Source organism: Orbicella franksi, chromosome 8 (genome assembly GCF_964199315.1).
Source record: "Orbicella franksi chromosome 8, jaOrbFran1.1, whole genome shotgun sequence".
NCBI lineage: Eukaryota > Metazoa > Cnidaria > Anthozoa > Scleractinia > Merulinidae > Orbicella > Orbicella franksi.
The window spans coordinates 9,793,906-9,865,994 of NC_138152.1; the positions used below are offsets into that span (position 1 = coordinate 9,793,906).

At 37.9% G+C, this 72,089-nt stretch overlaps 1 protein-coding gene and 2 pseudogenes across 2 annotated transcripts in view; all 3 read left to right on the forward strand.

The window, feature by feature from the left end:
- The first annotated feature begins 25,246 nt into the window (after positions 1-25,246).
- LOC145495647 (uncharacterized) lies at positions 25,247-26,986 on the forward strand. The gene is made up of 3 exons (XM_081475270.1): positions 25,247-25,982; positions 26,191-26,340; positions 26,841-26,986. Exons 1-3 carry the CDS (start codon positions 25,655-25,657, stop codon positions 26,984-26,986), a joined length of 624 nt encoding a protein of 207 aa, XP_081331396.1. The 5' UTR covers positions 25,247-25,654.
- An 11,615-nt stretch (positions 26,987-38,601) lies between these two features.
- Positions 38,602-49,028, forward strand: LOC145495910 (microfibril-associated glycoprotein 4-like; annotated as a pseudogene).
- A 15,220-nt stretch (positions 49,029-64,248) lies between these two features.
- The window catches only part of LOC145495881 (uncharacterized), a 21,594-nt pseudogene continuing 13,753 nt past the window's right edge, over positions 64,249-72,089 (forward strand). Inside the window, exons 1-2 of the transcript XR_014050484.1 lie at positions 64,249-64,525; positions 66,178-66,274. The product of XR_014050484.1 is annotated as an uncharacterized LOC145495881 (transcript). The remainder of the gene's footprint in view (positions 64,526-66,177; positions 66,275-72,089) is intronic.

A 72,089-nucleotide genomic window follows, 5' to 3' on the forward strand; every position in this document is an offset into this window, starting at 1 on the left:
CTTTAGAGCTAAAAGCTTGAAATTTTCTGTTGTTTTAAACCTCCAGTGAACGTCCACTTGACAAATGATAGGGCAAAAATTGGATAATAAAACACATCGTAAGATGTTGTAGCATCATCGCATTCCTAGGTAGTACAAGAGATGGAAATTTTCTCAACGGAAAGTATCGGTTTTTTTTTCTCGAAATTGACTTTTCACATGAATACGACATTTAAAACGCGGGTAATTCTCTCTGCAGTTACCATATGCTAATGACGCAAAATTTTGACCGACAAAATGGTCTGAGCTCTCGTAAGCGACCACCTCCCGTAAGTGCTTACGGGATGTTTGACTGTAGTATTTTTATTTTTACGAAAAAAACTTGTGTTTTTTTGCTCGAAAAACAAAGTGAAACGCCTTCGAAAAAATAAAGTTTGTCATATTTACATTGCAAGCGTAACTTGACGCCTGATAATATTTTTTCACGACTATGGCAAAATTAGAAACGGACAATATGTTTGTCAAAGAGAAAAGAATAAATTTAAATCCAGTCGTTCGAATGGCGTTTAATTAATTAATTAAGTAAATTTTAACGTATAAGAATCGCACGCACGTAGGCCTGTAAAATATGATGTTCAACATCCTACCTTTTGTCAAAACGTTACCAAAACCGAGGAATATATTGAGCTAACAGTCGAAGTCGCTATGACGTCCTGATATAGATATGTATTCAACATTCAGGCCAAGTTTATCACGAACCAACTTCAAAAAAAAAAACAAAAACAAAAACAAAAAAAAACTCATTAAGAGGAAAACAACGAAATCAATGTTTAGTTCGCAATAAAGTACCAAAACAAAGATAGAGATAACGGAAAATGCCCTCAAATGTCCAGGATTTTAACAGAACGATTGTTAAAACATGAGTTTCGAACGTTCCTTTCGTTAGAATATAACTTTAACTCAGGCATGCAAGAAGAAATTTGTTCCTGTAAGGGTAGTTGACAAACCAGATAGAAATATTTTATTCACATAACAAGTGCGTAATAATTTAAACAGGAAGTCTTTATGGTAGGAGCAGGAGGAGTCAAACTGCTACGAGCAGAAATAGCTCTGAATGACAGAGACAAAACAAGCCATCTCTTATTACACAGTGTTGGCTTGTAATGGGCTGCTATTTGGACTTCACAGCTCCAGCTGGTGTTAAGCGGCCTTCACACGGCAAATTAAAGGTGGCAAACTCAAGTTGGTGTGTGTGAACGGCCCAAATACAGTACGCAAACACGTTGGCAAACTGTTGGCGACAAATAGAACTTGCCTCTACTCTCGTCAACTTTTTCACCAACTTTTTCGTGTTGGTAAACTCGTTTCTGACGTGTGAACGACTGGCAAACAAGTGTTGTTAACTGTCAACCAATCAAAACACGCGCTCTGTTCACTTGATTTATTTGCGTAACACTTCACAAAGTGGCGGACGCAATTCAAGATGAACATGAGGCCACTTTTAAATTTATCGAAGAGGTTCACAATTGTCTGGCTGTGTGAAACGATTCATCTGTAGTCTACAAAGATACTAAAAACACACAAAAGAAAATGGAGGAGCCAGCGGACAAACTGGGTTTCGTCCAAACCTTTCTGTCTCTTCTCTTCTCTTCTCCTGTTTCACTGTTCGACGTGAGTGCCACTGCACTAAGTCGGCCATGTTGCAAATTACCGCGTGTTGTGATTTGACGCGAGTTCGACGTGTGAAGGTACGAGTTTGCCAACTTAAGTTTGCCGTGTGAAGGCCGCTTTAGCTCAATATACTATCTTACCATTTCCCACGAGACATAAAATGTAAAAATACTGATGAAGCATGATGTAAATTCAATTTCGTGAATGGCATTTAACTAACTTGTAGCCATCTTATGTGCATGGAGGGCTGCAGAATATAATGTTCAACATTCTTCCTGTTTATTAAAAAGTCATATTATTATTACTACTTTTTAAATTGAATTAATTATAAGCTTAGCTCGAAGTTGCAATAACGTCCTAACATAGATGATTTATTCAATATTCAGTTTAATTAATCACGAGCCACCTTGAACTAGAAAACAATATATTAGCGGAAAAACAGCGAGATTAATGTTTAAATTTTCAATAAAGTACAAAAATAAAGGTAGGGAACGAGGTGAGTGCCAAGGAAATTCATTGTTAAAAACATGAGTTTGGAACGTATATTTCATTGGAATAAAACATTCACTCATAAACAAGCCGAAGAAAAATAAATTATTAAAATAAAGGAGCCCAAGAAGGAATTTCTTCCTGTAAGCTAGTTGAAAAACCGGCAGATAGAAATATTTTGTTCACATAATAACTGGGTAATTTAAACGGGAACTCTTAGTAAAAGTAGGAGGAGTCAAACTGACATGAGCAGAAATAGCTCTGAATGACAGCGATAAAACACGCCATCTCTTATTTCAGTGTTGACTTGTAATGAACTGTTATTTCGACTTCACAACGCCAGACTTTCCATAAGACTTGAGAACTGAAGACGTTCGTTGCGGTTTAAAAATGAATGTTTCTGCCCTCCTCGTTTTTGTGTCATCGATTTCAATAATGCTTCGTCCAACGCAAGCGGAGGGTGAGTTCCAAAATGTCTTACATTTTCATTGATAGCCTTTAAATCGCGTCTTATACTCTCCTACTTAGTGTATCCTAACATCAGCTTGTCTGGGCTGGCATCCCAAACTCTGCTTCATGAGCGGGTTGAGTTTATTGTTGGTTCTTCTCTTCAACCTATTCTTCTCGCTCATGTTTTCTTCCGGGTACTCCTATTTTGCTATCTTTATGAAGACCGACATTTTAAAATTCCAATTCGACCAAGAATTTGAGTTTGTCCGGATTTGTTTGAACACCGTCAATATTTTCAGTTAGAATTCGCAAAGATCACGCAAAATTGTCATGATAAAATTTTCTCAGGTAAAACTGACACGATATTTCATTAATCACTCACAAAAACGGAGAAAAATATGTTTTTTTGGTAACATTTTTATCTCCTGTCTGTCTCTTTGCGAAAGCAATTTCGAATTCGGTCCTTAATTGACGATACGCGAAAAGTTTAAAAGATAAGACTCATGCAAAAATATAAATGTACTTATTTAGTTCAATAGTTTTCTCGATAAAGATGGTAACGATGGTGATAATTAAGAGACTATGATCTAGATCACAGCCTTTTGTGATAAATTGGGAAACTAAACTTCTAAAAGTTGCAGCTCAGTCATTTTTGTCTTCTTTGTCTTTCGTGGAAGCTTTGTTTATTTAGCACTCTTTGGTATTTTAAAGCCGATAGTTGTAATGTCAAAATACTGTAAGATAAAGAAAACCATTTTCATGTAGATTTCAAGTTCTTGAAGCATCATCGCTAAGTTTTCCAGAAATGACGTTTGAATAAATCTAGCGGAATTTATTTGTAATTTGTCTCACAATTTTGTTGCGCATCTACGACGCAATTTGCAAATTGCAAATTGAACGAGGCGTTGTCTAGTGCAACACTCCCTGAATTGGACATGTCTCGCACGTTTTCGTTACAGCAATGCGAGGCATGTTTATAACCCAGTGTAACAGCGCCTTTAACACGATTGCCGACGCATAATTCTTTACAACAGTTTGTACGAGAAATTGCTACTCGCTTTTATCTTATAGCATCAAACACGGTTCTTAAAAATAATTCTCTGTCAGCACATAAATAAAGACGAAGAGGAAGCTAGAATATCAACACCAGCTATTTTCTCACTAGATGGGAAAAGGGATCTGTGAAATGCGTGTCTAGTTTGTATTCTATCGCCAAAAAAAAAAAAAAAAAGGATGATGCTGCATTTTTTGTTAATAAAATCGGCAAGGTAATTAATCTGACACCCATTGCTTCGCATTTTGTGTAATCTTTGAGGACAGATCTTTCAAAAACCTTTGAAAGGCACGGAAATTTGGAGTTTAAACGGCAAATAATCGAAATGCGGGCTTTCTTGTTATAGTCATAACAAACATATCCTACTATACGTAATGCTGTTGTTAAGAAGTATATTATCTGAATTTAATCATAAACAAAAATAGGAACTTATGCCCATGAGTTGTGTCACAGTTTTGTCGGTCAGTCTTTTGTTATAAAGGTAATTATCGTTTGATTTTTGTAGTCACAAAATAAAAACGACTTCTTACGTGCTCGAAAGCACTCGACAATTAAAAAAGGAAGTTATTACCAGTAACAGGTGGATTTGAAATACACACTTTCTTCACCGTGTAAAATTACCGTATGTCATCATTAAAACCCCTCAATTAAGTTAAATTATGCGGAAATCATCTTTGTTATTTACGTATCTTGCGGTCTATAGGCGAGTATATGGTTTTCTCTTGAGCGAGCGAACTCAAGCGTTTCATTTGTTTTCTTTCGTTTTGTGTATTTGTTGAGCTTTTTTGTCTTCTTTTTGTCTAAGTGAGCGATATCTTGGATTCAGTGAGTTGAAGAAAGCAAACAAAAAGTTAAGGGGATGCGTAAATAAATTTAACCAGCTCTTTTCCAGCAAAAACATCAGCGTTACAGGTTATTAATACAACAGAGCATACCTAAAAACATAGTAAATGTTTTCCTTGCACGCTACGCTGGAAAAATTTGGAAAACGCAGCCGGTCATTTTGGATGGATTAAACCTTAGAAAGATAGCCGTGTTTTGAAATTCCTCCTGTTTGAAGAACGTTTCATGATGGGGTGGAGGAGGCGGTAGTCTTAACCATAGAAAGATAGCCGTGTTTTCAAATTTCTCCATTGTAGTGTGCACGCAGCCTGAGTTTTTCATCTCTTTTTCTCACAACATGAAGTAAATTTCAATGATTCCCCCACTAACCGCTCCCTAGATAGAGAGCGTTAGTGAGAGTAGGGAATATAAGAAAATCACGACGGCAACGACATTTGGAACGTCACTGAACAAAAGGTATAATGAGCAAAACAATAGCTGTGCGAGTGCGTTACAATTCTTGGTACATTTCCTTGCCGTCCTCTACAAAACAACGACGTGAAATGACCAATTTTTGCGTTGTCTGGAGAACATGAACCACAATGACTAATTTTTTTGAAAAGAAATGCACCGTTGATAGGGCTGGAATACAAAAAGGACAAAGGAGGCCTAGAGGGCATCAGATTTCAGATACGCGCTGTGGGTTTACATATATATTCACCCCTGTTGCTTTCTGCTAAACTATATAGACTATAATATGGGCGCTTGCCACAAAACCAAAAGTTCCGAAATTTTCGAAACAGACGCGAATGGAACGGAAATTTCCTTGGAAAGGTTTCACAAAGTCAGGACATTTTTGGCCGGAAATTTTTTGGTCGAATGGAGAGTGCCCATATCTATACCTCGTTAGCCGGGAAATAGTTAGCAGAAAAATCGGCCACTCAGAAGAGCTAAAATTTCCTTTGTTTTACCTTGAGAATTCGCAATTATTGACATAGCAAACTTCTACATCCATAATTAGGCGGTATAAAATAGTTAAGCATTATGTACTGTAACCTTATTTTGCGCATTTCAGAGGCAAAAATAAGAGTCAATGTGTGGCTGTCCACAGGGACAAAAAATGTGTCTGTTGTAGACTAGGAGTCCGCTGTGGAGACGTGGCTGTTAGTGGAGGTTTGACTGTGTAGTCTATATAGTTTTCAAAAAGTAAGTAGTAGGAGTGAATATGTACGTAAATTATCAACACGTATCCATTAAAGACTAGTGTCTCGTAGGCCTTCTTTTTCCATCCCAGCCATTTCCCCGGTGCGTTTCTATGCCAAAAGCACGAACAATATCCCTGTTTTTTAAAGTTGAATAGGAAGGATGTCGCGTTTTATTAACAGTAATACAGTCGAACCTTTCTAAACGGCCGTTATGGAGAGGTATCAGTAGGGGTGAAATATGACATACATATTTTCTTGGTATTCAACCTTTTTATCTTAAAAAAAAAAAAAAGATCAGTGTGACATGTAAATACGTAACAAAATCAAAATATATCAATAAGACAGAGACCAAACAGATATAGAGACCAACGACGCGCAGTTTAAGAGGAATAAAAATAAGAATTATTACCTGCTTTCACAGGAAGCGGTACTTTCTTGATAATTGTCTCGGTCTCTCGGACGAGGATAACTCTGTCTCTCGGACCGATAACTTCGTGAATGTTTTCAAAAGTGTCACATCTCCTCGTGTATTCTCTCACCGTTGCGTTTTGCACTATAATTTCGTAACAATGCCAGTGAGCTTTAACTTAACCTTAAGTTAACCTACGGATTAAACCTCAAGTCAGTGGCATCAATATTGTCACCGGTTACAGACGATCCATTTTCCAAGTTGAGAGGCTTTGATTGAAGTAGAGTGTACCTGTCTACGTGAAACGGTTGTGCTGCCTACGCCAAACATGATGGATGCAACTGTAATCGATTGTTTACTCAAGCTCCACGTTTAAAAATGTCTTTTTTTTTCTCTTGAAGTCAGGTTCGGCTGTGGGTCTTGCACAAAAATTAAAAAAGCCGATATTGAACGAATAATGTGTGCTACAGTTCTCACCTTCAAAAAAAAAAAAAAAAAAAACATAGGCGGAAGTCACATAGGTTTCTGGCGATATGCGCGTGTCGGTGATCGAAATAATGTTGCATAACATTACAATGCACCAAAAGCAAGATCTACTTTCATTTAACTGCAATCTGGCTTAATTGTTTAGACAAGTGTGATGATGACGTCAGATGTCAAAGCTTTAACTACGTCATCAGCCAAGGCATATGTGAGTTGAACAACCGCACCAAAGAAGCCAGACCTGCAGATTTTGTTCCGGACAGCGATCACTTCTATATTAAACGATTCAGGAAAAGAGGTATTGTTCATCTTTTAACAGTTCATTTCTATCTTTTTTTAAGGATAGTAATTGTGTCGTATATAGGCGTGCCCAGAATCTCATTGCATCCCGAGGACTACGAACAAAGCCCGCAGTTTTTCGTCAAGAGAGCTTAACAATAGTGGTGTTTAGTAATGACAGAAAAGCGCCAAGAAAAAAACAATCTTTTTGACTTCAATTTTTAGTTCCTCTTGGATCCGTTGCCGAGTTGCCAGCTGAGTCGTGCGCCGAGATCAGGGCGAGTGAAGAAGAAGATGCAGTTAGCGGTAATTACTGGTTCGATTCAATTAAACCTGGCGAGGTAGTCCTGGCTCGTTGTGACATGTCTAAACTAGGTAACTAGACGTTCGGGGTTTTACCTCGATTTATTATTTTCAAACCCCTTGTAAAAAATGCCTCAACTTCAAGGCTGTTTCTATGATTAGAGCCTCTGTATTCTACAAAATAAGGCATATTTGCGATGCGTACAACCTTGACGCTAAATCAATTTTTTACGAACTTTTACATTGAAGTTATTTTACCTTTCTATTAATGTAATCTAACCAGCACTGTCAGTTTTAATCAACCCTTCCGGCAATAAACGTCCCCATAGTGAAAATAACGTTCAAGGCATGCATGGACTGTTTAATCTATGAGATGCTCTTCATAAAGAAGAAGCCTAGCTTTAAAACCCAATCAGGCTCCCTCCGCGAAAAACTATTTATTTAGAGTTAAAACAGCAATAGCATTTATGAAGGTCATGAAGCCGAGAGCTACAAAGATGGGTTTCAGGTCTGCTATCTTCTCTCGACTAATAATTAACAGTCAAACAGGCTCTATCTTCCCCGTGCAACTGACAGCGGATGGTCAGAACCAGAAGATTCCCACCCAGCGAGAAGTTGTGTGTGGAACAGATATATTTCAAGGAGCAGATCCGTTGCTATTCCCTGACTGGATTATGATAATGATGAACATTTGATAAAGATGTTTTGTTTTTCTTTATAACAAGCAAAAAACTCTCTGAAAGTTAGTTAGTTACTGATCTCTTTTGCCTATTTGCTCCGGGCCGGGCTCCGTCAAATATATCAACAGAAGCTATTGCAGTTAAATCCTTTCAATCTTTTCTTCTCAAACAGATATCGATGACTGTGCAAGTCATCCCTGTAAGAACAACGGACCTGTACAGACCGAGTAAACGGATTCAACTGCAGCTGTGCACCAGGATTTAATGGCACACAATGTGAAACAGGTAACTATAGCCAAAACTAGTTAATTTTCTTTCAAATTCTACGGGTTTTAATCTCTTTCTAAGTTGTTTGCAGTGTTGTATCTTTGAACTTCAAGCATAGTTTTGTTATCGAGTTTTGTTGTTGGTTGTTGCAAGTTCTATCGAATGTGACCGTTATTAACTTTCTGCCTTATCACCTTGAAACAGATATCGATGATTGCGCAAGTCATCCCTGTAAGAACAACGGGACCTGTACAGACCGAGTGAACGGATTCAACTGCAGCTGTGCACCAGGATTTAATGGCACACAATGTGAAACAGGTAACTATAACCAAAATTAGTTAATTTTCATTCAAATTCTACGGGTTTTAATCTCTCTCTAAGTTATTTGCGCGCAGTGTTGTATCGTTTAACTTCAAGCATAGTTTTGTTATTGAGTTTTGTTGTTAGTTGTTGCAGGTTCTATCGAATGTGACCGTTACTAACTTTCTGCCTTATCACCTTGAAACAGATATCGATGATTGTGCAAGTCATCCCTGTATGAACAACGGGACCTGTACAGACCGAGTGAACGGATTCAACTGCAGCTGCGCACCAGGATTTAATGGAACGCAATGTGAAACAGGTAATCGAAACAGACAACCTTACCAACCTTATCGTTCCTGTAAATAATAAAACAGAAAAGGTAACAAAGATTGGGAGCCAATCAAAAGGTGTATTTCCTAGAAATTGACAGCCACTGGAAAAGGGAAAAACAAAAAGAAAGTCGTCTTTGACTATTATTGCCACGAGAAAACCAAAAGATAAACCTTTTTTACCAGTTGCTGTGAAACTTTCATCTTATTTACTCTTCCAGCAGAAATGTTTTAATTCCTTCTTTGCAGCATATTTCCTTGTAAACGTTTACCTATTAGCGGACACACGACCCAAAGTTACACATGCTAAACACACTAGGGCGTGTAGTTCCATGGTCATAACCGCCAATCTGGTGAAGGGGGACAGATGAGGAATTGACCGCATGGGTATGGCTTCGATTCAGGACCGATTTTACACCTTTAGTGGGCAGGTGGAGGCGAAATGATGCGAAGAGTTAGTTACTTAGATGACTGAACGAATTCAAGTGCAGCTGCGCACTAGACTTTACTGGAACACTGTGATTGAGATAATCGCTGTAGATAACAGCAGGTAATACCACATGCAAGTAGCAGGGATGAAACGCCTACAATCGATGGGCAGATGGCAGTACTGTGTGGTTGATATCATTGAAAGTTTCCCGTTAGCCAGCCACACGATTACTCTAATAAAATGTATCTGCTATAGGTGTTTCTATATGCCGTGTAATCACTTTAGAAATGTAAAAACTTTGGAGTGGATTTAAGGCGCCAATTCTACTTACTTTCCTTCGTAACAACGTTCTCATGAGATTTTTCTGATACTTTTTTTCGCCCTTTTAATGTGTAAAGTAGTTTATTTCCACCAGAATTCCCTTTTATGCTCGTAATGGGACACTTAACCATCCATTGTGACATTGGAATAGTAACACTTAGATCCCTTTGTTTTTAGACATCGACGAGTGCGCAGCACAGGTCGACCTGTGTGTTGCTGTTGCCAACGCTGAGTGCAAAAATACGGATGGATCGTACAACTGCCGGTGCAAAGATGGATTTGTAAAGAACGGTGCTATTTGTGAAGGTGCAACACAGTTTTATCATTAGTAGGGATATCTTCTATTCTGTTTTAATTAACTACAGTTATAAACTTTATTTGTCGTTATGTAAGGACGGTTTGCCACATTTAAGAATCTTATTTAACAAGTAGGCATGTATCAGGAAAAAATAATAAATAACCCATATGAAGTTAGAATCCACTACATAGTTGGTTAAAGTATCCCACATGGTATTCCTCCAGCGGTTTATCCAATGCCAGAGAGTAAACATACCTTAGTGGAGAAACACTGGCGCTGATTGCGATGTTCTCGCACTTAGAGCCGATATATATCATCGCATGAAGGACAAATTTATTCACCTATGGCTTACATACAGGTTACCCAACAGCATTTGAACTGGAAATTTCAAATGTAAATATGAAGATTTTCTCGTATAAACAGACAAAAAGGTGGTAATTAATACCTATTGTAGAAGCTATATTTCGGTGGCGAGATCTTTTAACAACCTTGTTCCCAGGAAAAATGGAAACGAAGACAAATCATATAGAAATGTTTGTGCATGACCGGATGTAATAAAGTGATGTAAAATTGAACAAAATATATGAAGTGACTGTATTCAAACTACAATTAACACCCAACGACACAGCACGACAGAGGTATCTACGGATCAGGGGAGAGTTATTTACGTATTACTTTGTTTGTTTTTTTTAGTTGACATATGTAAGAACTACCAAAATCTGACAGACGTGGAAAGAAGATATGACTACGCAACACAAGACTACATATGTCAAATGTCTTCTGTGTTTATCACATATTTATTTAGACATTTGTGTATTTCCTTTAGTTGATGTATGTCACTGGCAAAATTACCAAAATCTGACCGATGCAAAAAGACGATATGACTACGAAACACAAGGTGACGGCAAGTGTGACAACACCCTCAATGGCTGGTATCGCTTCCAAGGAGCTGCAGGCACAAAAATGGTGACCACATGTCCACCGATGTTGCGTTGTGATGCCTCCTTACCTGTCTGGTTGAGTAGTGGTCATCCTACAGTGGCCGAGGGTAAAGTCACAAGAAACGTCTGCATTAATAAGTTTGCCTGTTGCGGCATATCATTCCCCATTCAATTAAAGAATTGCGGCTCCTATTATATCTACAAGTTATCACACCTGGGGGATTGTTCGATATTGTAGTACTGACTAATCCGGTCATAGCATATGTATGTTTCAGTTAGCTTCAGTTGAATAGTAGTGGCAAGAGACTTAGATCATTGTCTCTTTTAGTGCCAAGCGGGATATTACTTCCCGACATGATTACCTACAGCAAAACTTAACCATGGCCTGGTTGTTCAAAGCATGACCAAGCTAGGCCAAAATTGGTGTTACCCATTTATAAACTTTAGCCATTTTTTTCTCTCAACTTTTGACGACGGCTTACGAGCTCTAAGACCTCTAAAAATAAGCAAAGAAAATACTTTACCCACGAAAGAAAACTTCAAGCCACCATCAACTCTTAAACCTGGATTACTAAGAACCTGACCACTATAACCAAAAAAACAAAATGCACATCGAGTTTCAGGCGTTTCTCGGGAGAAGACTCGACGGCGTGACATAAGACGGCTGTTTTTTTTTTGTTTTTTTTTGCAAGACACTGTAATGCTGTACAGTGAGCTAGTAGATGAATAGCAATAATATCAATGCGAATAGCATTAGCAAAGTAACTCGCATTCTCTTAACAAAAGTAAAGGCTTTAAAGAAATTAGTTGCTCAAGTTGATTTGTTATAACTTTGTACAGTTTGTCTTCTAGGAGAGCTTCTGAGAACTTTGTTTGGCCCTGCAGTAAAAATATTGAGTCAAAGCAGGTTTATTCTTTTCGGTGATTTGAGCAATCCATTTGCTCTCGTTTATAGAGAAGGAAATAGAGTGTGATTACAAAAGCTTAAAATCTGATTATTTTTTAATATTAGTCGTGTATATAATTTGTGAAAAGTGAGGGTTATTTAAAACTTTCATAACTTCTATTCCTCAAGACAAGAGACTTTAAAAAGAAATTTGATATGAAAGCCAGCTTAACAATTTTTCTTGATTGCGCGGAACAACCATTACTTTGTCTTATCTTAAAAACTGCTCTTCCTATCGGTGTAGCTTAATTTGTTTAAAAGTTATTGAACACTTTTTAACCAGTTTTGATTGAAATTATAAGCAGTATACAATATACAATATACACGTTTTTAGCTCGTGTAGGTTAACTTTTGTGTTTTATGTTTGTTTATCTGTGTTTTTGTTCGATTTGGTTTCTCAAAAAAATGTATCTAGTGTAATCGCCTGTAGGGAATGCCAAAAGTTCTTTAGTAAACATGTTTGGCTATTGCCCAGACAACAGTCAAACTGAAAAATTTGCTGACATCCCAGACATTATACAAGCAATTTGCAATTGTATAAAATAGTAACTTCTCGTAAATTTAACTTAGTAGCACAGCCTAGTTTCTCTAGTATAAGCAGACCGAGAAGTTTTACAATTTTTTTTTTAAATTACAACTTTTTGTTTCTTTTTAAATTTGGTTTACATTTTTTCAAATTAAAATTAAACACTAGACTAGTAGTAGATTTCTTCAGGTAGTTTCACAAAGATACACTAAACGCCTGCATTTAAGCCACACTAGCGGCCATTTCAAAGACACAAATCACTAAGGTTTTGTCGGATTTATGAAAGGAAGCAGGTGGCGTTGTGAAATATTTACACAAGGCGTGACAAAGGTTTTGGCTCACGGTTTTAGCCGCCGTAGTACCAATGAATGCGATAGCGTCCCGTGCTTGCACGTACAAGACGGATAGAGAGGAGAGAATTACGAATTCCTTGCATGGCTGAAAATGCCGGCTGATATGGAATGACGGTGGTAGAACTCTCTAGGTACAATATGGCGGATTTTACAAAAGAAATTATCTCATCTCTGAAAGTTCCAAGGCTGCTGATTTCTGTTGCAGCAGTTTGAGCTGGTAAATTGTTCGTACATAATGTAGATATTAAGAGGCCAACAAAAGAAATCTCTTCCAGAAATTTTGCCTGTTTCCTCAATCTATCAAAAAAACTCTTCCTTCGGTAATCTAACCAAGAAACAATTCAGTTTGTAAGTCTCCTCTTTCTTTTAGCCCAACATCTGTCTCAAAATTCTTTTTGGTGTTTCAACTTTTCTGATCAGATTGATATGAAAATTTCAGTTTTTATCTCATCGATTTACATTAAACTTTGTTTAATTCTTCAAGGATTTTGCTTTACGTCATTAGGACATTATTTCGCAATCTTAGTCTTCACGTTCCTTAGTAAACTCCACTGTGATAGACTCCAGGCAACGAAGTTATTTCCACAGACAGGCATTTTTCAGGGAATGATCAAATTCCTTACTTTAATTTTGTAAATATATTTAAGCTGTAGTGCTAACATCGTGTAAAGTATTTAAACAGACAATTATCACTTATAGATATACGTCCAGTACCTTTGTTATTTGATTCTGCATATGTTAGTAATGAATATCAATACTCCTTTCTAACTTTTCTCATTTGCCTTACAGTTTAAATACATGTATAGTGGATACGAGGCAATTTCTGGCAGAAACTACAAAATGCCCAAAATTGTCTTGCTTAGAAGTTGGATTATAGTTAAAAATTGTTATTATTGGGACAGTTTTTAACTCTATAAGTACCTTGTAAGTTTTAACATCTATTTAAAACTATGAATAAGGACTCTTTATTATTATAACAGTAATTATTATTTACCTTGTTACTCAAAATAATGTAATGTTTAATGGGTCTAGTACAACTAAGTTATACATACACATGTATGTTTAGTTATATTTACCGCAGCGCTAAAGTTATTCAAAGGGCTTTTGTCAAGTTTTCCGTGCGACAAAAGGTACCAGGAGTCAAAAGAAAAGCGTTGGAATTATTGTTGATTAATTTGTTCATGATGCAAAAGTAGATTTCAAATAGCAACAAATTAACTTAAATGAAAATTCAAGTTGAGGATGAAACTAACTCTTATCCCACCAAATTTCTTTCCTGGTTAAATTTGCATCCCACGAAGTTAATAGTTCTCTTACACATTCCAGCAGAAACCAATTAATTTTCAATCTAAATACAATTTTCAAACTGTACAAATGACTTGCGCGCTATGACGCTACACTGGGGCCCAATGCCATCTTAGTGCAGTACTAATTAAATTACATTAGGTACAATACAACGTTTAGTAATGACTTATCCAACATATTTTAATATTCAACCCATAGAGAGGTTTTTAACTGACTGTGGTAAAACGACAACCAAGGTAATCACTTCGACCAATCAAAAAGGACACAGATATTCGACTGAAGCAATATTGAGCTCGAATACGAACTCGGGAAAAGATGTGCGAGCGAGGCTTGGTTAGGATTGCTTGAGAATATGACGCTAGGCTTTTAAACCAATCACTAAGCGTAGCGAGGCAAAGTCAAAGCAAATTAAGGAGAATTACCTTGGGAATTTAGGGTACAAACCTCTGTGTTAGTAAATTAAAGTATTATTTCTGAATGCATGATATAGTTATAACCTGTCGGTGTAAATATTGTTTTATTGTTTAAATGTGCAAGATGTCTGGATGGAACGTAATCATCTTATCTCGAAAGGTGTTTCTGTTGGGAAATCAAAACATACCACTTAACCATGGTTCGTTTTAAACATTAACTTGCCGTCAGTGTTAAACGTATAAGAAATACGGCGAGGAATAACTTCTCTTTATATAAATTTTTTCAGTCTGTTAATAACGACTGAAGAGCCTACTTGTAGAGATTTAGATGGAAATGAGGGTGGATAAACACAGAATTGAATTGATTAAATTAGAAGTACAATCTCTAAACTCGATAGTTTAGACATTTGTTCCATCCAGACATGAATGAAATAAATCTGTAAATATATGTTTGTTTTAGAAAAACTCATGTACACGTTTCAGAATGTCAAACTAAATAAAATTCCTTTAAATGTCATGGTTGTTAATCTTTTCGAATAGCTTTTATACCGTGAAAAGATGAAAGTAAACGGCCGACCTCAATCTTTTGGTACTGCCCGGTTTTCTCTGACAATGACACTTAATTTCTTTCATTGAATTCTTTATTATCCTCCACCACTTCTTTTCTTTCTTTGCAATCACCTTTTTCACTTTTCACTTCTTCTTCACCATGTCCTTCCTCTTCATGGCAGTATGCCTCTAACTCTTAATCAATGAGCTTTACAAGTACACATATCCTTGCTTCTGGATGCCAATTTCCCTTGTTAATGAGGCTTGCTAATCAAGCTTTGTGCCAGTCTGCTCTCAATTTTTCTAGTTCATTTAACTGAAGCATTTGTTTTGTAATACACTTGTAAGTTTCGTCGGAATCACGTTTGATGATTTTACACCTTGTTTCTTCTTGGATTTTGTTTAGGCGCTCTATCTTTCTCTTTTCAGCTTTTCTTTTAGTTTCTTTTTGTCTTCCGTTCTTCATCCTGTCTTATTTGGTAAACCTTTGGAGGCTCGGTCAAGACGTTGCTTTATGCTCAACAACATCTCTAATTTGTCACTGATATCTCCTTTTTTTTGAGCAAGTTCCTCTTGCACTGCTTTAGTATACTGATATTGCTCACTGGGCCATGGCTTAAGTTTATTTCTGTTAAAAGGTGTCCTCAAATTAGATGGGATGTTATTTTCTTCTTTTTCCATTTGGGACATAATTTCTTCGAATTTTTTTTAACTCTTTTGGACACAATGCCTATATGATTAGGCCTTAGTTGTCTCGTGGACATTCTCATAAATTTAAAACAGGAGGCTTCAATTGTTTCAGAAAAAAGTACGCTCATGTCATGCCTGACCTTTTCAAGATATTTTTTGGTTTGAAATCTTCTTTTCCTTTTCTTGTGAAGTTACTTTGGAAAGTTATCCAGCAAATAGGGTTGTTCATGTTTGTACATGTCTGGGAGTATTTTGGTGAAATACTTGGCCCTTTCGTGCTTTAGGTCCTTATACGAGTACTTAAAATAGCCTTCGCTGTTACTCTCTGTTCCAGTTGACAATTTTGGTAATGAATTCTAAGGTAGTGCTTGGAAGAAATAAAATATAAAGAAATATAAATATAGATAATGAAAGAAATATATAATGAGAACAGGCCTTACATTTTCATTCAATTTTTGCCATGCAAATTATTCAGTCCAAAACCACTTTATCAATGAAATTGCAAGGAATTGTTTTTTTTAAAGGCATTTCTACAGAAAATAATGCTAAAAAACCTGCAAGACAGGATGCAAACTGAAAAAAAATACATGACGGGTGAAATGCAAGCAGAGACAACAGGAAACGCAAGCAGAAACAACAGAAATGCTTCGAGGACTATGATTGGAACACTCTTTGTCGCACTGGTAAAGTTGAGCAATTAAGCAGTCAGGAGCTTGACAAGTATCCGTCAGTCATTTCAACCTTCAATTAAAGGGCAAGAAAAATGATAAGGTACGACGGGTCACTGAACATGACTTGATTAGAATAGGTTAGGTACTTGATACCCGTGTCTCTCTTCAGCGGCACGAGCGCAGCGGCAGCGACAAGATGATACAAATGACAATGATATGGACAGCAGTTCTGATGCGGAAAGTGACAGCAAAGATGATATCGTTATTTCGTATCTTTGCAGCTCTGATTCATCGGAAAGCGAGAGTGATTCAAAAGGAAACCAACAGTGGCAGAGTATCTGTTGTAACACAGGTCTCTGGCCAAGCCCGATCTGAGCGCAATATTGTGAGGTCGTTATCTCACTGTCGTGACTTTTTTTGTATTAGTTGACCCATGTAAGTGGACTGTTTGGAAGTGTTCACCGGTATGCTCCATATGGCGAAAAGAAATACATAGCCCCCCCCCCCTCCCCACACCTATGATGCCTATTTATTTTAGTGACCCCCTCTTCATTTCTTAATTTTTTGATGATCCCCCTCTTTTGTGCCATCTCCTTCCCCCAGGCATAAATATTGAATGGTCCCTTATTGTTCAGTATACAGACGAGCCTTCTCGAGGAGACAGACCTTTAGCAAGGACGACCGTGACAGATTGCAACGGCTACCGGAAACAAATGACTTCCGTCAATGTTCTGCGCATGTCGGAGTAGGAAGTAGCAAGGAATGACAGGCCTGCACGACTTCTAACAATGGAAACTTTTGAACCATGTGCGCAATCTTTGACCCCTTTATAATTTCGCTCTTACGAGTATGTCTTTAAGGGATTTCCCTCTTTTAAAAGATATGAGTGGTGGCTCTATGAAAATTTGCCGTAGAGAAGGCTGGTTTTGTATCAAGTGCCATTTTTGCATTAAAACATGTTTGAGATTAGGCACTGACGGTTGATATTGTGTTACAAAAGGCAAGATATCTTTTCGGCTTTCGTATTTTTGTTGTAGCGCTGATACCCTTTCTGTGAATTTGATATCTGATAGGAGTGTCTCAATCAGATTTTTTGGATAACCTCTAGCAAGGAGACGTGATTTGAATTTAATAATGTTCTCTTCAAATATTGTTCTTGAAGAGTTAGTGCGTAAAAGTCTAAGAACTTCTCCCAAGCCAAGGGGTCAAAGATTACGCACATGGTTCAAAAGTTTCCATTGTTAGAAGTCGTGCAGGCCCGTCATTCCTTGCTACTTCTAACCGTCGTCCACTCCGCACCGACCAGAAATGAAATTACCATTCAGTGCGTGATTACCAAGGGTTAACTTTTTAACTCGCAAATTTTACGTGTGGTCGTCTGTTGTTGGTTTGCCTGTAGACCAAGAGTGACATAATAACATGTAGTGTACAGTCGAACCTCCGATTGCGACAACCTCTCATAAGCGACCGTCTCTCCTCAGCGACCAGTTTTCCAGAATACCAAAAGTCAGATCACTATATTTTGAACCTCTTGTAATCGACCACCTCTCGTAAACGACCGCGACCACTTTAGAGCTAAAAGCTTGAAATTTTCTGTTGTTTTAAACCTCCAGTGAACGTCCACTGGACAAATGATAGGGCAAAAATTGGACAATAAAACATATCGTAAGATGTTGTAACATCATCGCATTCCTAGGTAGTACAAGAGATGGAAATTTTCTCAACGGAAAGTATCGGTTTTTTTTCTCGAAATTGACTTTTCCCATGAATACGACATTTAAAACGCGGGTAATTCTCTGCAGTTACCATATGCTAATGACGCAAAATTTTGACCGACAAAATGGTCTGAGCTCTCGTAAGCGACCACCTCCCGTATGTGCTTACCGGTTTGACTGTAGTATTTTTATTTTTACGAAAAAAAACTTGTGTTTTTTTTGCTCGAAAAACAAAGTGAAACGCCTTCGAAAAAATAAAGTTTGTCATATTTACATTGCAAGCGTAACTTGACGCCTGATAATATTTTTTCACGAGTATGGCAAAATTAGAAACGGACAATATGTTTGTCAAAGGGAAAAGAATAAATTTAAATCCAGTCGTTCGAATGGCGTTTAATTAATTAATTAAGTAAATTTTAACGTATAAGAATCGCACGCACGTAGGCCTGTAAAATATGATGTTCAACATCCTACCTTTTGTCAAAACGTTACCAAAACCGAGGAATATATTGAGCTAACAGTCGAAGTCGCAATGGCGTCCTGATATAGATATGTATTCAACATTCAGGCCAAGTTTATCACGAACCAACTTAAAAAAAAAAAAAAAAAAAAAAAAAATCATTAACAGGAAAACAACGAAATCGATGTTTAGTTCGCAATAAAGTACCAAAACAAAGATAGAGAACAGGGAAAATGCCCTCAAATTTCCAGGATTTTAACAGAACGATTGTTAAAACATGAGTTTCGAACGTTCCTTTCATTAGAATATAACTTTAACTCAGGCATGCAGGAAGAAACTTGTTCCTGTAAGGGTAGTTGACAAACCAGATAGAAATATTTTATTCACATAACAAGTGCGTAATAATTTAAACAGGAAGTCTTTATGGTAGGAGCAGGAGGAGTCAAACTGCTACGAGCAGAAATAGCTCTGAATGACAGAGACAAAACAAGCCATCTCTTATTACACAGTGTTGGCTTGTAATGGGCTGCTATTTGGACTTCACAGCTCCAGCTGGTGTTAAGCGGCCTTCACACGGCAAATTAAAGGTGGCAAACTCAAGTTGGTGTGTGTGAACGGCCCAAATACAGTACGCAAACACGTTGGCAAACTGTTGGCGACAAATAGAACTTGCCTCTACTCTCGTCAACTTTTTCACCAACTTTTTCGTGTTGGTAAACTCGTTTCTGACGTGTGAACGACTGGCAAACAAGTGTTGTTAACTGTCAACCAATCAAAACACGCGCTCTGTTCACTTGATTTATTTGCGTAACACTTCACAAAGTGGCGGACGCAATTCAAGATGAACATGAGGCCACTTTTAAATTTATCGAAGAGGTTCACAATTGTCTGGCTGTGTGAAACGATTCATCTGTAGTCTACAAAGATACTAAAAACACACAAAAGAAAATGGAGGAGCCAGCGGACAAACTGGGTTTCGTCCAAACCTTTCTGTCTCTTCTCTTCTCTTCTCCTGTTTCACTGTTCGACGTGAGTGCCACTGCACTAAGTCGGCCATGTTGCAAATTACCGCGTGTTGTGATTTGACGCGAGTTCGACGTGTGAAGGTACGAGTTTGCCAACTTAAGTTTGCCGTGTGAAGGCCGCTTTAGCTCAATATACTATCTTACCATTTCCCACGAGACATAAAATGTAAAAATACTGATGAAGCATGATGTAAATTCAATTTCGTGAATGGCATTTAACTAACTTGTAGCCATCTTATGTGCATGGAGGCCTGCAGAATATAATGTTCAACATTCTTCCTATTTATTAAAAAGTCATATTATCATTACTACTTTTTAAATTGAATTAATTATAAGCTTAGCTCGAAGTTGCAATAACGTCCTAACATAGATGATTTATTCAATATTCAGTTTGATTAATCACGAGCCACCTTGAACTAGAAAACAATATATTAGCGGAAAAACAGCGAGATTAATGTTTAAATTTTCAATAAAGTACAAAAATAAAGGTAGGGAACGAGGTGAGTGCCAAGGAAATTCATTGTTAAAAACATGAGTTTGGAACGTATATTTCTTTGGAATAAAACATTCACTCATAAACAAGCCGAAGAAAAATAAATTATTAAAATAAAGGAGCCCAAGAAGGAATTTCTTCCTGTAAGCTTAGTTGAAAAACCGGCAGATAGAAATATTTTGTTCACATAATAAGTGGGTAATTTAAACGGGAACTCTTAGTAAAAGTAGGAGGAGTCAAACTGACATGAGCAGAAATAGCTCTGAATGACAGAGATAAAACACGCCATCTCTTATTTCAGTGTTGACTTGTAATGAGCTGTTATTTCGACTTCACAACGCCAGACTTTCCATAAGACTTGAGAACTGAAGACGTTCGTTGCGGTTTTAAAATGAATGTTTCTGCCCTCCTCGTTTTTGTGTCATCGATTTCAATAATGCTTCGTCCAACGCAAGCGGAGGGTGAGTTCCAAAATGTCTTACATTTTCATTGATAGCCTTTAAATTGCGTTTTATACTCTCCTACTTAGTGTATCCTAACATCAGCTTGTCTGGGCTGGCATCCCAAACTCTGCCTCATAAGCGGGTTGAGTTTATTGTTGGTTCTTCTCTTCAACCTCTTCTTCTCGGTCATGTTTTCTTCCGGGTACTCCTATTTTGCTATCTTTATGAAGACCGACATTTTAAAATTCCAATTCGACCAAGAATTTGAGTTTGTCTGGATTTGTCTGAACACCGTCAATATTTTCAGTTAGAATTCGCAAAGATCACGCAAAATTGTCATGATAAAATTTTCTCAGGTAAAACTGACACGATATTTCATTAATCACTCGCAAAAACGGAGAAAAATATGTTTTTTTGGTAACATTTTTATCTCCTGTCTGTCTCTTTGCGAAAGCAATTTCGAATTCGGTCCTTAATTGACGATACGCGAAAAGTTTAAAAGATAAGACTCATGAAAAATATAAATGTAATTATTTAGTTCAATAGTTTTCTCGATAAAGATGGTAACGATGGTGATAATTAAGAGACTATGATCTAGATCACAGCCTTTTGTGATAAATTGGGAAACTAAACTTCTAAAAGTTGCAGCTCAGTCATTTTTGTCTTCTTTGTCTTTCGTGGAAGCTTTGTTTATTTAGCACTCTTTGGTATTTTAAAGCCGATAGTTGTAATGTCAAAATACTGTAAGATAAAGAAAACCATTTTCATGTAGATTTCAAGTTCTTGAAGCATCATCGCTAAGTTTTCCAGAAATAACGTTTGAATAAATCTAGCGGAATTTATTTGTAATTTATCTCACAATTTTGTTGCGCATCTACGACGCAATTTGCAAATTGCAAATTGAACGAGCAACACTCCCTGAATTGGACATGTCTCGCACGTTTTCGTTACAGCAATGCGAGGCATGTTTATAACCCAGTGTAACAGCGCCTTTTAACACGATTGCCGACGCATAACTCTTTACAACAGTTCGTACGAGAAATTGCTACTCGCTTTTATCTTATAGCATCAAACACGGTTCTTAAAAATAATTCTCTGTCAGCACATAAATAAAGACGAAGAGGAAGCTAGAATATCAACACCAGCTATTTTCTCACTAGATGGGAAAAGGGATCTGTGAAATGCGTGTCTAGTTTGTACTCTATCGCCAAAAAAAAAAAAAAAAAAGGATGATGCTGCATTTTTTGTTAATAAAATCGGCAAGGTAATTAATCTGACACCCATTGCTTCGCATTTTGTGTAATCTTTGAGGACAGATCTTTCAAAAACCTTTGAAAGGCACGGAAATTTGGAGTTTAAACGGCAAATAATCGAAATGCGGGCTTTCTTGTTATAGTCATAACAAACATATCCTACTATACGTAATGCTGTTGTTAAGAAGTATATTATCTGAATTTAATCATAAACAAAAATAGGAACTTATGCCCATGAGTTGTGTCACAGTTTTGTCGGTCAGTCTTTTGTTATAAAGGTAATTATCGTTTGATTTCTGTAGTCACAAAATAAAAACGACTTCTTTCGTGCTCGAAAGCACTCGACAATTAAAAAAGGAAGTTATTACCAGTAACAGGTGGATTTGAAATACCCACTTTCTTCACCGTGTAAAATTACCGTATGTCATCATTAAAACCCCTCAATTAAGTTAAATTATGCGGAAATCATCTTTGTTGTTTACGTATCTTGCGGTCTATAGGCGAGTATATGGTTTTCTCTTGAGCGAGCGAACTCAAGCGTTTCATTTGTTTTCTTTCGTTTTGTGTATTTGTTGAGCTTTTTTGTCTTCTTTTTGTCTAAGTGAGCGATATCTTGGATTCAGTGAGTTGAAGAAAGCAAACAAAAAGTTAAGGGGATGCGTAAATAAATTTAACCAGCTCTTTTCCAGCAAAAACATCAGCGTTACAGGTTATTAATACAACAGAGCATACCTAAAAACATAGTAAATGTTTTCCTTACACGCTACGCTGGAAAAATTTGGAAAACGCAGCCGGTCATTTTGGATGGATTAAACCTTAGAAAGATAGCCGTGTTTTGAAATTCCTCCTGTTTGAAGAACGTTTCATGATGGGTTGGAGGAGGCGGTAGTCTTAACCATAGAAAGATAGCCGTGTTTTCAAATTTCTCCATTGTAGTGTGCACGCAGCCTGAGTTTTTCATCTCTTTTTCTCACAACATGAAGTAAATTTCAATGATTCCCCCACTAACCGCTCCCTAGATAGAGAGCGTTAGTGAGAGTAGGGAATACAAGAAAATCACGACGGCAACGACATTTGGAACGTCACTGAGCAAAAGGTTTAATGAGCAAAACAATAGCTGTGCGAGTGCGTTACAATTCTTGGTATATTTCCTTGCCGTCCTCTACAAAACAACGACGTGAAATGACCAATTTTTGCGTTGTCTGGAGAACATGAACCACAATGACTAATTTTTTTGAAAAGAAATGCACCGTTGATAGGGCTGGAATACAAAAAGGACAAAGGAAGCCTAGAGGGCATCAGATTTCAGATACGCGCTGTGGGTTTACATACATATTCACCCCTGTTGCTTTCTGCTAAACTATATAGACTATAATATGTGCGCTTGCCACAAAACCAAAAGTTCCGAAATTTTCGAAACAGACGCGAATGGAACGGAAATTTCCTTGGAAAGGTTTCACAAAGTCAGGACATTTTTGGCCGGAAATTTTTTGGTCGAATGGAGAGTGCCCATATCTATACCTCGTTAGCCGGGAAATAGTTAGCAGAAAAATCGGCCACTCAGAAGAGCTAAAATTTCCTTTGTTTTACCTTGAGAATTCGCAATTATTGACATAGCAAACTTCTACATCCATAATTAGGCGGTATAAAATAGTTAAGCATTATGTACTGTAACCTTATTTTGCGCATTTCAGAGGCAAAAATAAGAGTCAATGTGTGGCTGTCCACCGGGACAAAAAATGTGTCTGTTGTAGACTAGGAGTCCGCTGTGGAGACGTGGCTGTTAGTGGAGGTTTGACTGTGTAGTCTATATAGTTTTCAAAAAGTAAGTAGTAGGAGTGAATATGTACGTAAATTATCAACACGTATCCATTAAAGACTAGTGTCTCGTAGGCCTTCTTTTTCCATCCCAGCCATTTCCCCGGTGCGTTTCTATGCCAAAAGCACGAACAATATCCGTGTTTTTTAAAGTTGAATAGGAAGGATGTCGCGTTTTATTAACGGTAATACAGTCGAACCTTTCTAGACGGCCGTTCTGGAGAGGTATCAGTAGGGGTGAAATATGACTTCCATATTTTCTTGGTATTCAATCCTTTTATCTTTAAAAAAAAAAATGATCAAACAAAATCAAAATATATCAATAAGACAGAGACCAAACAGATATAGAGACCAACGACGCGCAGTTTAAGAGGAATAAAAATAAGAATTATTACCTGCTTTCACAGGAAGCGGTACTTTCTTGATAATTGTCTCGGTCTCTCGGACGAGGATAACTCTGTCTCTCGGACCGATAACTTCGTGAATGTTTTCAAAAGTGTTACATCTCCTCGTGTATTCTCTCACCGTTACGTTTTGCACTATAATTTCGTAACAATGTCAGTGAGCTTTAACTTAACCTTAAGTTAACCTACGGCTTCAACCTCAAGTCAGTGGCATCAATATTGTCACCGTTTACAGACGATCCATTTTCCAAGTTGAGAGGCTTTGATTGAAGTAGAGTGTACCTGTCTACGTGAAACGGTTGTGCTGCCTACGCCAAACGTGATGGATGCAACTGTAATCGATTGTTTACTCAAGCTCCACGTTTAAAAATGTCTTTTTTTTTCTCTTGAAGTCAGGTTCGGCTGTGGGTCTTCCACAAAAATTAAAACAGCCGATATTGAACGAATAATGTGTGCTACAGTTGTCACCTTCAAAAACAAAAAAAAACATAGGCGGAAGTCACATAGGTTTCGGACGATATGCGCGTGTCGGTGATCGAAATAATGTTGCATAACATTGCAATGCACCAAAAGTAAGATCTACTTTCATTTAACTGCAAATGTTTGAAAAGCTAATCATGTGGTCAATCTAAAAGGAAAAAAAATTACAAGCATCCGTATGCGTTATTGACGAAAAAAGGTTTCCAAATTCGCTTAGTTTTGCTCTTGATGAAAGTAGCTGGCCAAGTTCCATGTTGATTTCACGAATGACGAATTTACCAAAATGTACCACACGTTTATGTCTCTTGAGGGGTACTTTTTCAGTTTCGACTTCAAATTCTGTACACCAGTGGGCTTTTGATGGTATTGAAATTAGCTAAAATTAGCCGTTTCGCTCACGAGCTTCGCTGAAAGTAATTGTATCGGCCTAAAATATTATAACATTTGGAGCTTTTGCTAATCAAATGAATGCTTTAGAAACAGCAAAATATGCATTCTGAGCTAGCCAAAATATATTGATAGACATGTTCGCGCTGATCTGTACGAGCAAAAACAAAATGCACAATTTTCGGCCATTTTCGGCGGCGGCTGGCAGATATAATGGCGATTTTTGAACTTTCCTGGATTTCGGAAAAAACTAAAGCGCTTCAGGGCCTTTGAAGGGTATTTTCGAAAACAATTCATTATAGAGGTGATTTGGGCAAAATATGAAGAAATCCGAAATTTCGCGACTGGAAACAACGCTGGAAATACTTTGGAAAAGCAACAATTACCGGTCATTTTGGATTTGTGTTTGAGGAAAACTCTGACAGGGAAATCGCTTGATTATCGTGATGTCTGTTTGAAGAGCATTTCCGAAAAGGATTAGAGTAGACGGTAAGACTAACCGTAGAAACATAGTCCGTGTTTTCAAATTTCTCAATTTTATTGTGGACGCAACGTTATTTTGTCACTTTTTTCTCACAAATTGAAGTTAAATTCAATGATTCCGTCACAAGCCGCTACTTAGATAAAGAGCGACACTGAGATTGTGTAACGGATCGAGGCAGCACCTCTGTTTGAGATATTCTTGTCTCCTTTTGTGTTTCTGTTTCATTTTCTCGTTGTCTGTATAGGGCTAGAATTCGACGAATACGTTTCAAGTAAAGACTATTACCTGCTTCAAGATGATTATTTTATAGTCTTTTTTACATTTATTTCAAGATTACTTACAGGATTGCTTACAACCAACGCCGTATAATAAGAGATGGCGTGTTGTGTCGCTGCCATTCAGAGCTATTTCTGCTCATTGATACTCAGCTATAATAGACCGAGATGCTCGCTTGCATCTAACAGTTAATTTTTTTATATAAAGTACAAGAAACATATTATGCAAGACTCGATATTTTTCTTTCCATATGACAGTTTCAGAAGCTGGCATAAGTGTGACCATCACGGTGCTTCTGATGTCTCAGCTGTTTTATAAACCGGACGCTCAGCAGTGTATAATTCGAGGCGAATATTCCATCCGCGGCATGATGTTAAAAGAACATACCTTTATCGAGGAGAAGACCGGAATCTGGCTTAATTGTTTAGACAAGTGTGATGATGACGTCAGATGTCAAAGCTTTAACTACGTCATCAGCCAAGGCATATGTGAGTTGAACAACCGCACCAAAGAAGCCAGACCTGAAGAGTTTGTTCCGGACAGCGATCGCTTTTATATTAAACGATTCAGGAAAAGAGGTATTGTTCTTCTTTGAACAGTTCATCTCTATCTTTTTTTGAGGATAGTAATTGTGTCGTATACAGGCGTGCCCAGAATCTCATTACATCCCGACGACTACGAACAAAGCCCGCAGCTTTTCGTCGAGAGAGCTTAACAATAGTGGTGTTTAGTAATGACAGAAAAGCGCCGAGAAAAAAACAATGTTTTTGACTGTTCTATTTTTAGTTCCCCTTGGATCCGTTGCCGAGTTGCCAGCTGAGTCGTGCGCCGAGATCAGGGCGAGTGAAGGAGAAGATGCAGTCAGCGGTAATTACTGGTTCGATTCAATTAAACCTGGCGAGGTAGTCCTGGCTCGTTGTGACATGTCTAAACTAGGTAACTAGACGTTCGGGGTTTTACCTCGATTTATTATTTTCAAACCTCTTGTAATAAGCCTCATCTACGTGCTATAAAATGCCTCAACTTCCAGGCTGTTTCTATGATTAGAGACTCTGTATTCTGCAAAATAAGGCATATTTGCGATGCGTACAACCTTGGCGGTAAATCCATTTTGTTACGAACTTTTAAATTTAAGTTATTTCACCTTTCTATTAATGTAATCTAACCAGCACTGTCAGTTTTAATAAACCCTTCCCGCAATAAACGTCCCCATAGCGAAAATAACGTTCAAGATATGGACGTAGACTGTTTAATCTATGAGATGCTCTTCATAAAGAAGAAGCTTAGCTTTAAAACCCAATCAGGCTCCATCCGCGCAAAACTATTTGTTTAGAGTTAAAACAGCAATAGCATTTATGAAGGTCATGAAGCCGAGGGCTACAAGATAGGTTTCAGGTCTGCTATCTTCTCTTGACTAATAATTAACAGTCAAACAGGCTCTATCTTCCCCGTGCAACTGACAGCGGGTGTTCAGAACCAGAAGATTCCCACCCAGCAAGAAGTTGTCTGTGGAACAGATATATTTCAAGGAGCAGATCCGTTGCCATTCCCAGACTGGATTATGATAATGATGGATATCTGATAAAGATGTTTTGTTTTTCTTTATAAAAAGTAAAAATTTTAAAAGTTACTTAGTTAGTGATCTCTTTTGCCTATTTGCTCCTGACCGGGCTCCGTCAAATATATCAACAGAAGCTATCGCAGTTTAATCCTTTCAATCTTTTCTTCTAAAACAGATATCGATGATTGCGCAAGTCATCCCTGTAAGAACAACGGGACCTGCTCAGACGGAATGAACGGATTCAACTGCAGCTGTGCACCAGGATTTAATGGTGCACAATGTGAAACAGGTAACTGTAGCCAAAATTTATTTTCCTTCAGATGTTAGGAGTTTTTAATCTCTTTCTATGTCGCTTGCAGTGCTCTTATTGTTTAAAGTGCTTGAAAAGGGCAGAGACATATATTTTTGCTGCTGCAAAGTTCTATTGTATATGACCGATATGTGATAATAGATTTTTGGCCTGGGAAAGCACTTCTGTAAAAAGTTGTGAAAACTTTCTGGTTGCGAGGATCAGGACCGGAATCTGTTACAGGGAAATATCTTCAGAGCCGCCAATAGCACTCAGCACTTAGGTCCAACGATATCATTTTAATCCAAGAACGTAACAAAAGAATATTTTACAAGGCACGGCTATTTAAGCCGAAAACACAATTCTAAAGGTTTACGAAAAGTTTTTAAAAAATCTCACCTAAACGTTATCTCATACATTTCAGGAAGTTCGATTAGCTGTAACCAAATTTGTAGTTTTCAACATTAATAGCTTTCAAGACAATAAAGGGAGATAACAGTTTAACAAAAAGACTATCACAGGTAGTAATTACAGCTCAGCGCTTATTACAGGTATGATCTACAACAAAAATAGCAGATGTTTGTTACGGTTAATGAATTGGAATTAATAGTAAACTATAACTTAGAAATGCAAAATGAACTAAAACAAATATATCTAAACCGAATATGTAAAATATACTAAATAATCTGATTTTCTCACCTCACAGTTATTATCTTTCTACCTTTTCCCCTTACAACAGATATCGATGACTGTACAAGTCATCCCTGTAAGAATAACGCGACCTGTATAGACCGAGTGAACGCATTCAACTGCAGCTGCGCACCAGGATTTAATGGCACACAATGTGAAACAGGTAGCTAAAGCCAAAACTAGTTAATTTTCATTGATATTCTACGGTTTTTAATCTCTTTCTAAGTTGTTTGCAGTGTTGTATCTTTTAACTTAACTTTAACGAATGTGACCGTTATTAACTTTCTGCATTATCACCTTGAAACAGATATCGATGACTGTGCAAGTCATCCCTGTAAGAACAACGGGACCTGTACAGACCGAGTGAACGCATTCAGCTGCAGCTGCGCACCAGGATTTCACGGAACACAATGTGAAACAGGTAATCGTAACAGATAACATCAGCAACCTTATAGTTCGTGTAAAGAATGAAACAGCAATGTTCACAGATATTTTTGGTTGTGCATTTTTGATTAAAGAAGGGCACATTTTTCCCCAAAACTTTCTTTTTTCTCCATAATTCTGACCAATTGACCTATCCACGTTTCTAAGGAGCGAAAGTTTGGGCCAATAAACGATCATATGCATTTTTGGTTATTTTGCAGATATTGTTGTTGTGGGTTCTGTCGTATACCGTAAAATGCCGCGTTAAAGCCCGGGCTCATATAACTTCATAAAGGATTTTGTGGGGGCTTAAAGACGGGGGGTGTCTTATTTCTGGGGGCCATATAAGCGAAATAGAAATGTTGTTTTGGAATGACGAGTTATAACGTATCTGAGCAACAGCATTACATTTAGAACCATCACATTTATAATACATTTATTGTGAGTCACAGTACACGGAAAATACGTTTCCAAAACATCTATAAAACACTAGTGTGACTGGAGCAACTGGAAAGGAACAGAACGTTATCTGATTTATACATTAGACGGGCTCGTAAATAATAAAACAGCAATGTTAATAAACGATTGGGAGCCAATCAAAAGGTGTATTTCGTAAAAATTGACAGCCACTGGAAAAGGGAAAACAAAGAGAAAGTCGTCTTTAACTATTATTGCCACGAGGAAACCGAGAGATAAACCTTTTTTACGAGTTGCTGTGAAACTTTCATCCTTTTTACTTTTCCAGCAGAACTGTTTTAATTCCTTCTTTACAGCATATTTCCTTGAAAAAGTTTGCCTATGAGCGGACACACGACCCAAAGTTAAACGTACTAAACACACTAGGGCGTGTAGTTCCTTGGTCATAGCCTCCAATCTCGTGAAGGGAGACAGGTGGGGAATTGACCGGGTGGGCATGGCTTCAGGGCCGATTTCACACCATCTGTGGCCAGGTGCAGGCGAAATGATGCGAAAAGTTACTTGAAATTGAAGAAAAATATTTTACATAGACAAATGAGCGAATTCAACTGCAGCTGCGCACTAGATTTTACTGGAACACTGTGAATGAGATAATTGCTGTAGATAACAGCAGGTAATACCATATGTAAGTAATCGGGCTGAAACGCCTACAATCGATCGACAGATGGCAGTATTGTGTGGTTGATATCACTGAAAGTTTCCCGTTAGCCAGCCACACGATTACTCTAATTAAATGTATTTGCTAAAGGTGTTTCTATATGCTGTGTAATCATTTTAGAAATGTAAAAACTTTGGAGTGGATTTAAGGCGCCACTTCTACTTATTTTCCTTCGTAACAAGGTTCTCTGGAGGTTTTCCTGATAATTTCTTTTGCTTATTTCATGTGTAAAGAAGTTTATTTCCACCAGAATTTCCTATTATGCTCGTAATGGAACACTTAACCATCCAGTGTCACATTGAAATAGTAACACTTAGATCCCTTTGTTTTTAGACATCGACGAGTGCGCAGCACAGGTCGACCCATGTAATGCTGTTGGAAACTCTGAGTGCAAGAATACGAAAGGATCGTACTACTGCCAGTGCAAAGATGGATTTGTAAAGAACGGTGCTATTTGTGAAGGTGCAACACAGTTTTTATCATTAGTAGGGATATCTTCTATTCTGTTTTAATTAGCTACAGTTATAAACTTTATTTGTCGTTATGTAAGGACGGTTTGCCACATTTACGAATCTTATTTTACAAGTAGGCATGTATCAGGAAAAAATAAGAAATAATCCATATGAAGTTAGAATCCACCACATAGTTGGTTAAAGTATCCCACATGGTATTCCTCCAGCGGTTTATCCAATGCCAGAGAGTAAACATACCTTAGCGGAGAAACACTGGCGCTGATTGCGATGTTCTTGCACTTAGGACCGTAACTATCATCGCCTGAAGGACAAATTTATTCAGCTATGGCTTACCTACAGGTTACCCAACAACATTTGAACTGGAAATTTCAAATGTAAATATGAAGATTTTCTCGTATAAACAGACAAAAAGGTGGTAATTAATACCTATTGTAGAAGCTATATTTCGGTGGCGAGATCTTTTAACAACCTTGTTCCCAGGAAAAATGGAAACAAAGACAAATCATAGAGAAATGTTTGTGCATGACCGGATGTAATAAAGTGATGTAAAATTGAACAAAATATATGAAGTGACTGTATTCAAACTACAAGTAACTCCCAACGACACAGCGTGACAGAGGTATCTACGGATCAGGGGAGAGTTATTTACGTATTACTTTGTTTGTCTTTTTTTAGTTGACATATGTAAGAACTACCAAAATCTGACAGACGCGAAAAGAAGATATGACTACGCAACACAAGACGACATATGTCAAATGTCTTCTGTGTTTATCTCATATTTATTTACACATCTGTGTATTTCCTTTAGTTGATGTATGTCACTGGCAAAATTACAAAAATCTGACAGATGCAGAAAGAAAATATGACTACGTAACAGTAAACCCCAAATGTGACAACACGCTCAATGGCTGGTATCGCTTCCAAGGAGCTGCAGGCACAAAAATGGTGGCCACATGTCCACCGATGTTCCGTTGTGATGCAACCTTTCCTATGTGGTTGAGTGGTGGTCATCCTACAGTGGCTGAGGGTAAAGTCACAAAAAAAGTCTGCTTTCATAAGTCTGGGGACTGTTGCTACAACTGGTTCTTCATTCAATTAAAGAACTGTGGCTCCTATTATATCTACAAGTTATCAGACCCGAGGGATTGTCATGCCCGATATTGCAGTACTGACTAATCTGGTCATAGCATGTGTATGTTTCAGTTAGCTTCAGTTGAATAGTAGTGGTAAGAGACTTAGATCATTGTCTCTCTTAGTGCCAAGCGGGATATTACTTCCCGACATGATTACCTACAGTAAAACTTAACCATGGCCTGGTTGTTAAAACCATGAACAAGCTAGGCCAAAATTAGTGTTACCCATTTATAAACTTCAGCCATTTTTTTGCTCTCAACTTTTGACGACGGCTTACAAGCTCTAAGTCCTCTAAAAATAAGCAAAGAAAATACTTTACCCACGAACGAAAACTTTAAACCTCCATCAACTCTTAAACCTGGATTACGAACAACCTGACCACTATAAACAAACAAAATGCACATCGAGTTTCAGGTGTTTCTTGGGAGAAGACTTGACGGCGTGACATAAGACGGCTGTTTTCTTTAGGCAAGACACTGTAACGGTGTACAGTGAGCTAGTAGATGAATAGCAATAATATCAATGCGAATAGCATTAGCAAAGTAACTCGCATTCTCTTAACAAAAGTAAAGGCTTTAAAGAAATTAGTTGCTCAAGTTGATTTCTTATAACTTTGTACTGTTTGTCTTCTAAGAGAGCTTCTGAGAACTTTGTTTGGCCCTGCAGTAAAGATATTGAATCAAAGCAAGTCTATTCTTTTCGGTGATTTGAGCAATCCATTTGCTCTCGTTTATAGAGCAGGAAATAGAGTGTGATTACAAAAGCTTAAAATCTGATAATTTTTTCAATATTCAGTCGTGTATATAACTTGTGAAAAGTGAGGGTTATTTAAAACTTTCATAACTTCTATTCCTCAAGACAAGAGACTTTAAAAGGAAATTTGATATGAAAGCCAGAGTGACAATTTTTCTTGATTGCGCGGAACAACCATTACTTTGTCCTATCTTCAAAACTGCTCTTCCTATCGGTTTAGCTTAAGTTGTTTAAAAGTTATTTGAACACTTTTTAACCAGTTTTGATTGAAATTATAAGCAGTATACAATATACAATATACACGTTTTTTAGCTCGTGTAGGTTAACTTTTGTGTTTTATGTTTGTTTATCTATGTTTTTGTTCGATTTGGTTTCTCAAAAAAATGTACCTAGTGTAATCGCCTGTAGGGAATGCCAAAAGTTCTTTAGTAAACATGTTTCGCTATTGCCCAGACAACCGTCAAACTTAAAAATTTGCTGACATCCCAGACATTATACAAGCAATTTGCAATTGTATGAAATAGTAACTTCTCGTAAATTTAACTTAGTAGCACAGCCTAGTTTCTGTAGTATAAGTAGACCGAGAAGTTTTACAATTTTTTTATTTTTAAATTGCAACTTTTTGTTTCTTTTTAAATTTGGTTTACATTTTTTCAAATTAAAATTAAACACTAAACTAGTAGTAGATCTCTTCAGGTAGTTTTACAAACATACACTAAACGCCTGCATTAAGCCACACTAGCGGCCATTTCAAAGACACAAATCACTAAGGTTTTGTCGGATTTATGAAAGGAAGCAGGTAACGCTGTGAAATATTTACACAAGGCGTAACAAAGGTTTTGGCTCACGGTTTTAGCCGCCGTAGTACCAATGAATGCGATAGCGTCCGGCGCTTGCACGTACAAGACGGATGGAGAGGAGAGAATTACGAATTTCTTGCACGGCTGAAAATGCCGGCTGATATGGAATGACGGTGGTAGAACTCTCTAGGTACAATATGGCGGATTGTACAAAAGAAATTATCTCTGAAAGTTCCAAGGCTGCTGACTTCTGTTGCAGCATTTTGAACTGGTAAATTGTGTGTACATAATGTAGATATTAAGAGGCCAACAAACGAAATCTCTTCCACACATTTTGCCTGTTTCCTCAATCTATCAAAAAAACTCTTCCTTCGGTAATCTAACCAAGAAACAATTCAGTTTGTAAGTCTCCATTTTCTTTTAGCCCAACATCTGTCTCAAAATTGTTTTTGGTGTTTCAACTTTTTTGATCAGATCGATATGAAAATTTCAGTTTTTATCACATCGATTTACATTAAACTTTGTTTAATTCTTCAAGGATTTTGCCTTACGTCATTAGGACATTATTTCGCAATCTTAGTCTTCATATTCCTTAGTTAACTCCACTGTGATAGACTCCAGGCAACGAAGTTATTTCCACAGACAGGCATCTTTCAGGGAATGATCAAATTCCTTACTTTAATTTGTAAACATATTTAAGCTGCAGTGCTAACATCGTGTAAGGCATTTAAACAGACAAATGTCACTTATAGATATACGTCCAGTACCTTTGTTATTTGATTCTGCATATGTTAGTTATGAATATTAATACTCCTTTCTAACTTTTCTCATTTGCCTTACAGTTTAAATATAGTGTATACAAGAAAATTTCTGGCTGAAACTACAAAATGCCCAAAATTGCCTTGCTTACAAGTTGGATTATAGTTAAAAATTGTTATTATTGGGACAGTTTTTAACTCTATAAGTACCTTGTAAATTTTAACGTCTATTTAAAACTATGAATAAGGACTCTTTATTATTATAACAGTAATTATTATTCACCTTGTTACTCAAAATAATGTAATGTTTAATGGGTTTAGTACAACTAAGTTATACATACACATGTATGTTTAGTGATATTTACCGCAGCGCTAAAGTTATTCAAAGGGCCAGTGGCATGATAGTGCTTTTGTCAAGTTTTCCGTGCGACAAAAGGCACCAGGAGTCAAAAGAAAAGCGTTGGAATTATTGTTGATTAATTTGTTTACGATGCAAAAGTAGACTTCAAATAGCAACAAATTAACTTAAATGAAAATTCAAGTTGAGGATGAAACTAACTCTTATCCCACCAAATTTCTTTCCTGGTTAAATTTGCATCCCACGAAGTTATTAGTACTCTTACACATTCCAGCAGAAACCAATTAATTTTCAATCTAAATACAATTTTCAAACTGTACAAATGACTTGCGCACTATGACGCTACACTGGGGCCCAATGCCATCTTAGTGCAGTACTAATTAAATTACATTAGGTACAATACAACGTTTAGTAATGACTTATCCAACATATTTTAATATTCAACCGGTAGAGAGGTTTTTAACTGACTGTGGTAAACGACAACCAAATCCCTTTCCCTTTCCTTGTAAAGGTACTTTGTCAAGTTACCCAGGAAATAGGATTGTGCATGTTTGTACATGTCTGGGAGTATTTTGGTGAAATACTTGGTACTTTTATGGTTTAGGTCTGTATACAAGTACTTGAAATAGCTGTTACTCTTTGTTCCAATTGACAATTTTGGTGATGAATTCCAAGGTAGTGCTTGGAAGAAATAAAATATAAAGAAATATAAATATAGATAATGAAAGAAATATATAATTAGAACAGGCCTCACATTTTCATTCAATTTCTGCCATGCAAATTGTTCAGTCCAAAAACACTGTTTGAATGAAATAGCAAAGAACTGTATCATTAAAGGCATGTCTACAGAAAAAACCCGCAAGACAGGATGGAAACTTAAGCAGATACATGATGTTAGAAATGCGAGCAGAGACAACAGGAAACGCAAGTAAAAACAACAGAAATGCTTCGAAGACTATGATTGGAACACTCTTTGTCGCACTGGTAAAGTTGAGCAATTAAGCATCCAGAAGCTTGACAAGTATCCGTCAGTCATTTCAACCTTCAATTAAAGGGAAAAAAAAAAAATGATAAGGTGCGACGGTTCACGGCACATGCCTTGATTAGAATAGGTTAGGTACTTGATACCCGTGTCTCTCTTCAGCGGCACGAGCGCAGCGGCAGCGACAAGATGATACAAATGACAATGATATGGACAGCAGTTCTGATGCGGAAAGTGACAGCAAAGATGATATCGTTATTTCGTATCTTTGCAGCTCTGATTCATCGGAAAGCGAGAGTGATTCAAAAGGAAACCAACAGTGGCAGAGTATCTGTTGTAACACAGGTCTCTGGCCAAACCCGATCTGAGCGCAATATTGTGAGGTCGTTATCTCACTGTCGTGACTTTTTTTGTATTAGTTGACCCATGTAAGTGGACTGTTTGGAAGTGTTCACCGGTATGCTCCATATGGCGAAAAGAAATAAATAGCCCCCCCACTCCTATGCCTATTTATTTTAGTGACCCCCTCTTCATTTCTTAATTTTTTGATGATCCCCCCCTCTTTTGTGCCATCTCCTTCCCCCAGGCATAAATATTGAATGGTCCCTTATTGTTCAGTATACAGACGAGCCTTCTCGAGGAGACAGACCTTTAGCAAGGACGACCGTGACAGATTGCAACGGCTACCGGAAACAACAAATGACTTCCGTCAATGTTCTGCGCATGTCGGAGTAGGAAGTAGCAAGGAATGACAGGCCTGCACGACTTCTAACAATGGAAACTTTTGAACCATGTGCGCAATCTTTGACCCATTTATAATTTCGCTCTTATGAGTATGTCTTTAAGGGATTTCCCTCTGTTAAAAGATATGAGTGGTGGCTCTTTGAAAATTTGCCGTAGAGAAGGCTGGTTTTGTATCAAGTGCCATTTTTGCATTAAAACATGTTTGAGATTAGGCACTGACGGTTGATATTGTGTTACAAAAGGCAAGATATCTTTTCGGCTTTCGTATTTTTGTTGTAGCGCTGATACCCTTTCTGTGAATTTGATATCTGATAGAAGTGTCTCAATCAGATTTTTTGGATAACCTCTAGCAAGGAGACGTGATTTGAATTTAATAATGTTCTCTTCAAATATTGTTCTGGAAGAGTTAGTGCGTAAAAGTCTAAGAGCTTCTCCCAAGCCAAGGGGTCAAAATTACGCACATGGTTCAAAATTTTCCATTGTTAGAAGTCGTGCAGGCCTGTCATTCCTTGCTACTTCTAACCGTCGTCCACTCCGCACCGACCAGAAATGAAATTACCATTCAGTGCGTGGTTACCAAGGGTTAACTTTTTAACTCGCAAATTTTACGTGTGGTCGTCTGTTGTTGGTTTGCCTGTAGACCAAGAGTGACATAATAACCTGTAGTGTACAGTCGAACCTCCGATTGCGACAACCTCTCATAAGCGACCGTCTCTCCTCAGCGACCAGTTTTCCAGAATACCAAAAGTCAGATCACTATATTTTGAACCTCTTGTAATCGACCACCTCTCGTAAACGACCGCCACCACTTTAGAGCTAAAAGCTTGAAATTTTCTGTTGTTTTAAACCTCCAGTGAACGTCCACTTGACAAATGATAGGGCAAAAATTGGATAATAAAACACATCGTAAGATGTTGTAACATCATCGCATTCCTAGGTAGTACAAGAGATGGAAATTTTCTCAACGGAAAGTATCGGTTTTTTTTCTCGAAATTGACTTTTCACATGAATAAGACATTTAAAACGCGGGTAATTCTCTGCAGTTACCATATGCTAATGACGCAAAATTTTGACCGACAAAATGGTCTGAGCTCTCGTAAGCGACCACCTCCCGTAAGTGCTTACGGGATGTTTGACTGTAGTATTTTTATTTTTACGAAAAAAACTTGTGTTTTTTTGCTCGAAAAACAAAGTGAAACGCCTTCGAAAAAATAAAGTTTGTCATATTTACATTGCAAGCGTAACTTGACGCCTGATAATATTTTTTCCCGAGTATGGCAAAATTAGAAACGGACAATACGTTTGTCCAAGGGAAAAGAATAAATTTAAATCCAGTCGTTCGAATGGCGTTTAATTAATTAATTAAGTAAATTTTAACGTATAAGAACCGCACGCACGTAGGCCTGTAAAATATGATGTTCAACATCCTACCTTTTGTCAAAACGTTACCAAAACCGAGGAATATATTGAGCTAACAGTCGAAGTCGCATTGACGTCCTGATATAGATATGTATTCAATATTCAGGCCAAGTTTATCACGAACCAACTTCAAAAAATAAAAAAAAAACTCATTAAGAGGAAAACAACGAAATCAATGTTTAGTTCGCAATAAAGTACCAAAACAAAGATAGAGAACACGGAAAATGCCCTCAAATTTCCAGGATTTTAACAGAACGATTGTTAAAACATGAGTTTCGAACGTTCCTTTCATTAGAATATAACTTTAACTCAGGCATGCAAGAAGAAATTTGTTCCTGTAAGGGTAGTTGACAAACCAGATAGAAATATTTTATTCACATAACAAGTGTGTAATAATTTAAACAGGAAGTCCTTATGGTAGGAGCAGGAGGAGTCAAACTGCTACGAGCAGAAATAGCTCTGAATGACAGAGACAAAACAAGCCATCTCTTATTACACAGTGTTGGCTTGTAATGGGCTGCTATTTGGACTTCACATCTCCAGCTGGTGTTAAGCGGCCTTCACACGGCAAATTAAAGGTGGCAAACTCGTAGTTGGCAAACTCAAGTTGGTGTGTGTGAACGGCCCAAATACAGTACGCAAACACGTTGGCAAACTGTTGGCGACAAATAGAACTTGCCTCTACTCTCGTCAACTTTTTCACCAACTTTTTCGTGTTGGTAAACTCGTTTCTGACGTGTGAACGACTGGCAAACAAGTGTTGTTAACTGTCAACCAATCAAAACACGCGCTCTGTTCACTTGATTTATTTGCGTAACACTTCACAAAGTGGCGGACGCAATTCAAGATGAACATGAGGCCACTTTTAAATTTATCGAAGAGGTTCACAATTGTCTGGCTGTGTGAAACGATTCATCTGTAGTCTACAAAGATACTAAAAACATACAAAAGAAAATGGAGGAGCCAGCGGACAAACTGGGTTTCGTCCAAACCTTTCTGTCTCTTCTCTTCTCTTCTCCTGTTTCATTGTTCGACGTGAGTGCCACTGTACTAAGTCGGCCATGTTGCAAATTACCGCGTGTTGTGATTTGACGCGAGTTCGACGTGTGAAGGTACGAGTTTGCCAACTTAAGTTTGCCGTGTGAAGGCCGCTTTAGCTCAATATACTATCTTACCATTTCCCACGAGACATCAAATGTAAAAATACTGATGAAGCATGATGTAAATTCAATTTCGTGAATGGCATTTAACTAACTTGTAGCCATCTTATGTGCATGGAGGCCTGCAGAATATAATGTTCAACATAAAAAGTCATATTATCATTACTACTTTTTAAATTGAATTAATTATAAGCTTAGCTCGAAGTTGCAATAACGTCCTAACATAGATGATTTATTCAATATTCAGTTTGATTAATCACGAGCCACCTTGAACTAGAAAACAATATATTAGCGGAAAAACAGCGAGATTAATGTTTAAATTTTCAATAAAGTACAAAAATAAAGGTAGGGAACGAGGTGAGTGCCAAGGAAATTCATTGTTAAAAACATGAGTTTGGAACGTATATTTCTTTGGAATAAAACATTCACTCATAAACAAGCCGAAGAAAAATAAATTATTAAAATAAAGGAGCCCAAGAAGGAATTTCTTCCTGTAAGCTTAGTTAAAAAACCGGCAGATAGAAATATTTTGTTCACATAATAAGTGGGTAATTTAAACGGGAACTCTTAGTAAAAGTAGGAGGAGTCAAACTGACATGAGCAGAAATAGCTCTGAATGACAGAGATAAAACACGCCATCTCTTATTTCAGTGTTGACTTGTAATGAGCTGTTATTTCGACTTCACAACGCCAGACTTTCCATAAGACTTGAGAACTGAAGACGTTCGTTGCGGTTTAAAAATGAATGTTTCTGCCCTCCTCGTTTTTGTGTCATCGATTTCAATAATGCTTCGTCCAACGCAAGCGGAGGGTGAGTTCCAAAATGTCTTACATTTTCATTGATAGCCTTTAAATCGCGTTTTATACTCTCCTACTTAGTGTATCCTAACATCAGCTTGTCTGGGCTGGCATCCCAAACTCAGCCTTATAAGCGGGTTGAGTTTATTGTTGGTTCTTCTCTTCAACCTCTTCTCCTCGGTCATGTTTTCTTCCGGGTACTCCTATTTTGCTATCTTTATGAAGACCGACATTTTAAAATTCCAATTCGACCAAGAATTTGAGTTTGTCCGGATTTGTCTGAACACCGTCAATATTTTCAGTTAGAATTCGCAAAGATCACGCAAAATTGTCATGATAAAATTTTCTCAGGTAAAACTGACACGATATTTCATTAATCACTCGCAAAAACGGAGAAAAATATGTTTTTTTGGTAACATTTTTATCTCCTGTCTGTCTCTTTGCGAAAGCAATTTCGAATTCGGTCCTTAATTGACGATACGCGAAAAGTTTAAAAGATAAGACTCATGCAAAAATATAAATGTACTTATTTAGTTCAATAGTTTTCTCGATAAAGATGGTAACGATGGTGATAATTAAGAGACTATGATCTAGATCACAGCCTTTTGTGATAAATTGGGAAACTAAACTTCTAAAAGTTGCAGCTCAGTCATTTTTGTCTTCTTTGTCTTTCGTGGAAGTTTTGTTTATTTAGCACTCTTTGGTATTTTAAAGCCGATAGTTGTAATGTCAAAATACTGTAAGATAAAGAAAACTATTTTCATGGAGATTTCAAGTCTCTTATGCATCATCGCGAAGTTTTCCAGAAATAACGTTTGAATAAATCGAGCGGAATTTATTTGTAATTTGTCTCACAATTTTGTTGCGCATCTACAACGCAATTTGCAAATTGCAAATTGAACGAGGCGTTGTCTAGTGCAACACTCCCTGAATTGGACATGTCTCGCACGTTTTCGTTACAGCAATGCGAGGCATGTTTATAACCCAGTGTAACAGCGCCTTTTAACACGATTGCCGACGCATAATTCTTTACAACAGTTCGTACGAGAAATTGCTACTCGCTTTTATCTTATAGCATCAAACACGGTTCTTAAAAATAATTATCTGTCAGCACATAAATAAAGACGAAGAGGAAGCTAGAATATCAACACCAGCTATTTTCTCACTAGATGGGAAAAGGGATCTGTGAAATGCCTGTCTAGTTTGTATTATATCGCTAAAAAAAAAAGGATGATGCTGCATTTCTTGTTCATAAAATCGGCAAGGTAATTAATCTGACACCCATTGTTTCGCATTTTGTGTGATCTTTGAGGACAGATCTTTCAAAAACGTTTGAAAGGCACAGAAATTTGGAGTTTAAACGGCAAATAATCGAAATGCGGGCTTTCTTGTTATAGTCATAACAAACATATCCTACTATACGTAATGCTGTTGTTAAGAAGTATATTATCTGAATTTAATCATAAACAAAAATAGGAACTTTATGCCCATGAGTTGTGTCACAGTTTTGCTGGTCAGTCTTTTGTTATAAAGGTAATTACGTTTGATTTCTGTAGTCACAAAATAAAAACGACTTCTTACGTGCTCGAAAGCACTCGACAATTAAAAAAGCAAGTTATTACCAGTAACAGGTGGATTTGAAATACCCCACTTTCTTCACCGTGTAAAATTACCGTATGTCATCATTACAACCCCTCAATTAAGTTAGATTATGCGGAAATCATCTTTGTTGTTTACGTATCTTGCGGTCTATAGGCGAGTATACGGTTTTCTCTTGAGCGAGCGAACTCAAGCGTTTCATTTGTTTTCTTTCGTTTTGTGTATTTTTTGAGCTTTTTTGTCTTCTTTTTGTCTAAGTGAGCGATATCTTGGATTCAGTGAGATGAAGAAAGCAAACAAAAAGTTAGTGTTATGCATGAATAGATTTAACAATCTCTTTTCCGGAAAAAACCGTCAGCGTTACTGGTTACTAATACAACAGACCATCTCTGAAAACGTAGTAAATGTATTCCATCCACGCTACGCTGGAAAAGTTTGGAAAATGCAACAATCACCGGTCATTTTGCACGTGCGTTTCAGGAAAACTCTGGCAGGGAAATCACTAGATTATCGCGATGTCATCGTTTTCGGAAAGCTCTGTTTTTTCAAAATGTTTCCCGTCCACACTAAGAAGCAAGCCGGCGTTTTCAAATTCCTGATCCTCAAGTTTGAAGTTAAGAGCGTTTTCGTGACGGTTTACAGGAGATGGTAGGCCTAACCGTAGAAAGATAGCCGTGTTTTCAAATTCCTCCTGTTTGAAGAGCGTTTTCATGACGGGTTAGAGGAGACGGTAGGACTAACCGTAGAAAGATAGCCGTGTTTTCAAATTTCTCCATGGTAGTGTGGACGCAGCCTAAGTTTTTCACCTCTTTTTCTCACAAATTGAAGTAAATTTCAATGATTCCCCCACCAGCCGCTCCCTAGATACAGAGCATTAGTTATATTGTCTAACGGAGGCAGCACCTCTTTTATGTTTGAGATATTCTAGATTTTTTTGGTGTTTTTTTTTTTTTTTTTTTTTTCTATTTCATTATCTCTTTGCTTGTATAAGCCTAGAATTCGACGAATACGTTTCAAGTAAAGACTATTATCTGATTCAAGATTTTCATTTTGTAGTTAGCGTTTTAAGGTGGCTCCCTACAGTTCTACGACCGCACGCGCGCTGAGGACGAAAGCTCAAGTAATCTGCGCGCGCTCGAAGGAAAACGTCAGTGTTTTTCGATATTTTATTACGTCAACATGAGCACAACAAGCAAAACTGACAGTGAATTTTCTCGCGTTTCCTTCGGTGAAATTTCGTAAAACTTGGCAGATTGGTAGTAAATATTTTACTTTAGTCGGAGCTCGTTTTTCAGCGAAATCTATAAGACCAGTTTTGTCGCAGCGGTAAAAGACATAAATTTGCAAAAATCGAAAAACCTGCTTTTACAAACCCTACTTTTTTCGTGTTTAAAATTCGTGTCCCGCAAGAAGCGATATGCTGTGAAAATTTTGGAAGATTTCACCGAAGGAAATTCAAGAAAATCGTAAGTAAAGCCATAAAAAAGTAAAAAACATATTTGTTCGGGCATTTCTAATTCAAGACTAAAACCAATAATTTTAACAGATGATAGTAAAACACTACTTAATCATTGCTTATTACATGTAATTAGTTTAAGAGGACTGGGTGTAAACTGAATACGAATGCAAAAACGGGATTCAAAACATAACACTTGCGCGCGCAACGCCATAAATGATTACCCTATGGAGCCACCTTAAAATTTATTTCAAGATTGCTCACAAGATTGGCGTGTTGTGTCGCTGCCATTCATAGGTATTTCTGCTCATTGACACTCAGCTATGAGAGAGCGAGATGCTCGCTTGCATCGAACAGTTAATTTTTTATGTAAGGTACAAGAAACATATTATGCAAGACTCGATATTTTCTCTCCATATGACAGTTTCAGAAGCTGGCATAAGTATGACCATCACGGTGCTTCTGATGTCTCAGATGTTTTATAAACTGGGCGCTCAGCAGTGTATACTTCAAGGCGAATATTCCATCCGCGGCATGATGTTAAAAGGACATACCTTCATGGTGGAGAAGACCGGAATCTGGCCTAATTGTTTAGACAAGTGTGATGATGACGTCAGATGTCAAAGCTTTAACTACGTCATCAGCCAAAAAATCTGTGAGTTCAACAACCGCACCAAAGAAGCCAGACCTGAACATTTTGTTTAGGACAGCGATCGGTTCTATATTAAACAATTCAGGGAAAGAGGTATTGTTCTTCTTTAAATGTTCATCTCTAACTTTTTTTGAGGATAGGATTCGTATCTTATACAAGCGTGCCCAGAACCTCTTTGCATCCCGAGGACTATAAACAAAGCCCGCAGTTTTTCGTCAAGAGAGCTTAACAAAAGTGGTGTTTAGTAATGACAGAAAAGCGCTAAAAAAATGTTTTTGACTTTTCTATTTTTAGTTCCTCTTGGATCCGTTCCCGAGTTGCCCGCTGAGTCGTGCGCCGAGATCAGGGCGAGTGAAGGAGAAGATGCAGTCAGCGGTAATTACTGGTTCGATTCAATTAAACCTGGCGAGGTAGTCCTGGCTCGTTGTGACATGTCTAAACTAGGTAACTATACGTTCGGGGTTTCACCGCGATTTATTATTTTCAAACCTCTTCCAATAAGCTTCATCTACGCGCTATAAAATGCCTCAACCTCCAGGCTGTTTCTATGATTAGAGACTTCGTATTCTCCCAAACAAGGCATATCTGCGATGCGTACAACCTTGGCGCTAAATCGAATTTTTACGAACTTTTACATTTAAGTTATTTTACTTTTCTATTAATGTAATCTGACCAGCAGTGTCAGTTTTAATAAACCCTTCCAATAAGCGACCAATGGCGAAAATAACGTCCAAGACATGGACATAGACTGTTTAATTTATGAGATGCTCTTCATAAAGAAGAAGCCTAGCTTTAAAACCAAATCGGGCTCAATCCTCGTGAAACTATTTGTTTAGAGTTAAAACAACAAGAGCACTTACATCGGTCGTGAAGCCGAGGGCTACAAAGATGGGTTTCAGGTCTGCTATCTTCTCTCAACTAATAATTAACAGTCAACAGGCTCTATCTTCCCCGTGCAACTGACAGCGGGTGCTCAGAACCAGAAGATTCCCACCCAGCTAGAAATTGTTTGTGGAACAGATATCTTTCAAGGAGAAGATCCGTTGCCATTCCCAGACTGGATTACGATAATGATGGATATCTGATAAAGATGTTTTGTTTTTCTTTATAAAAAGCAAATAATTCTGAAAGTTAGTAAGTTAGTGATCTCTTTTACCTATTTGCTCCGGGCCGGGCTCCGTCAAATATATCAACAGAAGCTATTGCATTTTAATCCTTTCAATCTTTTCTTCTAAAACAGATATCGATGGCTGTACAAGTCATCCCTGTAAGAACAACGGGACCTGTACAGACCGAGTAAACGGATTAACTGCAGCTGTGCACCAGGATTTAATGGCACACACTGTGAAACAGGTAACTATAGCCAAAAATAGTTCATTTTCATTTATATTCTAGGGGTTTGAATCTCTTTCTGTGTTGTTTGCAGTGTTTTATGTTTTAACTTCAAGCATGGTTTTGTTATTGAGTTTTACTGTTGGTTGTTGCAAGTTCTATCCAATGTGATCATTATTAACTTTCTGCCTTATCACCTTGAAACAGATATCGATGATTGTGCAAGTCATCCCTGTAAGAATAACGGAACCTGCACAGACCGAGTGAACGGATTCAACTGCAGCTGTGCACCAGGATTTAATGGCATACAATGTGAAACAGGTAGTCGTAACAGATAACATCACCAACCTTCCATTTCGTGTAAGTAATAAAACAGCACTGTTCACAGATATTTTTGCTTTAGCATTTTTGATTAAAGAAAAGCACAATGTTATCCACAACTTTCTTTCTTCCCCATAATTCTGTCCAATTGACCTATCCAAGTCTCTAAGGAGCGAAATTTGGGCCGATAACCGATCTTATGCAGTTTTGGTTATTTTGCAGATATTATTGCTGTGGGTTCTGTCGTATACCGTAAAATCCCGGGTTAAAGCCCTGGGCTCATATAACTTCATAAGGGGTTTTGTGTGGGCTTAAAGATGGGCGGGGGAGGCTCATTTCCGGGCGGCATATAAGCGAAATAAAAATATTGTTTCGGAACGAGGAGATGTAACGTATCTGAGCAACGAATTAAAGCTAATATACCATTACATTAAGAACCATTACATTTATAATACACTTGTTGTGAGTCACAATAAACGGAGAATATGTTTCAAAAACATCTATAAAGCACTAGCGTGACTGGAACAACTGGAATGGAACAGAACTTTATCTGCTTTATATATTAGATGGGCTCGTATCGGGGGTGGGGGGGGGGGGGGGATAGTGATGTCTGGAATAATATCTCTGTTAGCAAATAGAAGGGTTTATATCCGGTAGGGGCTTTAACGTGGTATTTTACGGTATGACCGTTATTAACTTTCTACCTTATACCTTTAAAACAGGTATCGATGATTATGCAAGTCATCCCGGCAAGAACGACGGGACCTGCACAGACCGAGTGAACGGATTCAACTGCAGCTGTGCACCAGGGTTTAATGGAACACAATGTGGAACAGGTAATCGTAACAGATAACATCACCAACCTTATAGCTCGTGTAAATAATAAAACGGCAATGCTAACAAACGATTGGGAGCCAATCAAAAGGTGTATTTCCTAGAAATTGACAGTCACGAAAAAAGGAAAACAAAGAGAAATTCGTCTTAATCATAACCAAAACCTGTTTTTGATAGCTTCTTATTTTTTCTGCTTGTTTGACGAGTTTGAAAAAGTTTTTGAAAGATAAGTCTGACGTGTACAAGTAGTTCATGCCCTTTCAAATCCTAGTCGGTGTTTTCAACAAAGCTTGACAAAGATTTCTTTCGTTGTCTTTTGTGCTGAGATGCTGCAACAATTTTCACTATCGCCAAAAGGCTACTAATATCATGTGTGTTTCTTTAACATAGTGAAATTTTACACTGCGAAAATAAAATAGACCAGGAGTTTTAATGACTCAACCAACAATATTGAAATCGTTATTCGAGTTGATTAAAGAAAGTGTGACCTAACTTTGCTGATTATTTCTGCTGTATTCACATATTTTCAGCTAAGCTTTTAATATGTTCTCAAACATTTATCAACCTTAAACATATTTAAAAACTAGAGATATTATATGAGTTCGATGTACGTTTTCACACGAAAGAAGGGAGGTCCAATTTGTCATGTTTAACTGACTGTACAAAACACGCATTGTCGGGCGCTCGTATTCATCGACAACAGACAACATATTTGGATTTTTACACAAACAAAACTAAGCAGTATCTACAGACATAAACTTATTGGGCCTTGATGAAACATCAAGCGTTGCTTACAATTCAGGCGAAACTCAAACTTGCAATTATTTTTCATTTAACTTTCGGTCGCGATAGACGCTGGCGAAATCCTCACAAGCTTGTGGCAAGAGGAGGGAAACTTTGAACTCCTGAAACGCTGCTATATCCAAATATTTCCAACAATTTTTTTGCTGTATTGTAGAAAAGCTGTTAATCTTCAACATATGTGAAACTTGGACTAAAGTAACGTACAGCTCTTGTAAACGAAGCAGTGGAATACAACTTGCTCAGTGATATAAAGCGGGAAAAAACCTAAATTCGACACCGTCTTACTTCACTCAAACTGGAGCAGCTTACGACGAAAATAGTGAAGCAAAATTCAAGACATAAACGTAATGAAATGTGGGCCAAAAGCATCAAACATTTCGGTAATTTTGGACGTCATTTCCCTGCGATACATATGTAAAAATCCTCGCAGCATGCACGCACGTGTGCCACACACGATGGCGCAATTTGTTCTAAAAATAGCCAAATTGTCCCACATCATGGGGACAGCCCCAATACTAGAAATGACTCACGCTTACGTTCTCTGTCCCCGGTTAGTGCCCCTGTTATTGGTAAATTCAGTTCATTTCATTGCATTGTGTTATTATTGTATTATATTTTATTTTGTCTTCACATGCATGGAACGTTTATCCACTTTCGTGGAAATTCAACTAGACTTCCCCCCCCCCCCCCCCCCCCCACCATCTGCCTTAAATGATGTCACGTAAAGACGAGGCAAATTGTAAGGTTGTAAAGGGTTGTCATGTTTCAGATATGATTACATAAAATACTAATAATTAGATTTTCCAAGATCATTACCACAGTAAAGCTTACGACGACGAACCTTGACATATTTTGCTCCATGTATAGTTTCCACAGACTGTGCTGACATTTACAAATCTGGAGAAAAGAAAAACGGTGTTTATACGATCAACCCAGATGGTGCAGGGATCATTGAAGTGTTCTGTGATCGAACAACAGCCGGAGGGGGTGGTTGGTGTTCCAGAAGAGACTGAACGGTTCGGTGGATTTCTCTCTAGACTGGACCGAGTAAAAACGTGGCTTTGGATCTCTGACTCGTGAATTTTGGTTCGGACTTGACAAGACACATCGTCTGACTAGCAGTGGAAGTTACAAACTTCGTGTTGATCTGGAAGACTTTGATGGAGACATCACTTACGCTGAATACGATTTGATTTCTTTCATCTCGCACTAAGTTGTGGAAAATCTGTTTCTTGATAGGACCAAACTGAAGTTTATCATAGTATTTATAATCACGAACTAAATGGGGCGTTGCATGTAATAACCAACTAAATGTCTGTCATTTTTGTGACACGCATAAGCGGAATTTTTGTTTGAGGAAACTCACGTTATGGACAATGACAAGATGACAAAAGAATATTTTTTCCGTAAACTCGTTGACCCACTGATTCGGAAAGGAGCCAGCGCTCTTGCCCCAAAGTCAATATCGGGAATGAAGGTCGAGAGGGGGTCGGCAGAATTCGAACTGGTAAACTCAAAAATATTTCCTCTTGCTTGTAATCACAGCTTTGGGTTTCCCAAGTATTTTTTTTTTTAGGCATTTTCGGAGAGTGGTATAATTAAGCTCTGCCGGTGTATAAGAGATAAAGAGGGCGGGGGGTTTGGTTGAACGGCTTAACGAGCAAAGGTACTCAGTACTTGGTCGTCTCTTTTAAATTCAGTATTCTTGTCCTCTCCAAGACTCTTCTACAAATACAGTCACTTTTCAATTTCCGAAAAGACATACTGAACGTTTTAAAAATACCTTTCTTAAAAATTAGCAATGTAGACTTGTTAACTTCTTGATTATTTAATGATTTTAATTTAGCATTTTTAGTCAATTTTTGATATTGTAAGTGCCTATTAAATATTCCAGCTAATTCTACTTTTTAACTTTTGATATGCATTTTTATCAAATGAATAAAGACATTATCACTATCATTATCATCACATGTAACTATTTTACCGGAGAAAATAAATCTAGGTAAAGACAAATCAACATACTGTAAAACCCTCCGTAAATCATTACTTAACTGTTCTACGAAAATGTGAACAAGAGACAGCGCCTATCTAGAGGATAGATCATAACTTTACTTTCTTGAGATCTCCAGGTAATGCATTTTCTGGCAATTGGAGGACCATCTAAAAGAATATTCATAACTATAAATTAAATATTAAGACAGAGCCACGATGTCCCAGGATGGACGCAACAAAATATATCAGTTCCATTCCCAGTAACTAAGGATCAAGTAGATGATCATGGAACTTTGTTTCTCACTCAAAGATCGTCGACAGTAATTAGACACAAGTGAAATTCTTAATCTGCTTAAATGGGCACTGACTATGCCTCGGTCGAGCTGTTACAAAAACCGTGCTTGCTTTTAAAGTTAATTATATCTTAAATTCATTATCAATAGGTCGTTTCCGAGTTACCTTGTGCCTCTGTTTCAAAACGAGTCTTCGTGTAAAACCTTTCTTATGAAAATGAGTTTGATTTGCATAAGAATGAACTTGTAGGGGGAACACATTTTCATATGAATGGTTTCGCATGTAGATTCGTTTTGATACAGAGGCACGAGGCAACTCGGAAATGGCCTATTAGGACTATGTTATCCTTGTAGTAACGTTTCTCAAATTTTATAATCATAAAAGTTTCTAAAACGTTTTTATATTCTTTAATTACCATAATTTTAAAAGCTCATTTATTTATTTTCTCGTTTTGTAAATAATAAGCGCAAATCATCTTGTGACATGGGAATACTTTATCTTATTTGTGTTTCTGTAATGCTTGGTTTAGGAACTGCTGGAGATAGGCTGACTTATCATAATGGCCGTAAATTCACTACAAAAGATCAGGATAACGACTTATCTTTAGTTAACTGTGCAACATATCAGGCAATTCAAGGAGCCTGGTGGTACGGTGACTGTAGACACAACAACCTAAATGGTGTCTATCGGAACGGAGCGGACGATGGCACTATGGCATGGGGCAGCATTCACCCCATTAAGAGAGCTGAAATGAAGATCAGGCCGATAGATTTTTAGAATAAGCACTTTAGGTAAAGCACTTTATCTTAATCCCCTGTTCTTAATCTTAGCAAGACTCATTGTCCCTGACCATGTTTAGCTAGTCCTAGTCCTACAGCGCTTTTTATAGGACAAGGCAAATAAGAGGAAAATGCCGGAAATGTTTTGTCTAGGAAGAAGATTAAGACGTCTTATTACGCGCGCTATTTAGGCAGAAGTTTTAAGCACTTCATTAATACCAACTGAGTTAGTTCAGAGGGCAAATACTTGTAACAAAAAACATTCAATCTGATTGCTTCGTGCAAGGGACTGTGACGCAACTCGCGCTATTTATGTAGAAGTTTCATGCACTTCATTAATACAAACTAAGTTAGTTCAGAGGGCAAATACTTGTAACAAGAAGCATTCAATCGGATTACTTCGTACAAGGGACTGTGACGCAACGGGTCTGTTGGCACGAATTTTAGGGTATGTTTGAGATCTATTTGGTATACGTATTTGTTCATTTGGCACTGTTTTCATTTGACATTTACTCAAGCGACATTTATTCATATTTGATCAACTCGGTATTTCCTTTATTCAGGAATTTCTCCTGCCATCGATACAACTAATTATGACGGGACATATTCCCTGATAGTCTTTTAGTATGTCGGTTTGCTTGTGGGAGTGGATTTTCCTATATTTATTATTTTGGGCTCGTTTTTTGAGGGATTGAATACATTAAGGGTGTTTATCAAATTCTAATATGGGGTAAACAATTAACATGGGATCGCTTTAGGGACTTATCGCGAAAATTACAAAAGGGTTAACATATAAACCACCTGGAAAAAGAAATATGTTCTTTTACGAAAAGTTCCAACCTCCGTTTTTTGCTAATTGAACCGGCAATCGAATGTTAGAGGAAAAGAAAACATCAAACGATGCTAATAGCAGTTTGGTTTTTGGTGGTTTATTTACTTTTGGATAGCTGATAATATTTATTTAGCATACTTTTATCGATACTATGAGAGCCCAGTGTGTTTATCGTAGCTGACTGTGTTTCAATAGCTTTTCGATTTATTTATCTGTTTTGGCTTAGAAAAGAAATAACAGCAACAGAACCATGTTAGAACTGTTCGTTTGAATATTATGGAATTAGTTAATTATTTTAAGTTTAGTTAACGAGGTAGTAATGTCTTCGAGCGACCTAACTTAACTTCAATCATATGGCTGAAGTCTGAGAAACGATTTAGCTGAACATATTTTACAAACACGTATTTTTGAAATTCTTATTAAGATTTACTTTAACTGTGGATCAAGACACACAACAAAACTCTAAAGAACTCTATTTCCGTTGCCATTTACGTTACTCTCATTTAGGAAGCAAACATTAGCTAACATTACATCGTAACATTACATCATAACATTACACTACATTTCTAACACTTTCGATGTCCTTTGTCCTCAATACGTAAGTTTAAAATTAAATTCGATGCTCTTTCAATGTAAAACTTAATTCACTCTTCGTCAGAACCTAGACCAAGACCATAGCTAGCTTTCTGACTGCTTACTCTCTCTTCTAAGCATTCCTTTGCATAGGAATCTCTTGAAATAGGAATTTTTGCCCAAGTACATACCAAGATATGTTGATGAAATCTCTTATTTTGGGCGACACGAACAGCTGTAGTCGCTTTTTTATGCATAACAAAGATATTTGATTTAGTTACTTACAGGATAAATTAGGTTTTTCCGACAGAAACATGAGTGCAATTTATGCCAACTTCACTTATAAAAACTTGTTAAAATCTTAAAAATACTTGGAAGACTTGGAAAAACTTGTAAGCCTGACGAAGATATCCAATACATTCTACGCTGTTGTGACACAAAATCTGCTTCGCGACAGATCTGTTCCCTGAAATATCTGATCAACACTCAGGGCCAATGGCAGTCATTACCCTAGCCCCGAGGAGGAATCTGAACATTTCCCGTGGGTTCAATTTTAATTAATTCCTAACTCGTTCAATTTGCCGAAGGTGTACTGTAGCTAGTTCCTTGCCAAATTTTAAATGTATAAACCCCTTTCGCCCCCGTAACTATAGAAATCTGGACATTTATAAAACATCTCGACTGTGTTTGGATGATTCTTTCTTACCCACTGAAAGATAAAAGAGACTGCTGATAAGGGATTTGAAACCTTTCCTAAGTGATAATGTTGGCAACAAAAAAGCTTTATCTTTATTAGTTTGCATGTTTTTGATACGCAAATATTTCAGCTTCTGCCATTCTTATTCTTCCTCAAATATTGATTATTTACTTTTTTTAATTGAATTTTATTTTAGTTGTTGCCTCGATTCTTTCTTTACCATGGCAACCATGATTTAACACGCGAGTTTGCCAAGAATTCTTTTTATTAGGAATACAGTGTAATTCTAGCTTCATTCTCGTGATATAATTGTTTTCAAGTTTTGTTCAGTAATTTTGCAGTATCAGTTCACTTTAGTATGCCTTTTGAATTGTTTTGGATTGTTTGTTTATATTTAGAGCAAGCTCTCATATTGTAAGTAATGTAAGTATTGTTCTGTAAGTAGAGTATTGTGATGTTTGCGTAGGAGACCAGTATTGTAAATAATGTAGGTAATTCATTGTGCATTGTAAGTAATGTAAGTGACTTATGTGAAAGAAAATTAAGGAAAGGAAAACAAAAAGCACGGATAAGATAGAAACGAATACCGAAGGAAGTTCTATAAATTTTACTCCCCTTTAAACGGCCGTAGGCTTTAGCAAAAATTGATTGCATGATTTGTAGTTTAATCGGTCAGTTTAATCAGTCAGTAAGTAAAGCTGACCAGAACAAATAAGTTTCTAAACTTTAAGTTAAAACCTTGAGCAAATATATATTTTATTCAAGCAGCGTTAATTAATGCTCTAAAAATGCTAGAAGCGTTTTATGTAAGTGTAGTGTACGTCCAACCATGTGATGCTTTTGCAATTGGTGGAAGCATGTTAGTAAGGTGTTCCCAATTAGAAACTTTTAGGGCAATTGGTTTTTACTAGTGGGGATATTTATGACCAAGACTGATTACATGTAACAGAACGACAAAGAGACAGCCAAAGCCGGTAGTTATGTTCAAAGTAATATCTAAAACAATATAGTAATAGTCATTACTGTTAGCTACAATCAGCTACAGCTGAGTCCTGATAACCTTATAAAGCTTCAAAAGAAACTGAGAAAAGTTCGATTTCAAGAGGAACTAATGACCGGGAATTAGTTATTAAAATGGTGTAGGTTTCAATCAGGCTTATTACGGAGGGGTAAAACTGGAATGATACCGTGCCAACAAAACATGGCACCCAACAGAAGAGAACAAACTAAACAAAGGATATCCGGTCAGTTCCAACGAGTCACTTTCTCAGTTCTTTGTTTTTAAAGGACGTAAGTCTACTCACATATTATATCAATCAGAAAACCTCTCAATTGCAATACTTTTCAACAGATATTCACGTAATTTATGTGACTATAAAACCAGTTTCGTTCTTAACCTGTTGAGATTCAAGTCCGGACTGACTTCATGTAGCTCTGCAGGAGAAATGAACAATTTTCCTTTTCCAATGGCATTAACATTATCTCGTGTCCAATTTGGAGGCCATCTTGAAATTAAAATTATTCGCCCCAGTGCTAGACTGAGTCCTGCAAGAATTAAAAACTATTAAGTTTTCGTGTTCTTTATTACACAGATTTATCCATCTCGACCAGAATGCGTGTTCAAAGAGCGTACGATTAATAACCTGAGGCCTTGTCCTATTTTGTCAGTCATCGGATTTTTCTTTCTTTTTCTTTTTTTCTTTTTCTTTTTTTTTTTTTTCATCGAATTATTTCCAAATAATTGGACGACAAGTACTATGTTGTTCAAAAGTAGCCGGCTGCAATCTACTTTATGATGTCAGCCCGGTACTCTGCTCGCTTACTCTTCCAATTCTTTAGAGAAGATTGCAAATCAGTCAGCTACTCAAACAGATAAAGCCGCCAACTTGAAAACTGTGACAACCGGCTGCTGTGTGATGCTTGCAGGCTCACCTTCAATTTTCTTCTCCCCCCAATCAGTATCCTTTGTTTTCGCTCCACCTGTCTTTTCATACTTGAAAAAACAAAAAAAGTGAAATAAATAATGTTATGTTACTAATGTAGTGTAAAAGGGCGGATAGGGAGAGGAAGAAGTTTTCTCGTGTCCGCCTGCTTCGCGCTTTACGCTTTACGTCTGGTCGCGCGAAAATTGGGGCGAGAGCAAAAAATCGACGGAGAGGGTGCTGGTGGGGCGAGCAAGTGATTGCGGAAATACTGTTCATTCATGCGTAGCAAATGCTACGAAGGAACTACCAAGGCGATCCGACATGTTTGGGCGATCAATGTTTGGGAGTCTAGGGCCATTCTTTCCAAAAATAGACCATAAATGGTGATGGTCAGTAGCCTGCAACGTTTTTCTCCGAGGTAAGAAGTGTTTGAAGTCCTTAAAGTATGCATACTTGTTTAACTCAGCTCGTATTTATTATAAATAAGTTTGCTGCGTGTGTTATTTACAAACGTGCGTATTACGCACGCTTGTAAATAACACACGCAGCAAATTGCATTCCAGAATCTTGACAAATTTAGATGTCGAGGCTGTTATTTGAAGGCCAGAGAGATTACGAGCAACATCAAACAAAAGTTATTATAGTAAGTTAAGCTCGTGTAGCTGAGATCCGCTCGCTTCATATGAATTTTGTTATTTTCCCTGTGCAGTCAAGATCCCCCCCCCCCCCCCCCGCTAGGTGCTGGCTGTTTACGTAAGTACTTAACTTACTCAAGTGTTAGAACTTACTTGTATTGTGTGTTGTTTACTTTAAAAAAACATGAAACTAAACTTAAAAACTTACTTAGGGTTTATCCACACTGAGAACAAAACTTTTGTCTAAGTTTAACAAACAAACGTATCAACACATAACTTGTAGATGGTTTGTCTAGCAAGGACAAAATAATTTGTCTGGTGTGGAGGGAGGGGGACGTTAGGACGGTGGGGGTGGAGGTTGGGGTTTGTTACAAACTTTCTGTCCTGATCTAAGACCTAGGAAACAAGACCTCCTCCAAATCTCAAAAACTAAGACCTAAGACCCCCTCCGAATCTCAAAAACTAAGACCTAAGACCCCCTCCAAATCTCAAAAACTAAGACCTAAGACCCCCTCCGAATCTCAAAAACTAAGACCTAGGAGCCCCTCTGAATCTCCATCAAGGTGGCCATGAGTCACTCTACTTGGAAAATGGATCACCTGTGAACAGTGACAATTTTGATGCCACTGATTTGAAGTTTTAATCAGTGGGATAAGTTAAAGTTAAAGCCCACTGGCAAAATGCAACAATAAGGAAATACATGAGGGGATGTACAGCGTAACACCTCTGAAACATTCATGAAGTTATTCATGATCCTTGTGCAGCTTCTTGTCCGATCAGCAAAGCAAGTATAATCGGATTCTCATTTCCATTCTTTTTTTTTCTTTCTTTATTTTCCCAGGCGATATCACGGAGTTTTTTCTTTCTTTGTTACCTTCTCAGAGATCTTAGAAATAAAAAAAAATATTTTCCAACATAGAGTCATAATACCATAAGGACAGCACCGCGTCTCGTCTGCTCAACAAAGTTAAGCCCTGTTTTGTAGGGTTCCTGCTTGTATGGGTTACCAAATATGTCGAATACCTTTTGTTGTAATACAGTGTAACTTGTTTTTGTTTTTTTTCCTTTTATTTCCCTTCCCTTTCCAAGGTGATATTAGTGACTGTTGAACTCCCAGTCTTGTGTTATGTCTTTTTTTACGTAACCGGTTTGAGTGGAGTCCAATTCGGTCTGTAATCATACGAGTGATTAACAAAATCGGACGACCGCAAAGCAGGAGTCTGATTTGTTAATCATGAGTATGATCACAGACTGAATTGGATGACACAATGTCCTGTTACCAATTAATCATAACCATTACAATTTCCCACAACTTGAAAAATAACTTTTAATAGTCATTTTTAAATATCATAATTAAGAATATGGGAATAGCTTGTAAAGTGGCTGTCAAGTTTCTTTCAAAACAGTCACTGGAAACTAAACCTCCCCAATTTTTCAAAGTCAGTCTCTTGAATTGGTTACTATAGTGACTGTAATCAATGTCGTGATTGGTGGATTTAGTGAAGAGAACTTAAAATGATTGGCTCACATAACTGTCCGATACAGGTGTCTGATTAAAGCCAGCTGTCCAATTACACTGTCTGATTACAACGTTGCAACTACTTTGTCCAGATTATTTTGCCATGTCCGTATTCATCTAGATCTTTCAAGTATTTATTTCCAGTACTGTATAAATAATAGTGAAACGCGTTGTTCGAATTCTCCTCAGTTCTCTTGTCTGTTGATCATCCAAAACTTTTAATCACAGCTTGAATCATAATTCGAAAATTCATGTAGCTCATCAATTTTGTGAGTTACAATATCTCCTCAGTTTTTGGCAACTGAGCATGGTTAAACCTGTATATAAAGTGGACACCTTTGGGAAATGAGCTATTTATATAATTATATATAATCATTTCTGTAGTAAGAAATTGAGTACTTCAAAGAATAACTAACTTGACACAGTGCAATTGACCATAAAATGGCCTTGGATAGCGTGCTGCGAAACCCAGGGGGCACTCCTATCTGAAAAGGATGGGGATGCTCATCGTCTCCGGTACAAATCTAGGATTCTGGTCCCACTTAGGGTGTTGATAACAAAACGTCACCATTCTTAGCTGTCAAAGTATCCTTTAGGGTACACTCAAAGAAGTAATAATAAAAGAAACGCTCTCATTTGTTGTCCACTAATCTCTCAAGTATGCAAGTCGGTTCTAGAAGTGCACGCGGGATCCTTTCTTGAACAGTGGCTAGTGATTGAACCTATTTTGTTTTAAGTGGTATCTTTTTGGGGTCTAATGAAACTAGAACAATGACCACATTAGTCTTGTTTAGGAGTTAAATTCAAATTTTCCAACGAGCATCTCTGACCTTCCTATATGGAAGTCCCCCCCCCCCCCCCCTTCGGTATTCCAAATGTCTAACAGGAAGTGACCCAGTGAAGGAGTGATCGAGTGAAATCGTCCCACCACTGTCAACTTGGAAAAAATAAATATTTTACAAGTTAAAAACTAAGACCTAAGACAACCACAGAATTTCAAAACCTGGGCTTGCATTAAATTGCATTAAATCAACACCATTTTGTACTTTTTGCAACCCAGATTGTGTGCTTTTGAAGATTTGATTCCTGTTTGATCGATGAATCTTTGATAATTCCTGTTTGGACATGCATTACTGTAACTGTTCATCACAATATAACAGGGATTGAGGACAACAAAACATAAATGTTTCAAGACAATAATTTATTTGCATGGACAACAACGTAATACAAGACGTAAAGAGGTGATACGATGGAAATGTCAGTCTGGATCACAAGTAACAAAACAGTGTTATAGAAGAATTTTTGGATTCTTATAAAGCCACCTAGTGATATGAGTGCAAGATGAAATAAAGAATATTTAACTGCAAAAATAAACAAGGAAAGCTCAACTAAATTGTAATAAAATTCCATTTGTACATGTGCAAGTTTTGGTGTGAACAGTCTTGCTATTTTATGTACATCAACTGGCGTGAATTTTAATGGCTAAGTTACGTGCGCAAACAGCTTGCTTAATTGAAAGTGACTTCATAGTGGAGCTATGAGAAATTTGGAGGGGGTCTTAGGTCTTATTTTTTGAGATGTGGAGGGGGTCTTAGGTCTTAGTTTTTGAGATTTGGAGGGGGTCTTAGGTTTTAATTTTTGAGATTTGGAGGGAGTCTTAGGTCTTAGGTCTTAGTTTTTGAGACACTCCTCTTTGTCGCCCTTTAACTTCCGGGTGTCACTGTACTGAGCATGGATTACCTTTTTTTATTTCATTTGAAATCCAACAACCAGTGAGAGTAATTTATAAATATGTGACAGCTTGTTATTAAAACAAAGAGTGCAGTACATGTGTCAGAGCCAACGTCTGTCAGCTGAGTTGTCTCTAGGTTAAGTTTTAACATGTTGTTCAAGGGCAGTAAGAACAAGAGAGCAGACAAGCTCAGGTTATTGAGTCAGATAGGAGGCAGTGTGTGTTTGATTGCTTGGGGCACCAGACTTGAAATCTGGAGGTGAGGATTCAAGTCCTGCTCTGACCACTAGCTGAAGTTGTTTCTCTTCAGACCTGAGTTCAGCTCCTTCATAGCAGTTGTAAATACCCAGCTGATAAAATTTATAATTATAAAGTAATGATTGAAATGACTGCAATTTGATAATCTAGGACCGTAATAATAGACAGACACTAAAGGATAGGAATATTAGCTATTTTTTGATTTTTTTGTCCTATTTGATGTATAAGTACATGTACCAATAATGTAAAATATTCCTTGATTTTATTTCTTTTAGTTTCTACAGAACTAAACCTTTCCTTAGTTGATTTTCTACTGACAGAGCCATTAACTTCTTATTGGTTGTCATAGAACATCTGATCACAAACTTAATGAGTATATTTGATCGTGGCTAACTTCAAGCATACATTACACATACAGATATATTTCCATAACAGAAGCAGAATTGTATCCTTCAGCTTACTTGCAATTGATTGTTTCACACATTGCACTCTCTTGGTAACATATTTGTCAGATGTCCATTGTGTAGTACCTCCCCCATGGAAGGGATTTTTTCCAAGACCCCCCCCCCCCCCCCACCCCTCTGGAAATTCTAATTAAACTTGATACATTTCTTTAAATTTTTTGGTCTTAGAGAACCCCCCACCCCCAGGAAATTCCAATCCCTTCTGTGGGGGGAGTATGAATATTTTCTGGTACTGCACATTTTTCATTTTGCTTCCTCTTAGCTGTGCAAGGAAAAGAAAAAATCCAGTAATTATAGCATAATAGCTGTCATGGTGTCATTAATTAAAACTACTTATTTCACTTTATGTAAAGTGAATGTTGGAAATTGTAAGATATTTTAAGAAAGTTAATGGGAAATATGTTAAAAAAAACCCTTTATTTTGAGTGATTACTGTTGAAACTAAATTTCTCTTTAAAAAAAGAAAACAACAACAACAAAAACTTGCTCAGTATGATATCAGTTTTCAAACATGGTTGTAATAACTGCGTACCAGTGAATTGGGTCACTAACCTAACAATGATTGGAGGAGGGGGAGGGGGGAGTAGCAATTAATGTTCTTAGCTGCTGCTAAAAGATATGGCTGTGATAATATGAGTTATGTGTCAAATTCAGATTTCTATACCTAAAGGCATACTTACACAGACAAGTTGCTGAGTCTTCAGTTTTAATTTTTGGTATCCAACGGTTTCCAAACAAAGTGAGGGAAATATTTCATGGAAGACTGAAATTGATTGTGTTAATTAATTTTTTTGCTCGCTCTTGACCCATGCCGTACTAAAAAAAGATGGAAATTATTGATGGTAACCAACATGTATTGTAGGTTAGGGAGGGGTCACTCACTACTGTCCGCTTAATAAAGGGTGTCCGCTCTAAACAGGTTCTAATATATATATTGCAATGATACATTGTAGTTATAATTACTGTATTAACCCTTTTGTAACACGGTGTAACACAGTGTAAGATCAAAGACTGCTCAATGCACAATTTGTAGTCAGTCAATACATCAATCTGGAATAATCTACTTAGATTTAAAATAACACACTGATCAATATTAAAGGAGTGAGCTGAGCTTTTAGAAGTAAAAAGCCCTTGAAGTGTCTGCTTATTGCAGGTTTTGTGAAACAAAATGGCTTACTAATATTGGTGTTCATGTCCACTTAACAGAGGTGTCTGCTGAATGCAGGTTTATTTTACAGTAAATGTTGGAAGAAAATTTAGGGACTCAAGGTGGTGTGCACTTAATAGAGGGAGTCTGCTTAATATAGGGTCTGCTTAACACAGGTTTCACTGTAGCTTTTTCACTGTATGTTACATTTATAAAAGAAAATGACTGAACTTTGTTCATGACAGGCCAAAATATAAGAGATAATGACAACCTGTAGGGATCATAATGATGGGTTGTTAGAGTTACACTGTTGTCAATTGTTAAACTTAGTGGTAAATATAATTTAGGCAGCCAATCTGCTCAGGTATTTACACTGGTGAGTTCGAACATGATCATTGAATAAGACAATTTGAAATTTATGAATACGCAACTTTTGTAGTTCAAGCTTAAAAGCAAGCAATCAAAACGTATGATCAGTTGGTGTCATTCTGTTTTCAAAATTATACAGAAGGGGTTTTTTGTAGTAAAAATTACAGAATGCATAATATTTGTATTGAGGTTTGCCACCCTTTCATGTGACCTGAATAGTGTCTTCTCATTGGATCCATTCCTTTGGAAGTAGCAATTTTACAAGTACATGTAGATAAATGGAGAATACCACCATTTGCATTGTATTTCTAGGTGAAAGTACTTAACAATTGCAGCTGTGGTCAGCTGTACAACAGTATTATCCTGAGCATAAATTCTGAGGATTACACTCTGTAATGGGGGAAGCTAAAGCCAGGGTGTATAGGAGATATAAATTGATACTATTGGGTGAGTGCTCACGGTGTTTGTTGTTAAGTTTGTAGGATCTTTATTTAATTATTACTCAATGTGCCTTTCAAATTAAGTCATTCAGTTTAATCTGAAACAGTGAAGGTTGTATGAGTAAGGGTTCAATTATATTCTTTGTTGTATCATATATCATTATTATCTACTAATTGAGCAAAGGAAGCTAAAATTTAAGCCAGTGGGAAAAATAGCACAACAAAAGATGTGTTACATTCTTGAAAGTAGCACAGGTGGTGAGGTGGCCGATAGTGAGGGAGTTGGGGCTGGATGGTCCATGTTAAGTGGTCAGGGACATTTTGTTGTTCTTAGTCAAGATAGTTTGCCGTCACAACACCTCTTGATACAAGGAGGACTGGATGCAAGGGTGTACATGTACATGTTGTAGTTTAAAAATAATGTATAGTTCCAGAAAATATCCATACCCCCCAATGGAAGGGATTTTTTCTAACACCTCCCCGCCCCTCTGGAAATTCCAGTTAAGCTTCATACATCTCTTTAAATTTTTTGGTCTTCCAGAATCCCCCACCCTCTAGGAAATTCCAATCCCTTCTGTAGGGGGAGTATGGATATTTTGTGGAACTGCACAATGTATTTTAGTAAGAATGATTTCAACCCAGGTTATTTTGTTTTAACTGAGGTTAGATTTTGCAAATAACTTTATTTTTTTTCTTCATGTTTGGGGGTTTCTTAAAAAAGAATAACATGCCCACCACCCACCTCCCTGACTGTCCCTAACCCTACCCTACCCCTAATGGGACACCAAAAATAAAAAGGATAGGGTTAATGCTGTTCATTGAAAACTTTGAAAAGAACCCCTAAGAGGTACCAAGATCCTCATCCTTTTTATATGAAAGTCCACCCAGTACCCTACCCAGCCAGGATCCCATTTTAACCCCCACTTTTTTACTTTGTACTCACCTAGATTCACCCAATCTCTGACTTTGTAGTCCACTTTCATCTTCACTTGGCTATGCAAGCAATCATCACAAATTTTTGAATATTTAATGGCCTAAGTTATTGGTTTCCAGACTCCCCCAACCCCTCTGATGAAAATTAGACTAGTTTGAAATCATCCTGACCAAAAAAAAAAAAAAAAAATTTAACTACAACATATATACATGTGTACCAGTCTGCCTGGTGAACTGTGGAACTGTTGGGCACTTTGGATAACTGCCTTTGGGGAAGCAGTTACCTGTTGTGGACTAGTGTACAACTCTAAGAAGAGTACCAGTAATCTTGTTTAAGGGAACTGTGATGCAGTGTAAACTACAGTAGCCCGGGGCCTACCGGTGAACTGTGAAACTGTTGGGCACTTTGAATAACTGCCATGGCTTTTCGCTTTGCTCCTCCATTTTGGTAGCTATAGGAAAAGCTCTCTTTCTTTTGCTGTTCTCTACAAATCTTAGTATCTAATCTAATCTAATCTCAGTGATTAAGTAAAATATGATAAGATATCTAGGCCCCGTTGTCCTTTAAGTTTTGAATTTAGCTTTTAAATTGTTCCTGAACAGGTGCTTCTTCTGTCGGAAAAACATGTTTGTTTAATAGATATTTAAAAGGACCAGCTGGTTTCAGTCCTGATACTTTGCCCACTACTGAAGGTGAGATGCATGTTTAGTTCTAAACAGCATTATTTAAATTGAGTAAGTTTAATTATTACATGACCAAGTTAGTCCAGTCAAGGCCAATAACCAAAACTAACCAATTAGATTGCTTTATTGCTGTTCCATATTTTCGCTTATGACTTATTTGTTTATAGGAAATAACGTACATGTCAGGGCTTGTTAATCGTTTTCTTCCAACTTTTCCCCGTTTTGCCTCGTGCTTACGTGGCCAGAGTCACGTGGACACGAGGATATGGAGGGTTTTTGCTGTATTCCTGTGTAAGGATTCTTCCTATTCCGATCCTAATGAAGATTCCTGTGTAAGGATATTTCGCAATTCTGATTGTATTCTGTTTTCTTGACATTCTATTAACAGCATGAAAGCATATCGTCGCATCACGCTACTTGGGTTAAACTCAGAAGCAGGTCAAATCCCTCTAGACAAATCACACGGAACTGATTCGCGTTGACTGGTTTTTGACTCTTCTGTATCATTTGAATCCGTGAAATGAATTTGAGCAAATAACAACATATTTAAGCTTAAAGTTGGCTTTAATTACAGAGCCACGTAAAGGCTCCTGAAATGGAATCTATTTTAGAAAACCCTTTTTGATAAAGGGTCGTAAAAGCTGAAGTCTCAAAAAACTAAATACCACTCTAACATGAAAAAAAAGTCTAGAGATGGATTCGAAATGAGCCGATTCAAAACTATCATATAATGCGCACTTTCTGACAATAAGCAAACAGGTGTAAAACAAAACAAAACAAAACAAAAAATAACTGTCAATAAGGGCCAGATTGTGTCAGATCGAATTGTGTTCGTAAAACTACCGGAAGTGAAAATGCGCTCCTGTTTACTTTAGCTAGCGTTACACTTGCAGGAGTAACTGCAGAATACCCTGCCACATCGAGCCCTTCACTGAAAATGGGTGACTACGGGTATGCGCAGTTTATTTGTAACATGAATAAATTATATACTTCAGTTTGAATTAATGAGTTTCTGCGTACTGCGTAGCCGGCTACGAAGAATTAAGTGACAGGACATTCTGCCGTGAAGTCCGCTTAAATTGCACTTGTTTGGTTGGGTAGTAGATTTCCTCGCACTCTAAAACAAGTGACACGAGGCTGCCCAAAGCGTCTTTGATTTTCAGTCGTTTAGTGTTAGGCATGAGTAAACGCTAAGTCAGCTCCCAATCAGGATATGCGCAAAAGTGAAGTCTATATTGCCTTTCGAGGTTTTTTCTAAACAACTAGACGCTCTAACAGCGTTTACTCGGGCTTCGTACCACAGTATCAAATCGCACCATACGAAAACGCGTATTGGACACAATAAAAGCAAATTAAAGAATCAGGATATTTTAGCACAAGAGTTCCGCTTAGATATTTACTATTCAAGTTGCTTCGTTGAGTATCCTCCTCATCCTATCGCAAGTTGTGAGTTTAAACCATTTTGGTTCAAGAATGAAGCACAGCTGTCTACGCATCGATTGGGAAGTTGTTTGCAAAGAATTTTCGAGGTCTTTTTACAATTTATGGCGATTACTTTGCTCATGCTAGCAGAAATTGTACGAAGTTTGTTTGCTGGTCGTGGCGATCCGAGTAAATTGTGTAGCTGAACATCTTTGCCGTGTTGGGATCTTAAACCCTTTTCAAGAGTCATATCTCCTTTGGAGAGCGAATAATCCCTTTCGAGAGAGCCAAAACGAATCATGATAAACTCCTTCGCGAAAACAACAGTCCTGTGACTAGGCTCAAATTGCATTGCACATAATTTGCATAAACTTTCAAGTTGTGTATTTTGCCCGGGGTATTTTGCGGATAACTTCCAAGAATTTGCGACCCTTAACGCAGTTTATGAAGAAATATTCAAGCTACATATTTTTATTGAATCAAGGCAGGAGTATTTTTAAAAAGGACTCTCATTTATAAAGGAAGATGCGGCATTCTGTTTTGCTATTTATTTTGGTTTCATGCTCGTCTAGTTCATGTCACGCAACATGATTTTCTTTTGCAGTCAGACAAAGTTTTTCTTAAAGAATTGGCGATTGCCAAGACTGCTAAATATATTTGAACTACTGGTGAAATAACTGGCTAAACTAACGTCAATGCAGATTTTCCTTAGGACTTGGGAAGAACATTGGTTCGTCAATAATCCCGCACAATTCCCCGCACAATCGAAGGTTTAATTCTCCCGCACAGTGTGCCTCTAAATTCACAATTTTTTTTTTTCTTGCACCCAACTAGAAAGCCAACTAACTTGGAGGTAAGATATTTAATTCAAGTTACTGGAAGTCTTATCTTTACAACTTTGGAGATCGATATATTTTGCGCGGTGCAAGAAATAAGTCGCATGTTTTTAATGAGCTACGAGTCCAAAAACGTTTTCCTGTTTAGCTCGTTTTATTGCAGTATGATTTGCTTTACTGCAATGTTCTAAATAATAACAGCAGTAGCCACATACCGTCATTGACTACCTATTTTTTGCCAGTGTTTCGTAGATTGAACTCATACCGCAATCGGCTCAGTTGTTATCTCACGAGAACGTTTCGAGCGTGAACTTTGCTTGCCTGGCTGGTTTTCAAGCAATATAATTCGTGGACCGACCCTTTCTGAAAACGATCGACATCTTTGTATGTGAAATGAATGTATAAGGCGCGATTCTTGCCAAAACTTTCTTCGCAAAACACCGCATTCTGTCACGAAGAACGAGCAATCTCGCCTTTCTCGTCCCCAGTTTCCGTGGTCTACGCATGGAACGCCTGGGACCATGACCCCCCTTTTGGCGACCAAAACGCTAGCATTTTAAGACTCGGGCTTTCCTACGGAAGCCCGAGTAATTATGACATTTTTAGTCAATCTTTTATTAACCAAGTTTGCTTGGTACCATACTAGGAAAATATCGGTCTTTCATTTTTTGGTATGGACCTCACTGCGCTCGGTCTGTACTGTCGCGGTCTTGAGCCGATATTCGTTCAGTATATCTTCCGAGCTCGACTAATGAGATATTCTGACCCCACCATATTTTATATAACGAGTTGAATTAATATTGACTTATTAGATCTTTTCCACTTTAATTTAACTGTTTCTAGATATCTTTTGGTGTAGCGAACTTTATCACTATCATGACAGAGCAGTGTCCTTTATATTAAGCGACACTGGTGGCATTGGAAGATTTGGCTATACCGTTCATGTGACCGGTGAGGATGCTGTTATTATTGTGTATGACATAACACAGCAAGATTCACTTCGAATTGCAAGGGAATGCCTTGACGGGTGTCGGAGTGAGTTCAGTCCAAATATTTTCGAAGTACTTGCAGGAAACAAAGCAGATCTTGTTAGCGACAGGAAGGTGACGTTTGAGGTAACTTGTGTTTGTAGCCATAGCTTTACGTCAGTTGTAAAATCTGCAGTTATATTATCAAATCCAATTCTGTCACACCGTAGGAATACAAGTTCTTGAGGAAATCCGTTATATTAATTTGCACATACATTGCATTACATCGGTCTGATTTTTTTCAATGTAATAAGTTTCCTAGCTAATCGGTATCAAGTTCCATTACAGGATATCTACGTGCGATCTGCCACGGCAAATATAGACACAGAGTTCTCATTTTCATCACGCACCTCCTGGTCTTCCACACAATAAACTCTATGACTTGCTAGACGTTGCTCAGAGTTTTATTTTGCTCGCTTCCAGTTATCTATGAGGCACCGTTTGTAAATTTTTCATTTATTTTACTTTTCGGTCGTTTTTCGATTGATCTCAGTGTTTATCCGTTGGTTTTTTTTTCAGTTAGTGTTGGTTTTTTTTTTTATCATAATTCACTACTGACCGTCCCTTTTCACACAAAAAAAGTTTTACTACAATTGGTTATTTGTTAAAACCCAACGTACAACATTTGGTTATTTCATAAAACGATTCATCTATGTATTGGTTTGTCATAAAACCATTCTTATATGGTTTTGTTTTTTGATAAAACCAATGTTGCGTTATTTAGTTATTTGATAGAACCAATCTTGCGTTATTTGGTTATTTGTCAGAACCAGTTTTGTGTTGCTTATATTAATTATTAGATAACACCATTGTGGCGTTACTGAGGTCGTTACTCGGATATTTATTTGACGAATTAAACCATTATTTCGTTTCAGTGTTGAAACTTTTATCATTGTATCCCCTGAACCTTTTTTTTGGGCATCTTACAACTAAAACCCCTTTGCCGGCCTGTCCTTTTTACGTTTTGAAGGATGTTAACGCTATTATTTCAAATAGCCAAATTCAATTTTATGAAATTGGTTATTTGAAATAACCTTAGTGTCAACTCGATGGGCTCAAATGTCGCCCAGCAGTATTGTAACATAAAGAAGGCGCTTAGTGTTTGCGTAGAGTTTGATCTCCGCGGTTGAGTAAATATGGCGTACGGATCAGGTCAGAACGCGAGGTTGTGTACAGCCGTTACAAGAGCAATTAGAGAAGCCATATCTGTTGAAGAACTGATACACCATCATCAGGGAAGAGTTTTTTTCTTATAATCTATTGATCGTTATTCAAGTAACAAAGGACAGCATTTTCGGCGTGGGGCAGCATTTGCAAGGCCGAGGTCACAGGTTTTCACCATGCGGACCGACTATAAGCCGTTAAATAACTTATTTATTTTTCCTTATCTTATAAAGTGGAAGACAAAAGTTTAAGACCGTAGGTAGAGATTTAGAAAAATCCGGACCGCGCTGAAAACCAATCAGATTGCAGGATTCGTTACCGTGCACTCTTGTGGAAGAAAAAAAAAAACTATTCGTGAATGGGTGGTCAGTAATGAATAATCATAAATAAACCAAGTTATCACGAAAATATAAACGACCAAAAGTAGAATAAATAATTGATCATTACAAACGGCGCCCTATGGTTATCTGTGTACAGTGTACCTGTGTAAATCCAGTTTCCCTCCTAGGCTACTGAAACTACAGGTTCAGACCATTGAACAGGGTTTTGTTTCCGGCTTGAATTTGACTGTGTAGGATGGTCAGTCTTGTGCACATGACAAAGATGTGGATCTATTTATGGAAGTGTCAGCATTAACCGGTGAGAATGTGGAAAAGTTGTTCGTAACAGTAGGTGAGTGAAAAACCGATCTGTTTTTGTTTTACTAAATTTTTGGTAACTTCTGTTGACCTTCATCATAGCTACAATGTTAAAAGGTTCGTTACTGCTTGTGCTACAAAGCTGTGTGCTGTCGTTTGTAATTTGAATTAGAGATGCGTAAGCGCGAGGGACCGTTTTACCCTCGTTAACGTCATCGTTGCCCTAACTCCTACATGTAACTCCTCTCGTGGTATTTGGTCACACCTCGTTCGAAGACCCGGGCATCTATCAGTTGTTTATCCCTGGACTCAGTATGTTGTTTAATTGCTGATTCGCTGTTGCTCGCATGTTTTGCTCCTTACGAGCTCCACGAGCGCTTACAAGTCACCTTCACCTTCACCTGTCCCCTGGCGCCAAGTTGGCGCATAGGGCCTCCACATGTGCCCTCCATCGATTCCTGTCTTGCGCTGCAGTGCGCACCTCTCTCCAGGACTGCCACCCTGCTTTGGATCTCTCCTTTTCTACTGTGCGCCGCCAGGTTGTTTTTGGCCGGCCTCTCCTTCTTTTTCCCTCTGGGGTCCATGTCAGGGCTGTAACACAGTCATTGTCAGGTTGTTGTCTGAGGATGTGTCCAATGAATCGCCATCTCCTTCTTACCTCTTCACTCAACCTCTCCACGTTAGCCCTTTCCAGTAGCTCTCTATTACTAATCCTATCTTGCCATTTAATCTTCATTATCCTTCTCAGGCATCAGTTCTGAAACACATCGATTTTCTTAGCATCACCTTCGTTCATTTTCCATGTTTCGCAACCATACATGCGAACTGGTTTGGCCAATGTTTTGTGTAGCCTGATCTTCGTCTTCCTCGACACACTGCTGGAATTCCATACTCGATTCAGCTTCACAAACGCTCCCCTCGCTTTCCCTAGCCTAGCCTTGATGTCTTCTTCTCCGCCCCCTTGTTTACATACTGTGGCTCCTAGATAGATAAACTTCTCTACATCTTCCAACGCCAGACCATTCACTGTGATGGCTTCATTATTCCTTGCATTGACTCTCATGACTTTGCACTTCCCGACATTTACCCGAAGGCCTGTCCTTTCTGTATTTTCTACCAGTCTGTTTGTTTTCAACTGCACGTGTCTTTGTGTTAAGGAAATTAAAGCTACATCGTCAGCAAAGTCGAGGTCCTCAAGTTTTGATGTAAATTTCCACCTCAGTCCGGTTCCCTCCTCTTTCACAGTATGCCTCATTACCCAGTCTATAATGAGCAGGAAAAGAAAGCCAGACATTGTACATCCTTGCTTGACACCAGTCGTTAGTTCAAACCATTCTGAGGTTGCTTCTTCCTCGACAACAGCACATTCAAAGCCATCGTACAGCGCTTTAACTATGTTGATGATCTTCTGTGGGATACCATACTGATTCATTATCATCCATAAGCCATTTCTGTGCACTGAGTCAAACGCCTTCTCGAAATCTACGAAATTGATATAGAGAGTTGCCTGCCATTCATTCACTTGCTCTAATAATAATAATAATAATAATAATAATAATAATAATAATAAATAAATATTTATATAGCGCCTATCCATGCCTGCTCTAGGCGCTGTACAATTCGCCAAAATGATCTGTACTAATCTTAATAATTGAAAATGTGCATTTAAGAAAGTAATAGAAAGTAAAAATCGCTAAGAATAATAAGTTTTCTTAAAAAGATGAGTTTTGAGTTTAGATTTAAAAGAACTTAGATTGTCACATGAGCGGATAGAAACAGGTAGACTGTTCCAGAGTTCAGGAGCGGAAACAGCGAAAGCTCGAGAACGATATGTCTTCAGGTGAAAATTCGTGGGGTTAAGAAGTAATAAGTGTGATGATCGGAGGATTCTGGAAGGTTGGTAGTACGCTACTAGGTCTTGAATGTAGACAGGAGATTGTTGATGAAGAGCCTTAAAGGTAAGTAACATAATCTTGAATTTAATGCGTTCAGAAAAAGGAAGCCAGTGTAATTCTTTCAGTATTGGAGTGATGTGGTCGTACTTTCGGGAACAGGTGATAAGTCGGGCAGCGGCGTTCTGAACAGACTGGAGCTTTTTTAAGGCACACTTCGGTACATTGTACAAAAGAGAGTTGCAGTGGTCGAGTTTGGAAGACACAAAAGCATGGACCAGGATCTCGGTGGTTTTCGTAGAAGATAATATATTGCATAAGATGAAAATTTGCTCCGTAGTTCCTCTACCAGATCTAAAGCCAGCCTGTTCCTTACGGGGCCTGCGGTCAATCCCCAGGCGAATGCGATCAATTACAATTCTTCCCAATATCTTGCTAACAACTGGTAGGAGAGTCACTCCCCGCCAGTTCTTACACTCCCTTAAGTTCCCTTTCTTCGGTATCTTAATAATGAGTCCCCTCTTCCATTTACGTGGGACCTTTTCCAGACTCCAAATCGTGTCTATAAGTTCTTTCACTCTGTCGGTTGTAAATTCAAGGTCTGCCTTCAGTAGTTCTGCTGTTATCATATCTTCACCAGGGGCTTTACCATTCTTAAGACTCTTTATTGCCCTTCTTATCTCAGCTTTGCTCACAGGTCTCGTGTCTATGTCAGCTATGTCCTGCTGTTCGCAATCTTCTTCGTTGATCGGGTAGGCTGGCTCCTCCCTATTGAGTATCTCCATGAAATGCTCTCTCCACCGCTTCCTTCTATCCTCATCGCTGGTTAAGGCGTTACCATTTCTGTCGTTGACAACTGTGCTCTGCCTTGGTTTGTCGTTGCAGATCGTTTTAGTTAAGTTGTAAAGAGTCTTCATGTGTTGCATATTCGCTGCTTCCTCTGCGCTTACAAGTACTCTCCATAATCTAGGCGAAGAAACAGTAATAGCACCTCACTTTGTATACGATCCCTAGATCGTTGGTTGGTCCTTGGGCGTTTTATGAGGTAATGTTCTTAGCGGTCTATAAGATAGTCAAATGTGAAATTTTTGGAGGACGCAACCCGAACGATTAGATGCACCCTCAACATAAGGAAGCACCGCAAACCCCAGTGGCCTCCCCTGTGACTGTCTGGCTTTGTTTTATTGTCGAGGCACTTCCTTAATAGCTTGATATTTGGTACCTTGCATACGGGTGGAGAGCCTGGAGGAGAGCCTGGAGGAGAGTCTGGAGGAGGCAGCGTGGCCTAGTCTTTAGGGCGCTGGATTTGTAATCCGTAGGTCCCGAATTCAAATCTCCTTCCTGCCACTAGATGGATTTGTGTTTGGTGGTCCCAGATTCAACTCCTCCACGCTTTGTAAATAGCCAACTGCTCAGTCTCCTGCCAGTTTGGATTTTTAACATGTTTCTGTTCAATTTACAATATTTGTTTACTCATTTCAGTGTCGTTAATTAGCACAGTAGTGCTAAAGACTTTTACACTGTAATAAAGTGATTTATTTTATTAATTTGAATCGACCAATCAGGATTCAGCAGGGCCGGGTAAAACTATTGTCGATGTCAATGTTTGTTAACAGGAAACACATTGAAGTCGGGAAACTTTTCTCACTAGAGACAGCGTTGAATATTAACATAAAGAAAACTATAACTTCGAAAGCCACAGCAGATTGTAAAAAGTGAAAAATATGCAAAATTTTGTGTCTCCAAGCTTTTAATTTAGCGCCGAAAATCAGCTTCCCCGGGCGTGTCCGGCGACTCGCTCTTAACTCGCCGAGTGTCGCCAGATAGCATATTAGTTGTGCTATTTTGAGCAAAATATGTTGCTCCTCGTCAAATTAAGGTATCAGTATACCCCAAACAACCATCATTCGTTTGCGCCGCTTTACGGTCGGACATTTGACGAAAACTCCAGTAAAGTATATATTTTCTGAAAGTTTAAGAATTGTAGATTACGAAAGTATATTTATTAAGATAATATATAAAAAAATATATAGCGAATATAGCGCTCTATTTCCCAAAGTACAGAGGTTCACTAATCAAGTTCGTTTCCGATCGGGTTTGAGCGAGAGGACAGGATTAACATCGCTATGTCTTCTTGACACCTTTCTTTAAAAAACGGAGTCGAGAATTTTTTTTTGTCGGGTTTGTTTTTGACACGCAGTTAAACTTTGAAATTTGATAAAACATGCATTCTCTTCACTAAAATAGTCATAACTTTTGAAAGAAGCGAAAACTAAAAATTTCCCGACACCTGTTTTTTTTTGCCTGATTATCGGACAACATTCTCTCCAAATTTCAGCGAAAAACCTTAAAAACTCGCTAAAAACGAACTCAAAAGGTGTTCTTCACTCGCTGAATTTTTTTTTTTTTGAGATACGAAGGAAAATATACTTGAAGGCGTTCTTACGGTGCAATGAGATAATTACACAAAAGGTGTGAAAATAATGACGCCTTGATCAATAAAGTGAAGGCTCATTTTACTTTGCCAATGGAGTTGGTATCAATTACAAAGCGGGCTCAAATGTGGGTAACCCAAAAACACTGACCCCGGTCCGCGGACCCCCGCTACGGACTGGGTCCGCTAACTACCCTACGGACCGGTCCACGGACTACCCCAACGGACCCCCTCTACCGACCACCCCAAAATAGTGTAAAAATAATAAATATAGATTCCACTTATGGGTTGTCTAATAGATTCATCGTGTCGGCGAAATTTCGAGTGTTAAACTGTGCAAATGTAAGAGACTTGGGTTTTAACACCCCCGTTCCCACCCCTCCCCCCCCCAAAAAAAAATGCCTAAAAGCTGTTTTCAGTGTAAGGAGATGCCGATGGCAAAAAGAACGAAAGTTGTAACCTTCCATTCGTGGCTCAATCTGGCTATGTAAGATGTGTTTCTGAGTTTTTTAAGCTTGTTTGTATCTGTAATTCCGCTGAGCAGATTGTGAAGCCTGGAACGAGTTCACGAACCCACGGGGGAATGGGCTAAACAAAATGGCAGAGGGGAAAGAGCACAAATTTCGAGGCTTCCCAGAGGTTTTCTTGAGGTTACCCGGAGGCTTCCCGGTCTTTCATATACTGAATGGCCACACCGAAGGAAATGGCAATGTGTAATGATATAACTTGCGCCCGAGCCTGAACCCAAGTCTGTTATATTTGCACAATGTAACGTTTGAAATTTCGCCGACACGATTTTGTTTTTATTCTATTTTGGGGATGGTCCTTAGAGGGGGTCAGTAGGGGTAGTACGTGGACTGGTCCATAGGTAGTCCGCGGACCCGGTCCGTAGTGAGGATCCGCGGACCGGGGGCCAGTGTTTTCGGGTTACTCCTTTAAATGTTGCCTCCGGCGGAATATATCCTTTGCAAGATCTGAATTCCACCGCTCGTGTACCCAGGTTAGTAAGAAAATATTTTTCGGTTCTGTTTCTTCTTTTCGATCTGTATAACGCATTTGCTTGGAGATGCCGTAGGCAATGAAAGGGCGCACTCGTAAACAACATAAAGGAAACCCACGAGATTTCGATTGAGTTGATATGTTACCGTGACCTCTTCGGACGGCGCCAAGGGAGTAATGCTTAGAGAATGTCAAATATCTTCCTCGTCCAGTACAAGAAACTGCTCCTGCTCGCAGCAGGAACCTTTGTCGCTGGCCAGCTAAACCATCGGTCCAATTCTGATCGATTGTTTTGGAAACATTTCTGCCCCGGCATTTTGCTATGTAGTAATTTCTTCGCACTTGCAAATGGACAAGTGAAGACATCGACGACATATTTAAGTTCAAATCAACAATCTGCAAACGGAGAACACTCAGAACAGCTCGTCGACTATCAAACACAAATGTAGGCAATCGTACTACGCGGCAATCTGTCACGCAACTTTTTATGTACTTCTCGTGACAACCCGTTGACAGCTATCAGT

What these genes read in the sequence shown, in the direction of transcription:
- LOC145495647 (XM_081475270.1), top strand. Translation starts at nt 25,655, where the DNA reads ATGACAGTTTCAGAAGCTGGCATAAGTGTGACCATCACGGTGCTTCTG. An exon ending in TAAACGATTCAGGAAAAGAG is followed by an intron (nt 25,983 to 26,190) that starts GTATTGTTCTTC and finishes TTCTATTTTTAG; the next exon opens with TTCCCCTTGGATCCGTTGCC. An exon ending in TTGTGACATGTCTAAACTAG is followed by an intron (nt 26,341 to 26,840) that starts GTAACTAGACGT and finishes ACAGTCAAACAG; the next exon opens with GCTCTATCTTCCCCGTGCAA.